The 72,089-nt window shown below is 35.2% G+C and overlaps 2 protein-coding genes and 1 pseudogene across 4 annotated transcripts; 2 read left to right on the top strand and 1 right to left on the bottom strand.

The window, feature by feature from the left end:
* Nucleotides 1-12,132: 12,132 nt before the first annotated feature.
* On the bottom strand, nucleotides 12,133-48,405 carry LOC123538560 (kinesin-like protein KIF9). 3 transcript variants are annotated; one of them, XM_053529920.1, is made up of 21 exons: nucleotides 48,324-48,405; nucleotides 44,239-44,441; nucleotides 43,296-43,461; nucleotides 40,914-41,067; nucleotides 39,589-39,775; nucleotides 35,979-36,062; nucleotides 35,326-35,418; nucleotides 34,139-34,351; nucleotides 33,381-33,458; nucleotides 32,961-33,029; nucleotides 30,905-31,009; nucleotides 27,951-28,006; nucleotides 26,665-26,755; nucleotides 26,006-26,071; nucleotides 20,024-20,364; nucleotides 19,698-19,783; nucleotides 19,154-19,276; nucleotides 17,906-18,085; nucleotides 16,934-17,049; nucleotides 15,649-15,753; nucleotides 12,133-14,800 (listed from the first exon to the last, which is right to left on the bottom strand). In XM_053529920.1, exons 2-21 carry the CDS (start codon nucleotides 44,404-44,406, stop codon nucleotides 14,687-14,689), a joined length of 2,595 nt encoding a protein of 864 aa, XP_053385895.1. In that variant the 5' UTR covers nucleotides 44,407-44,441; nucleotides 48,324-48,405; the 3' UTR covers nucleotides 12,133-14,686. The 3 variants fall into 3 exon arrangements, with proteins under 3 accessions (XP_053385895.1, XP_053385896.1, XP_053385897.1); XM_053529921.1 differs by lacking the exon at nucleotides 26,006-26,071 and adding an exon at nucleotides 25,020-25,055; XM_053529922.1 differs by lacking the exon at nucleotides 26,006-26,071.
* Nucleotides 48,406-48,507: 102 nt separating this feature from the next.
* LOC123538561 (protein N-lysine methyltransferase METTL21A-like) lies at nucleotides 48,508-57,300 on the top strand. The gene is made up of 4 exons (XM_053530798.1): nucleotides 48,508-48,888; nucleotides 49,673-49,784; nucleotides 52,466-52,838; nucleotides 56,819-57,300. Exons 1-4 carry the CDS (start codon nucleotides 48,556-48,558, stop codon nucleotides 56,820-56,822), a joined length of 822 nt encoding a protein of 273 aa, XP_053386773.1. The 5' UTR covers nucleotides 48,508-48,555; the 3' UTR covers nucleotides 56,823-57,300.
* On the top strand, nucleotides 53,739-71,384 carry LOC128545921 (protein N-lysine methyltransferase METTL21A-like; annotated as a pseudogene).
* The last annotated feature ends 705 nt before the right edge of the window (nucleotides 71,385-72,089 follow it).

The raw sequence follows: 72,089 nt of genomic DNA, 5'->3' as shown, positions 1-72,089 counted from the left end.
ACCGTGGTATCTTAAAAGGCATATTTTATGATTTTCTTTGAGGACCATGCATTAAACAAAACGATATTTCATCACCTTTATACAGAATTGGGGGGGGGGGGGGGGGGGGGGGGAAGTTTTCGTGTTGTTGATTTTCAGTAGCAACATCACCAGGACAGATTTCATTTGGTTATTAAAATCGAGGACACTGTCAGATTAGCTGAGAATTATAGGAATCCGACTTTTATGGATTTTGATAAACAAGTAACATGTTAACACGAAGTATATATGAACAAAATACGTTTGGTGGTACCTACAAGTTTTTGGCATCCTTTTTGAAAATTAATAGGACAGTGAATCAGATTACTGGTATGACAAAACACCACCATGAAATTTAAACCGATCAGTGGTTCACCAGTGTTAAACCTTGGACCACAGGTACCTTGCGGCTGGAAATACAGCCATCGTTTTGACTCGCCGCCGTGACTCCTATTTGAAATTCTTTACATACACAGTCACCAAATAACCAACAACATTCGATTTAAATGGGTTTTTTTAAATATCCAAAATTTTCCAGTGATATTATTTTTTAATATCATCGGAAAATTCTTAATATTTTAAAGAAGCATTTAACTGGAAATCTGTGAGTTATTTGGTGACTATAAATGTTAAGAATTTCAAATAGGAGAAATAACGGTCAAATCACGGCAGGTAGTCAACACAGGCCGCAGAGTTATCTGTGCGTTGGACCTGTCTTCTCATTTAACGCACTGTATGTCAATTCCTTTAGTGTGTACTGCAGCTAAGTTAGAATTTTATTGACATTAGCTGTTAAAAATGAATGAACTTAGAATGTATGAAAGCAACTGATTTCCTTTTAATTTTCGTTTCTTATTGTTCAAACTGACATTATCAGGGCGGTATAGAAACAATATATTATGTAGCCAAACGTTTATGAACAATGTATTGCCTTAAAGTCAGAAAAGGGAATATCAGTTATTGTAAAATATCAGCTTCCCTCGACTCTGAGAATTTCGTCTAAACTGACAGATAAAATTTCCCATATTCCAACGCCAACTGTCATAATATTTTATTTCAAATAAATATTTCTAATATGGTGACAGCTGTCTAGAATTTGTTTTTCGTACAAATTAACTTACATTATAGCACAAATTATGTATAAGGGTACTTTGCTAGGATATTATCAGTAGTCTGATGAATTCTTGTTAGCAGAAAGAACAGTAGCATTGATTAAAACAATTAAACCTATATTTATAACCTGTATAATCTATAGCCCGCCCGCTTATCTCAATAGGGAGAACACAGATCAACGGATCAAGGGGTCGTGAGTTCGATCCCCGGGCGGGGTTAATGTTATCCGTGACGATTTGATAAAACAGATAATCATTCGTTCTCCACCTCTGATTCATGTGGGGAATTTGGCAGTTACTTGCGGAGAACAGGTTTGTACTGGTACAGAATCATGGAACACTACCCGCCGTTACATAACTGAAATACTGTTGAAAAACTGCGTTAAACCCCTCAAAAACAACATAAAATCTATACATACCATCTTTGTTGGGAAACAAGGAATAGTCTTAATTAGCGGGAGGGTTTTATTCACACGTTAAAATACACTGTAAATGTTAAAATAGGACACAAAATCAGCGGCCCTTAGACCCAACTGGGCACTATTCAGATGTGGTCTTTAAGCACAAGTATAGTGTATGTGATACACAATAAAAAAACAAGTTAAAGACATTACAAATTGCATATAGAATTTTTATTTCCTAAATAAATCATTGTACACGTACTTTATCGTTAATTATTTAACATATTTATTCAGAAACTGATCATGATTAAAAGCTCTAGTTGTAAATCATTAAATTGCTTCGTACGAATTGTCCAAAAAATGCGTGAACTTTTAGAAGTGTTATTGTAAAACAATTTTAGTATCGGGTTTCCGTCTTACATAACAAATAGATCAAATAACTCATTACTACAGCGAAAGCAAGAAATAATGTAACCCCTAGCTCTCTCTCTCTCTCTCCCCCTCTCTCTGTATTTTCTGCTTAGCATAGTGTAACATAAATGTAACATAAATAGTAAAACTAACTGAAACATTACAATCTCTCCCCCCCCCCCCCCTCTCTCTCTCTCTCTCTCTCTCTCTCTGTATTTTCTGCTTAGCATAGTGTAACATAAATGGTAACATAAATGTAATATAAATAGTAAAACTAACTGAAACAAAACAATCTCTCTCTCTCTCTCCTTGTGTATATATTGTCTGCTTAACGTAATGTAACATAAAAGGTAAAACTAAATTAAAGTAACATTCCTTTAAGAGAAAACAAAGTGTAACGTCTGCCGTTCCTAACTGATAGCAAAGTTCATGTCATGGTATCCTTACCATGGTTTCCAATATGGCGACACATTGTTGTAGAGCTCTCCGTAGGTACAGTTGGTGTAGGAAAAGCAGGTAATGTACTTTGCCCGAAACCCTTCTGAAAAGTCCTGATTCAGACGTGGAAACTTGTAGCATCTTTCTTCAGGCCCTATCTCGTGCTCTTTAAACTGATTTACCAACACCCTGTTCGAAACAGTAGTCAGTCCCTTTTCACTCTTTCCCTCCAATTGTACCCTGTCAAATTTCATGTGGGAAAATTTCGGGCTGCTGAGGCATACAAACGGAAACCCGTCCTGTATCTGAAGCCGGATGCGAACTTGCGCGTAGTGGGCTGGAAGTTTTTCCATGACTTCTATATCAAAACCGCACTGGTTCCATGGCTCTGTCTGCATTTTAAGTCCGTCAAGCCCATCGTAAAATTTAGCATTGTAACCTTCATTCATATATTGTCCAAACGATATTACACTGGAGTCATTTTCAAGCACTGCCTTTGATGCAATATCGTTGTCATCCTTGTCTGCAAGCACGACTGTTCCATTTACCGATCTGGTAAACAGTGCTAGTACCTCACCATTTGTAAAGTTCATGGTCAAGAAGAGCTCTCCGTTTGCATCCGATACAAAACAACCCTCACTGGTTTCTCTCTTCCCAACAGGTGAAGGCTGTTCACTTCTAATGACATACAGATGGCCCTGATGATTGTTCAACAATGCTGATAACTCCTCCTTCCTCTCCTGGGTCCTCGCACGATTGTCCTTGCTGCCGCCGTACAATTGCGAAAAACCAATGTACAAATGTATAGTAGAGTGCCTCTCGAGAAATGTTTGAATAATCTTTGTGCAGTCTGAACATGGTAGGTAGTATGAGTAGAGGTAAACAGTTGTAACAGCAGCATTGTATTTAGACTTAAACCACTTCTCCATTTGGGGAAACACCAACTTAAGCGCTATTTCTTCTGTGTCAATGTTTTGGGTTATTGTGGATTTGTGTAAAACGTCATTGAAGCGTGTTCCGCCGTAGTCCGGAGTCAGTGCGCTGTATGTGTACGGGTAAACACCGACGTTATCGTTGGGGATGTCAGGATACACAACCGCAGGTTTCACACGTGGTGATGTAGGCTCATAATACACCTGACCACTCGCGGCATCAGGTTTCGAGAGATACAGTACAGCATACTGTTTTCTGATACTGTTTTGCCTGATGATATTTCTGAAATCGTTTGCAAGAGTGTTCAATCTTTGATCATGACCCTGTCCGTCAGAAATACTGATCGAAAGCAGTCCACATACAAACACAAGTAAACAACTATTGACCATTCTCCTTTCCTTGAAACAGTACTGAGTTTATTTCAGAAGAAAATACAGTTATAATCCACTTCGCCTTTCGCACTTGTCTGTGCTGCTAGGAATAAAGTAAATCTCAATCAGAATGCTTTTATAGGCACCTCGGACAAAGATTGAGACCCCACGTGACGGAACTGTGGTAGATAGCTGTAGCTGATGCAGGACACAACGTAGGATATCCTAGATATGTCGGAATTTTAAGGACATATTTCAAAGAATAACTTTATTTCAAGGAAAAATTAATTTCGAATAAACTGACCTACTTTGTAATTTACTATGACCGTAGTTCAAACTCAACGAAAATAAAAACACTGAGTTATTCTTAAAGGTAATGGTTTATTAAATCATTAATAAATAGTTTCGCACATCATATAGATAATGATGCTGACAAAAAGATAAGAATATCATTTATAACTTTTGCCAACGAAACGAAAACCACTATATACCACTAATGCCGGTCCGACTCGATGGGTATGTGTAATTCATATGAGGGGCGGTCGAAAAATATCCGGACTTTTTGCTCTTTCTCAAAAACCGTTCAGTCTTTTAAAAAAATCGTTTTATTCATTTTCAAAGTATTCCCAGCCTACGCCTATTCACTTTTGCCATCTTCATGGGAACTTTTGTGTTCCCTCTGCAAACTATGAAGTAGACCTACTGCTGAGGTACCGATTTACAGCTGAAATCAAAGCCACCCTGAGCCTTTTCTCAGTTTTGGAAAGAAATGACAGTCGCAGGGGATAAGCTCTAGGCTGTACAGAGGGTGGGACAACAATTGCCGCTTGAATGAGTTGATAAGTTCTACTACAGATGAGGCAGTATGAGAAGGGACGTAAGGACATTTTTCTGGGCTAGCCTGGGACGCAACTTTTTCAGTTTGTCTTTGAGTTTTTCTTCTTTCACTACCTCAGCGGGCCTCTTTAGCTTTGGCTTGTCCCTTACGCTTGTGCTGCCCTCCCTGAACTGTGAAACCCAACTATAGAAGGTTGAACGAGATGTGCAGGCTTTAGAAAAATCTTTTTCGGGTCCATGATAGTCATATCACCTACCTTGTTAAAATGTTAAAAAAATCGTGTATACATAGTTCTCATTGAAAATAAACTTATTAGATTTATAGGCGATAAAATGTAGTTTTTTGGTCTTTTATGATATGCACGTGAAAAGACAGGAGCGTAAAAAGTCCGGATATCATCCATCCGCCCCGTCTGAGTTATTTTGAATACAAGCAGATCACAGACTACATGTAGTTATCTTGGCTTTTATCTGTTACATGTTCACTCGTTAAAAAAAGAAATTAAGTTCATATTTGCGATTTTTTCCGAAAACTGTTTATCATACTTAATGACACATTTTTGTGTTTAAAGATCCGGTATTTATCAAAATGTTCGTGTTTTGCTTGACATTTTGGGTGGACTAGTGTTACAATTTTGTTATCTTTTTCTTTTCATAGAAGTGGCGATTTATCTATTCTTTTTATAGCACACCGTTCTAGCGTTATCCGGGTTGCCTTCTCAAAAATCAGATAGACAAACACGCATCCTTAATTCGTTCAGTTTAATTGCAGGTCAAAAAGGGTTGTTGTATAGATAAAGAAAAAACTGCAATATTTACATGCCTGTTGTAACTATTACATATCTTTCATGTGTCAAACTTTGTCATTTAAGCTTCGAGTTGTTCAGTAATGAATATTATTCGTATCATTTTTTGTGCAAAAATTTTATTGTGTTCTTACGTTTGTGTTAAAGTTGATATGAGCCGTGCCATGAGAAAACCAACATAGTGGGTTTGCGACCAGCATGGGTCCAGACCAGCCTGCGCATCCGCGCAGTCTGGTCAGGATCCATGCTGTTCGCTTTTAAAGCCTACTACAATTAGAGAAGCCGTTAGCGAACAGCATGGATCCTGACCAGACTGCGCGGATGCGCAGGCTGGTCTGGATCTATGCTGGTCGCAAAGCCACTATGTTGGTTTTCCCATGGCGCGGCTCATATAAAGAGTGACAAAGTGTTTTGCAATATATGCAATAAGTACAAAATTATTGCAGAACACTTGTATAATAGTATGTGGAAATACCTGATGATAGCCACGGGTGATGATTTGTCCTAGATATTATGAATTATATGTATAATATTATGTATATTTCTTTGTTCATAATCTTGCATTCTCGTTATCGTATGTCATTTAGTTGAATATTTTGCTCATTGTATATTATAGCTCTAAAACCAGGATCACAACTCGCATTCAAATTGGAGCAGTGGTATAACAGACTTCCAAAACGCTTATTTATGTTAATATATTTCATTAATATACCGATCTTGATAGCATTTTCCAATAAGACTCATGTCAATAATTATGCATTCACAGACGGATGCACATGTGTACATAACTATTTGTCAACGATACTGCTAACGAAGGAAAAATAAAAATTATAGATCTCTAATAATATCAAAGAAAATTTACAAGTCTCTACAGTGATCTGTTTCAGTAGCCGTGTCTGTGACGTTAGCTCATGAAAGCGCATGTATCTATATCTACTGATAAAAAAATGTGAAAAAGCTTTAGCATGCTGGATAAATTAAATCCCTTACAAAATGCACGAGGAGAATTTTTTTTCTACTCAGTTATTGTAAACATTTCTTGCATCATCGAGTTGTCGGTCTCCTTTGTAACAATTTATTTATACTGACCATCAAACGTTTCGCCGTTTACGTTAACTTAGCAATTATTAATGCAATGATCAACCAATTAAATTTAACTGTTGCCATTCAATAGTTATAAGACATCTGTAAGCACCCAGGCTTTTGGATTTCTGACAAATATGTATACAGGATGGACTAGGAATATTTAATCTGCACTTTTAGTCACTCTTATCATGTTCGCTGAGTAAATCGCATCATTGCTGTGTCAGTCTTGTCGAATGGAAGATCTACGTTGTTTCAGTCGATCTGTTCTGGTGGAGAAAGCTGAGTAAGAAAGTTGAGCCAGTGGTGAGAAAGTTGTTTGTGACTAAGAGCACGGATTACGAAGAAACCATTTCTATAAATGGTTTGTTGTAGATATGGATCGGGCTGTGGTGGAGGAACTGATCCTATAAATACACTTTAAAAGATAACAGGAATGAAGTTCAGAGTTTTATATGTTATTTAATTTAACGATAACGTATTATCAATATATTAACGATAAAATATGCTTCTTACAGTAAAAATGATAAACACGTAGGAGATTAAAGGCAGACACAGCAATGGACCAGTTGCAAAGAACTACTTTCAGCCATTTAGTTTTTATCAAAGTTCTACTAAAACCATATTTTATAGAGATCTACGATATAATTCACGATTCTAGAATATAGCGATAGTTCAGCAAAGGAAATTTGGTAAACCGCTTGTACCTAAAGCTTCAGAGCTTGACTGCATTTTTGAAAGTTGTTGAAGATCAAACTTTAAAAGTAGATCAATGTTATTGTTATTGTTGCAACTGACCCAGATTGCTGGAACGTGTGTCCTTTTATAAGTGACGCAATGCTGGAAGCGATGCTGGAATGCTGGGGACCAATCAAAATCCTTGACACAAAAAACGCGCTGTCAGTGTAATCAGGTCAAGTCACAGTAAACATTAAATAATACGGAATTAACGTAAACTGTGCTGCTATAAAGGGATTAAAAGGTAAGGGCAGATACAAAGAATTGATTTAAAAAGGGGAACTGATATAATTGTCTCTGATAAACCAAAATAAAGACGAAAATATAGCGTTCCAGCATTTTCCAGCACTGCGCGTTCAAAGCAAACAAATATACACGGAGCGTTCCAGAATATTCCTGAAGTTTGCTAATTAAATACTCGCTTTCCAATAAGATTTACTTTTGAAACAATCAAAGTTAACAAAACAGTAATCAATAGCGATATAAATCAGTCATTTAAGCATTCCCTGCAAAATTACCAAAATTCATGCGCGAACATTCATAACAAAAATGGCGGACATATTCAACTTGTAAATACTGCATGCAGGAATGCTGGAAATCGAAATATTAACAAAAGTGATTTATAACAAGCAAAGATTCTCTGATGAAAACAATGTGTTATGTCAGTACTAAACATACATTCAAGGAAACTGGATTAAAATCTGTATTTTACACATGGTGAGTACTGGTTCGTAAAGTGAATGATATCCGGATACACGAAAGTTCGGTTATCAGATTTCCAGCTATTACACTTCGAAATATGTTCTTTATCTAATGTAAAGGGGATGGGGGCGGGTGACTGATTTGACAGCATCCGGGATTTCACCAATGCTTGTAAGAGATTCACAGCTAAAAACGGGTAACAATAACAGTAGACAGAGTTATCCAATCGGAATTCAGGACAGAACGTTTTCTAAGTTTTCCATATAGCCATACGGAGAAAAATATCCACTCCTCATCCCGCGCCACACACGCGCGCGCGCACGCTCGCATACAACAACCCCGGTATCCACGTTTTAATTCTTGACAAAGCAAAAATGCGAGATTATTTCTAAATCCATTCAGTGGCTTAGGCGAAAGCGTATGAAGATTTTGCACTCGAGAAACAACTATGTGTAAAAAAAAATAAGGAACGTAAGTAATAAGTGTACGTGTGAAATTATTTGAAAATACCGACAAGATGATCTTTTAAAAAGTTCCTGTAGGGAAAAGTGGACCCGCTCTCTTCGGCCATATTTTATCCATGATGTAGTAAACGGTCGCAAATTATTTAGAATCGTTCGCTTTTCCTGTCAAAACCTACGTGGCCTATTTCGAAGTATTTTCATCCAGCTTCTTCTACTAGTTATTCAAGGTCATCAAAAAATAAATGGCCCGTTTAGGGCGACATCATTGTTCCCTATAGGTATGTAGTGGGAACTTTAAAAATCTTACTGTTAGAAACTGCTTGTCAGATTTCAAAATAATTTCTCAGAATTGTCCATTGGGTGACTTTCAACCAAGAATGTTTGAATTATCAGAGACGTCATAAAACATGGCTGCTAGAGGGCGTGTTTACTTTCCCCTTTAACTATAATGTATAGTGATATTGAAATAATTTCAATGTGTTCAGTTTGCGACATGGTGGGGATTCAGGTGAGGTGTAGTGCACCATCAACCGGTTAAAACTCCCCAGTGATGTTTTGGCAATGGTCGTTCTTAGGAGCACAACTGCTCTGTCCTGTTGTCTTTAATTGTTTAAGTTTGCCTATGAACTCTTGTGTATATTATTATGATGAACACATCCATACATATTGCTATATTTTTTGTGTATCAGGGGCCGTGCTCTTTGAACGTTTATGTTTCTATTGGATCTTAGTCTTTGTAAAATATAATATGCATCTCAGTAATGTTTCCTTTACTCCTTTATTATTACACTGGGGGAAGGGGGGATTGGGGGTGGGGTGCACTTCAGAGCTGCCATTGTCCATCCATCTGAATTTATGTCGTTAATATCTCAAAAAGTATTTGACCTAGAGTCATCAAACCTCAGAGGATTGTTATTCAGCATGGAAGTTGTGCACCAGGGTTTTTAATTTGGATCTCACACAGCCAGATCAAGAGTTATTGTCCTTAAAAAAAGTATGCATAAAAGGGGCCTAAGTTTGTGTTGTATGTATCTCAAAAAGTATCTGACCCAGTATTATGAAACATTACAGGAATATTATTCAGACTGTGAAGTGGTGCACCTGGGGGTTTATTAGAGATATCTCTTAGCCAGAACAGAGTTATGGCCCTTGACTTAGTCAAAAATGCATAAAAAAGTATAAAAGTTGTGTCGCACAGAACTCAAAAAATATTTTACCTAGGGTCATGCAACATCATAGGAATGTGAAGTTGTGCACCTGTAATTATGTTCCAGATTTCTGTCAGTCAGACCAGAATTAATGGCCCTTGATTGTCAAATATATGTGTAAATGGGATACAAGTTTTTGTCGCAAGTATCTCAAAAAGTATTTGACTCAGTCATAAAACTTTAGGTGTCAGATTTATATAGTATGTGAAGTTGTGCATCTGATGTTCTGTTTTGGATTTCACTCAACCAGACTGGAGTTATAGTCCTTGACTTAATGAAAAATACACATAAAGTAATTTAAATTCTTGTTTGTGTTGCATGTATCTTAAAATAAATTTCACCTAGAGTCACAAAATCATGTAGGAATATTATCCAGCATGTGAATTTGTGCACCTGATTTTTTTTATTTCAATGTGCAAGACCAGACATACGGCCCTTGACTTGGTGAACAAATATGTTTGTATCCCATGTATCTCAAAATGTAGATCTGCAGTCATAAAAATTAGAGGACTGTTTTATAGCATGTGAAGTTATGCAAATGGTGTTCTCTTTGGGATTTCAATCAGCTAGACCAGAGTCATGGTCCTTGACTTAGTGAAAAATACACAAGAAGTTCTTAAAAGTTTGTGTTGCAAACAAATTAACAAGAGCTGTCCGTATAAAACAGCGCGCTCGACTTTTCTCAGTGCTTGACTCTGAATTAGAGCTTTGCCAGTAAAAAAATCCAAGTTAAAAAGGGACATATCCCTGTCAAAATTCAAATCAGAGTTATGGGAATTGTGTCTCCTGGTGTATACTTTGATAGTAAATAACTATTTTGAGTTTCAAGTCAAAAGCTTTAATAGTAACAGAGATATTTTACTTTATCAATTTTTTTAAAAAAAATTCTAAGTTAAATTGGGGCATAATTCTGTCAAAATTCAAATCAGAGTTATGGGGATTGTTTCTCCTGGTGTAGACTTTGATGGTAAATAAGTATTTCAAGTTTCAAGTCAAAAGCTTTGATAGTAACAGAGATATTTGACTTTATCAAAATCTTTAACCAAAAATTCTAAGTTAAAAAGGGGCATAATTCTGTCAAAATTCAAATCAGAGTTATAAGGATTGTTTCTCCTGGTGTAGACTTTGATAGTAAATAACTATTTTAAGTTTCAAGTCAATAGCTTTGACAGTAACAAAGATATTTGACTTTATCAAAAACTTTAACCAACGGCGACGCCGACGCCAGGGCGAGTGCAATAGCTCTACTTTTTCTTCGAAAAGTCGAGCTAAAAATAGTTCTCCTAAGGTCATGAAACCATGTACAGTGACAGGAGGGGGGCACCTTTGTCCTATGGACACACATCTAGATCTAAATTTCTGTTATTTTATATCACATTACATTTTGTATTATGTTACTAATGTATCAGACTTTTCTGAGAGAGCTTGCTCGCATAATTAACAAAGAAAACACCATTGTATGTGTAAATCATGCCTAGAAAACACTGAATATTCACTAAGTTGTCCTTTAATACTATAATCACCTACAAATGGCGGTTGGGTGCAAAAATTTATTTACATAAATCTGGTGGTTTTACCATAATCAGCTTTAACAACTTAACTACTAACAGAATTTCTTTTATTTCTGATAAACTTTTACAGATTTATATTGAAAGGCAAGAGACACCAAAAAAATATTTTCTTTTCTTTATATCTTTAATTTTTACAAAGCAAGTTTAGGTTATCTCTACCACAAGTGTTTTACAGGCCCCAAATAAACACTAACTTTCTCATAGTTTACTTATTTTATTTTTATCGGTAATTTCAAATCACTTATATTTTTATATATTAATATATTATGAAGTATTCTCATACACAATACACTACACTATATATATATATTTGGACATGTTGGCAGCCAATTTGAAAATTAAGGCAATTTTGAAAACCTCAGAAAAGGTATACAGCCTGAATATGCATTGAACTAAAATTGTGCACAGTCTGTTGCTTTCATCACAAAGAAAACAATTTTGACCACATGAAGCACTATATTGTTTCACTATTAACCCTTACCCTGCTAAATTTCTATAATGAACTTGTCCATCTTTCAATTTGGACAGTACCATTAACTGTTGAAGGGGTGTTTATTAAAAAGATACTGACTGAATAGCGAACAGTGCAGATCATGATCAAACTGCATGGATGTGCAGGCTGATCATGATCTACACTGGTCGCAAAGGTAGAATCAATCGTGTCCAGCATGATAAGGGTTAAATCAGATGTGGAATAATAATACTAATAATAATATATGTGTGATCCCCCAAATAAAATACGTATATTTAAGACTATGTAAAATGTTTTTTATATATATTTTTTTCTCTATAAATTTTACGTGTGGCTTAATGTGAGAAAGTTAGTGTCCCAGGTTATAAAACCTAAAATGGAAACCAGTCTCAAAGTTGCAGCATCTGATTAGTTGATTCTGAACTCAATTTTCAAATTAACCAATAGCAAGGTTCCACATGGAGACTGGTCTCCAAACTCATTATTGTAACCTTAAGGCCTGTTCATTTAAAACCTAAGTGTAATGAAAGTTCAACCATATTTCTCATATTAGAACAAACAAGTATATAAGAATTCAGCTGTGTATTTAAACAAGAAATCTTAATATAGGAGAATTAAAAACATATATGTTTAACTTAAAGAAGAGTCTATTTTAATGGTGCAATATTTCATCTAATAGACCTGTTACATCAGTATTACTTACAGCATAAATGCTGAAATAAAACTTATAAATTAAACAAAAAGGAATACATAAAACTTTTTTTCTTATCCTTTTCCTTCAAACAAAATACAGAATACAACTGTTACAGTTAAATCCTCCTGCCACTTTTCAGAAAAAGAAAATCGGAAACAAAGTTATTTTCACAAAAACTAAAATCCTCTTCTTTTTGTGAATATTTCTATAAAAATATGTGATTTTGTTTTGGCCAGTGTAACAGATGCCATTTCACAAATTTAACAGCACTCTTTAACATTTCCTCTAATTTTGGTATTCAATTTTTTTTTGTCACATTCGGAATTTGGACAGTAAACCACGTCTACAATATCCCGAGGAACGTTATGCAAACGATCAGTTCAGTGCCAACTAACTTTTGTGCTTTGTTTTTATCAAGAATCAACAGTTTCACACACTAAGATTCTTAGAGAAAATGATAAATTGTATGTATAGAAGGAAATTGTAAAAGTTTGGTAAGGAAAATAAAAATTAAGTTATCACAGTCACGTTTTTATCACATACTCAGTACAAGCACAGTTGTGCAATATAAAATATACAGCATAAAAATAGTGCACTGTTCTTTATACAAAACCTTTAAAATGACAATGAATTCAAGATTCTGATATTTAAAAAGAAAAGAAAACATTGGTCTAACAAGATAACTTAAATCGACATTGAAGTTGAACCCCTTTTGGGCATAAATGCAATTTTACTTCAATGTATAATTGTGTTTTTGAGTAGTTAAAATTAAAAAAAAAACTTTTCAAGATACCCATAGTGCAAAAATAAATTAGCAAACATGTTTAATTTTCAACAGAATAAATATAAATGTACCTATCTACTAAGTCTTCTCTTTCAGTAAGACACTATAATTTTGGCATGGATTCCATTGATACCTCACACAAGTTAAAAAAGGTAGTAAATGTGTAGGTAGTAAATACTTCCTGAAATTCCATATTCAGTCTAGTAAAGTCAACCTTAAGCCTGCTAAATTTCTAAAATGGCCAGTCCATCACTTAATTTGGATGGTACCACTTATTATTCGAAAGGGTGTTCACTGAAAATTTACTGACTGAATAGCGAATAGCGCAGATCATAAGACTGCATGGGTGTGCAGGCTAATCTTGGGTCTGCACTGGTCGCAAAGGGAGAACCACTTGCTGCCAGCAAGCTGCAAGTTCATGTAAATGCTTCTCAATGTATTTTGACTAACACCTAATATCTGATATACCGAAAATTAAGTCCAAATTACATCTTTACATACTTTTCAAGCATGTACTAAAAAACTTATAAAGTTTACATTACAATGTCTGTTGCATACTTAACAAACTATATGACAAAGGAGATGTTTAAAAAGAAATCAAAAGCTAAAAAAGTCCTTTGAAATCGTACTAATACGCCTGAAAAGAAATACACAATTTACAAAATTATGCTTAAGGAAAATATGGTATATACAAAAACATTAACAAGATAAAATCTATCAGCAGTTTTTAACAATATTTTATTACACTTACTTAAATAACTGTAATAATTCAAAAACATATCTTAAAAATCATGAGTTTAAGTTCATCTTTTAACAGGTTATCATAAATCAATAAAAAAAAGTATCTTTTTGGCTTTCTTTGATCTTACAAATTTTCTGCCTTGCTTTAGTTCTAATAAGCCCTCAAAAAACATTATGACAGGGGCTTGTAAACCTTGCAATGTTGTTACAGTACTGAGGGATCCGAGCTTCAAAGAGGTCCACATGCATATTTACAGTTTTGCTCACACCTCTCAATTATATCATTTCTTTTTATGCAAACAGCAACAGAAATTAAAATCAGGCATGCCATTGCAAATAAATATTGCCTAAAATTTGATACATCATTTTGTATATGAATATGGTCTTAATTTACAATTACACATGTAATAACAAATACTTTCGATTTCAAAAACTTTTCAAAATTTTCAAAATGTCCTTTCAAAGATCTACACATGGTAAATGTTTGCACAAATTTCATGCTTGAACTCTCCAGGTGGGTGTATTAAGCTTACTTCAGACAAGATTCAATCCACAACCCTTGGTTAGCCAAGTTAAATTAATTTCTATTAAAGGCAATTAGTTTCTCGAACATTTATAAATTATGTCAATTCTATTTAAAAAAAACAACTTTGTTTCAGTATATTTATAAACAGCAATTCACCCATTGTGCAAGTTTCATATTTTAAGAATCATCTTAAAACATATTTAGAAATAACTGCAAAATCTAAGAACATTTACAACTTAAATGTCATTGTGTAACAAAGCTACACCACTCTGAATGTCCGTAATATATATCCAAGGATATTTACAATTGCAACAATTATATCCATCATTTACAATTTAATCTTTATCCTAGAACATTTACACATTTTTGAAGACATTTAATGTGAAACTTGTAACATGGACGGCGGCTGGTTCCTAATGTGTATTGTAGGGGTACCAGGAGCACGTCTGTATGAGGGCTGAGGTTGGGACATGGCTTCTTCATATGTTTTCTGTAATGTAAAGTGCAAATAAAATTTTTAAAAATTAAATAAACAGGAAGCTAATTGTATGTATGACACATTACAATGTAATATGAAAAGTAAATCAACATTTTGTTAAATGACTATTTGGGTTTAATACATTAGTACATTGTTTAACACAAGAGTTTCTTCAATCTACATATGACAGTAAATCAACCGCCTTAATGTTCCTTCATATAATACCACCACTAATTTACCTTCCAGAAGTAAAGATGTGAAACCTTTTATTCTCTAATTCTCTATACAAATGGTAATTGGTCTGTTTTCACCAGGGTATTATTTTCAGTTTTGCTAATGTTATCACTGTTACCCTTCATGATTAACTGTTTCATGTGACGCAGAGCCATTTTTGCTAATTTTATCCATCTTACATATAGAGTGTAACAGTTTAACTGTTACCCTCTATGATAAGCCATCTCATATGCATCAGAGATTATGTAAAAGGACATCATTTAGTATCTCTTGTCAAGCATTTTAACAACCGTGATTAGGTACCACTGCTTTCACCATCAGTTGCTACGATGGTAAATCTAAGTAAATGGGCCTTGGCATTAAAACAGTTAAAGACTATAGTTCTTTGGCATTGGTGATTACCTTTAGAATCTTGGAACTGTTGCCAGACACCAATATCTCAGAAAAAGACTTCTGGCTGTTCTCCAAATTCCCTTGAAATTACTATACACTGTCAAATTGCAGTAGAGAACACATTGAACATTTAATGTCCATAGTACAGTCATTCTGCTATCCCTGTTTAGTTTACCCAGTTGGCTAAGACCTTATAAGTCTCATGCACATATAGTAAGTGCAAAAGTACATACCCTTCTGTCTTTCCTCATCTTGGCATTATAGAAGGCAGCAGATTCTGGATCATTCATTAACAGCTCCATCTGTAGGCGGTCAAATTTCTCTTGCTCATCTTCAAGCTGTAAATTGAATATGGCAAGAATTCAGAGCTGTTTGTTGGATTTGGGTTAAAACACTTCCTACTGAGATAAACATACCAGTAATTTATTGAGATGAGCAATAACTTATTCAAGGGCCATGTACTGAGTGAGATATAGAGAATCCATCATTGGTCTTCGGTTAAGATCAGAAATCCCAACCCGAGGGCGCACCGCTCAAGTCTTAAACGAGGCTGAGCCGAGTTTAAGACTTGAGCGGTGCGCCCGAGGGTTGGGATTTCCGATCTTCACCGAACACCAATGATGGATTCTATTTCTCACTTACCACAACAGAAACAATAAAAACAAGCATAAAAATATGAAACTACTTAAAACGCGGGAAATTGGCGTCCGTAAGCAGAAGTGACGTCGTGATATTTCAGTGACGCACAATAACAAAGTTCCGCTTTAGTTTTATCGTTTGTAACGTAACGGTACGTTCTTATAATAAAGTAATGAATTTTGAATCGAGAAATACACTATAAGGAACGGAGAGAAAAGATAAAGGTACCTGATTTTTAACTATTTTACGTAAATAATATGTATATTCAGCGCATGAAGGAGTCCGTCACAGGAGTGTGGGATAACCCATGTGAGATAAGATTTTCCAGCACTTCTAAAAATAGAGATTTTTCTGTCCGATAAGTGAGAAAAGCTATACCTTGTTGGCGGCGACATACTGACCGAGATTAGCTATACCCTTGACATGCTAATACACAGACCAGGATTAGGTATATCTTGTTGGTGGCAATATATTGACTGAGATTAGCTATACCCTGTACAGGGCAATGTGTAGACCAGGATAATCTATGCAGTGTTGTTATATTTTCTGGTCCTTCGGGATCATTGATTTCAACTCATTTAGATTTGTAGGTTGAATACTGCTTAAGCCGGTGCTAGGGGGCATGGGCAGTGTTGCATTTTCCATTACTGCTCACGAACAGACTCAATCAAACCGAGTCTGCAATTTTCACTGTTTGCCTTGTTCTCGATGCTTCTGAGGGATCTACTTTCCAGATTTTATTATAAGGTATACATATTCCAGCTCTGATACTGAGACATACTTATAACATTTGCATTATATTTTAGGTAATAAATATTCTAGATGAGTTACCACATTAGGTTTATCAGATATTCCAGGTCTGATATAAAACAGACTTACCACATTAGGGTTATAAGGTATAAATATTCCAGGTCTAATGCCATGTCCTGCAGCCACACTAGTCTGTGGCTCATCTGACTGGTTCAAGAAACTCTCTGCATACCAATTGTCAAATTCTGCAAAGAAAACAGCAAATAGTTATATATAAACTGTTACCTAAAACTGGCATCATTAGAAATTCAGTATCACCTATTACATAGCTCTAATGGGAAAGGCTGCTTAAAAGTAATGTCAATACACCTTGCCGTTATACAAAAATTCAGTTATGTATACACCTATCAAAATACAGATGTTGATTTTGAGAAAATACAATTACGGATAACCACTGATCTGCAACAATTACCAGAATACATGGATTTCTGCTTAAGCATCAAACTTAACTCTTCTTTTTTAGCATATACAGGTACTGAACTTTTCAGCAGAAGTTGAACATATACTTATTGTACAATGTGGATTGCTTTTATTGCAAAACAGAACACAAGCATACCTTGTAATTATAGGACTAGAGGCTGTATTTTATTAACGCCTTACCCTGCTAAATTTCTAAAATGGACTGGTCCATCATTCAATTTGGGTAATATCATTTATTATTTGAAGGGGTGTTCACTGAAAATTTACTGACTGAATAGCGAACAGTGCAGACCATGATCAGCCTCAGGATGTGCAGGCTGATCTTGGTCTGCACTGGTCGCAAAGGCAGAATCACTTGCCGCCAGCAGGCTAAGGGTTAAGGCACCATAAGTTTTATTTACAGAAACAAATGACTATTGAATCCAAGCAGGGCATGAAAAACAATGGGCTGAGGATTCCACAAGAATATATACACAACTAATACGACAAAACTCAAAACATTTATACCAAAATACTCAGTCACCTATAAATATGTAGGTAACAAAATATTTATATTATTAAAGGAATATCTTTTGCAGAAAAGCAGGGGAGGTTACTGGGTTAAAGAAACAGAAAACACACCTTGTATTAATCTCTGCCTACACTGGTCGACAAGTCTCTGACAGTACTGAACCTCTGCTTTCAGATTCTTTAATTCATCAAAATCATTTCTGTAAGTCTGTTTCAGGTCCTTCAGTCTCTTGATTTCCATGAATTCATCCTCACTGATCACTATATCCCCATCCTCATTATATGTAGGACCTGTGACACAAAGTGTAACATAGCATAACAAGAATGAAAGCAATAACGCCATAACACCTACTTGTATAGTATGGAGTTTATTACCATGTATGTAAAAGTTATTTCCAAAGTAGCAGGTCACTAGTAATTAAATCCAAATTGTAAATAATTACATTTTTTCTAGTTATTGAAAGTAATATCCAGTAATTACTCCAATTTCAACACCGACACCTGGTACCTGGAAAGTATACTTTTTCCTTGCATAACGCAAAATTAAAATAAAATTAAATGGATACTAAAAAAAGACATCATGTTAATGGACACTATTTATTTTAATTCTACAAGAGCAAATTTTGCAATGTTTGCCTTCATCCACACCTACACAGCCTGCCTTCTAATCAACTGACCACTGATGATATTCACTGACATTTTCCACATTTCATAATTCCCCTGACAAATCCCTGACCTTGGATATTTCTTACTTTTCCCTGACAATGCTGTTACTGCAATGCTTAACACCATGGTCAAAAAATACTATATGAAAAAACCCATTCTTGATCTGGGCCTATATTCAACAACATTTTAAGTTTGGAACTTTAAGACTTTTAAAACATGACAAAAATAATTTCCCCCTGTATTTGTAAGCTGTGTACAGAATTTAATGACCCTTGTCATGTACTGGAATTTTTAATTGGTCTAAAGGCAAAATTTCAGACGTATAATGTTATGGACGTACGCTAGAATTCAGGGGTGATATTTTTCCCAATAATAGAGTTTTTACAAACTTTGGATATTGAAGGACAATCATCAAAGAAACAAAAATATGCAATCAAAATCATAGGTTACCAGTATTGAAAGAGATATCTACCCTTGAAAACGTCATTTTCATCATCATAGGTTACCGTCAAAGGCAGATAACTCTTTTTCAGTACCTGTGACCTATGATTTTTATTGTATATTTTTGTTTCTTAGATGACTGTCCTTCAATATCCGAAGTTTGAAAAAATTCTATTATTGCGAAAATTTTCGCCCATCTTATATACAGGGAATCCTAGCGTACGCCTTTAATGAATACAGGCAGAGACTTACCAGCTTGTTCACGGTCCTCTTTAAGCTGGTCAAGTTTGGACCGACTTTTGTCAATCTCTACCTTTGTTTGGTTTATTGATCTTGCAAGATCTGTGTACTTCTTCTTCTTTGTTGCTAAAATTTCTGTTGAACAAAAAATATTGAACGTTTTACAAATTTTAGAAACACATTTGCACAATTCAATGAAAACTCATATGAAAAGTAAAGATTTTCCAATCCTAAAAGCAAATTTTCTTTCTAAAATATATAGTTTTATTGTTCATACATAAGCAATGGTCAAGTCACCAGCCCTTGTTTGGCAATATACTGCAAAGCACTTTGTTAAAAAGTACGACTTGTGGACCTCTCTCTCTGTATATATATATATATATATATCTAAAACTTAATATATTTTCTTAAACCTTCTAAAATAGCCAGTGGGATGCCTAGTCTGTTTCAAAAATCAGTCATGGTGGATGTTAAAAAAGAAAAGAAGAAAGACCTTTTCAAATAAATCTAAATGCAGTTAGTATAACAAATTTCAAAGCTTCCAGCAAAACTTTACCTTTATTTTCTACAAGGATCCTATTTATCTCACTGCCTCTTTCTTGTTTAAACTCTTCAAATGCTTTAGCTCTCTGCGGTGGGGTACTGAAAATATACCAAAAGCATATACTTGACAATGTCTGAGATGTAACACATTAAAACGAAATGGCAACCCTTATGTGGTCAACCAGCCAAAATTCATTTCTAAAGCTGTTTTTTTTTCTTGTTGAGTGCACAGGTTATACATCTGCTTTGGAAATTTTAGCAGCTACTATTTGCAATTTTCAGCTTTGAATCATTAACATTCTTTATGATATCTTAACATGTAGGATTAAAAATATATACCTAGGTCTCATCTGCCTGTCTGTACGGGATCCTCCTGCAGAACTTGTGGGTGTGGTTCTATCCTCATCTTCTTTACGTTCCCTCTCAACTGGAGTGTGTGGGCTCTTAATGTCCCTCTCCCCCTTACCACCACTATGGGCAGGGCTTGCTCTACCGGCCACTGGGCTGCCTCTAGCTCCTCGTCCACCCTTTTCTCTCCTCCTTCTCTCATCTTCTTTCTTTTTGAGCTGTACCACTGATGAGGGTTCGGCTCTTGCTGACCTTGGTGCAACGCCCACACCGAAACTCTGTCCGTCCGACTCTCCAACCAACGTACCATCATCACTGATTGGTACACCAGCCTGTCATAACATAAACGCAACAAGTAAATATAATATCACTTCTGCCTAAAGTTGAGCTACAATCTCCTTTTATCTAGAAAAATCACACAGACTCAAGCTGAACATTCTGTAAAAATTTATTAAGTCTTTTAATTTATAACACTGTGTAACTCTGGCTGTAGATTCAGAACAAAAAGAGTGTAGCTAATAACTGACAAAAGTTGTGTATGCAAAATTTGTATAACATTCTATGGCTAATGGCGATGACTTTATATTCAACTGTTTCATTTTAACCCGGGCCTACAGAAATATCAAATTCAACAGAGTAACACATCTTGTATTAACCTCTATCTACACTGGTATATGAAAACACCTATATAACTTATCTAAATTTTAAAATATAATTGAACACTTTATAACTCAGGAAATTGATACAGTTATTATCTGTCTCAGTATATAGCTTAGTGATGTCCATTTAAATTTTGACTGACACACAAACTTCAGTCAAGTACAGTGAAATCATCAATTTTTGTGAGGGACTAATTTTAACAATTTCATTTTTGCCTCAATTCACGAAATGAAATTGAAACAAAGAAGTATAATTCTCATTTGTTTTGTGTTCAAAATTTGAAATCAACACAGTCATATCCATGAAATAGCCATTTTGGCAAAAACCATGAAATTTTAGTGCCCACAAATTTAAACAATTTCACAGTACACTAGAACATTCCTGCTGCAATAAGACAATGAATTGCTCTGTAATCCCTAATTTTCTTTTTTCACACATAGTTTTTTACATATACTGTGAAATCATTTAATTTCGTGGGCATGAAATTCCGTGGTTTTAGTCAAAACGGCAATTTCGTGGGGATATGAATTTGTGGATTTCAACTTTTGAACATAAAATGAATGGGAATTTTACTTGTTCGTTGGGATTAAATTTCGTGGATTGACTCAACCACGAAATCCACGAAAATTAGTCCCCCATGAATATTAATGATTTCACAGTATTCTTACTACTTCTGTATATATATTTACATGTTATCTAAATCCCTACTATTCAAATTTCTACAAATTGCATGCAGTGAACTGGTAAATATTGTGCAGAAAAAAATATATATAAATATAACCGGGTGCCACTGTACGAAAAACCAACGGTAGGGCTTGCAACCAGTACTACAGATCCAGATCAGCCTGCAAATCCATACAGTTTTGATCTGGCTCAATGCTTTTCGCTTATGGTACATATTACTGCTAGTACTAAAACTGATTAACCTTTAGCCTGCTGTCGGCGAGTTATTCTGCCTTTGCGACCAGTGCAGACCAAGATTAGCCTGCACATCCGTGCAGGCTAATCATGGTCTGCACTGTTCGCTATTCAGTCAGTAAATTTTCAGTAAACACCCCTTTGAATAATAAATGGTATTGCCCAAATTGAATGATGGACCAGTCCATCTTAGAAATTTATCAGGGTAAGGGTTAACAAACAGTAACTAACAGCATGAATGTGCACTAATCTGGATCTCTGCCAGTCACAGAGCCCTAACGTTGGATTCTTCACAGTGGTACTAATACATTTATACCACTGAAAGGATACTATCTACATATAGTATTACGTGAATGGCATGGGAAGGCAACTGGGTAGAACCAATGACCTTTCATTAGTCAGCTGCATGGTTTCCTCGTATAAAAGAATTCTACACCTTCAGTGAGGTTTCGAAACCACAACAGTAAGAGGCAAGTGCTTTCAAAACTGACTACCTATATCACTTGGCCATGGATAAGGTTCCCTGTGGCTCCACCTCTAAATTCTTTATTTCTAAATGCTTAAAAAGTTCTGTATCACATTTTAAGTTCAAAGTGAGATACAAAGAGCATCCTACATGAGGGCTTTTTTAAACTGAATTTATTAAACAATTTGAATCAAATAATAAAATGTGAGGCTCTGTTGGCCATTTTATCATTCTTATATTTTATCAAGTTTTATAAATTCAGTGTGAAACAACACAAATGTAAGATTTATTTTATCACATGCCAACTGTTTCTGTGGAAACATCATTTGAGCTGCACCATGTGAAAACCAACATAGTGCATTTGCGACCAGCTTAGATCCTGACCAGTCTGTGCATCTAGAATCCATGCTGTTCACTTTCAAAGTTTATTCCAATTAGAAAAACTGTTAGCAAACAGCATGGATCCTGACCAGACTGCACAGACTGGTCTGGATCCATGCTGGCTGCAATTGCACTAAGTTGGTTTTCTCATGGTGAGGCTCACTTCTTCTTTCTTTACTTTCATAGACAATCAAGTGGATCAATGTCTTCTATACTTAAAACAACATCAAGGTCAAAATATTACGATCCAAGTATAATAACAAAATTACATAATTATTGGCTTTTTTCACCCTCATTACATCTAACATGTGATAAATGTAAGGTTATTTACTAGCGTGACATAATCATATAACATGCATTTTAAAATAATATATTTTTTTGTGCATTGAGAAAGTGTAATATAACAAACAGTAACTGCTGTATATCAATATCATTTTAACCTTTACCCTGCAAAATTTCTAAAATGGACTGGTCCATCATTCAATTTGGGCAGTACCATTTATCATTTGACGGGGTGTTCACTGAAAATTTACTGACTGAACAACGAACAGTGCAGACCTTGATCAGCCTGCACATCTTGGTCTGCACTGGTCGCAAATGCAGAATCACTTGCCGACAGCAGGCTAAAAGTTAACATAAAACATAAATATAAATGCTGGTCTATGTTAAAGAGACATGTCACTTCGCAATACAGGAATTACAAAATGTACTTGTGTTTCAGACTGAATAAAATATCTGTCCGGCTATGTATACCAAAATAAAAGAAAAAAATGTAGCCTTTATTATGTTCAGAATATACTGGAGTAATTTTGAATTGTTTGAAATAGAAATTTTAAATTTTCAACATCAATAACAAGGAAATTAAAGCCTTGATTTACAAAATTTACATAAACAAAAATAAATGAGGACTGAAGACAGCTGATGAAATTATCAATTATTCACTGATGTCTATATGAGCCGCACCATGAGAAAACCAACATAGTGCGTTTGCGACCAGCATGAATCCGGACCAGCCTGCGCATCTGCCAAGTCTGGTCAGGATCCATGCTGTTCGCTAACAGTTTCTCTAATTGCAATAGGCTTTGAAAGTGAACAGCATGGATCCTGACCAGACTGCGCAAAGCCACTATGTTGGTCTTCTCATGGTGCAGCTCATTAATATTCCTGAAAAGCATTACAGACACAGTCGTTAGAACAGCATTTTTGTCGGAACAATTTAAATAAACACATCAGTACTGATGTACATATCAAACTATAAGCGAACTGTTTTAGAAAAATCATACAACTTTATATAAATATATGAACAATTCATTTCAGTTAACAACTAGAAGATGTCTCCCCCAATGCATAGTAGTAATAGGCAAGAATTCAACAGGGGACAGGACTGAAAGTAAAGGCGACACTGATGGTTGGCAGCAATGGGGATAATCTATTTGGCATGTTCAATCATCTCAAAAAGTTTCAACATTCTGGGTCTAGTGGTTCTCAAGTTATGGATTGGAAACAATTTTCAATGTTCTGGACCCTATGACCTTGACCTTTGACTGACCCCAAAAACAGTACGGTTCATTTACTCTGCATGTCCAATCATCCAATTAACATTCTGGGTCAAGTGGTTCTCAAGTTAATGATGGGAAAGAGTTTTCTATGTTCAGGCCCCTGTGACCTTGACCTTTGATCTAGTAACCGCAAAAATAATAGGAGTCATCTACTCTGTAAGCCCTATCAGCTTATTAAGTTTGAAGGTTCTAGGTCAAAATGGTTCTCCAGTTATTGAGCGAAAATGAAGTGTGACAGACAGATGGGCCATGTGACCTTGACCTGTGATGGAGTGACCCCAAATATAATAGGGGTCATCTACTCTGTAAGTCCTCTCATCCTATGAAGTTTGAAGGTTCTAGATCAAATGGTTCTCAAGTTACCGATCAGAAATAGATTTCCATGTTCAAGCCCCTGTGACCTTGACTTTTAATATATGACCCCAAATTCAATAGGGGTCATCTACTCTATATGTCCAATCTTCCTATTTTTAGTCAAATGGTTCTCAAGTTGTTTATCATGAATGGTTTCCATGTTAGGCCTCTGTGACCTTGACCTTTTATAGTGTAACCCCAAAATCAATGGGGGTCACCTACTCTGCATGTCCAATCATTTTATGAAGTTTCAACATTTCTGGGTATTCTGGGTCAAGTGGTTCTCAAATTATTGATTGGAAATGGTTTTCCATGTTCAAACCCCTGTGACCTTGACCTTTGATAGAGTGGCCCCAAAAACAATAAGGGTCATTTAATCCTTAAACCCTGCAACCCTATGAAGTTTGAAGGTTCTAGGTCAAATTTTTCCAGTTATTTATCGGAAATAAAGTGTGACGGATGGACGGACAGGGCAAAAACAATAACAATTATAAGACCCCGACTTATAGCCAGTAGCGACTTATGAGTGAATATATACAGCAGCACTCTATAAAGATAAACTGTGGTGAATCCTAACTGTTTAACTGATATAATGATGTCTCCAACTACTTTGCAAATCTATATCTGCAAGCTATAAACTCATACATACTTTCTTCACTGGTGTTTTACCCTTTCGTCCAGAACCCTTTACAAAGAAGTTTTCATAAAATTACAAAAATGGACAGAGTCTTTACATTAAGCAGACTGTCAACCGTAAACTTAGAAAATTATTGGGCTTGCAGGAGTTACAGGACAAAAATATAGAAATTTCCATGACACTGTTAAGAAATAATTCTTTTCATTAGTATAATGTTATGAATTGGTCTGATTGACCACTTAAGAAATAAAATCCTTAACAGTGATTTTATCACTGAATAAAACAACAATGAATTTATTCAAGTTGAGATATATTTTTCTAACTCGAAAAACATCTGGGATTACTTTTTAATTTTCAGCTCATGGCTATGACCTTTGATGCACATAGATCTAGCATATATCTACTGTGATTTATCAACAATGTTTTATTGCATAATATCATCATACTTTCAGTTTTCTTTGTTTAAACAAAGCACTTCATATTAGAATTTACTGCTTAATGTATTAGCTAATTATTTTTTAACAATAGCTAGTAACTGATAAATTGCACATTGCCAAGCGACGATGCAATAAAGTTATGAAGCTGTCCAGTCTTACATCCAAAATTATCTGCTTATCAGTAGGGGAAAGTATCTAAATATACCTAAATATCTAGAAAATAGCAGTAAAAGTGTACTGAAATACCATATTTCCTCCAAGTAGGGGGACAACCTTAGAACTGCGAAAACCTCAAAATTTGCAAAACAATTTTTTTCGATATCCCTGAAGTTTGGGATATTTTTTCTATACATATCTTTTTGAAATTAAATCTTGGGATAGTAAAAAAGTAACTTATTTTTTCGTGTCCCATAACTTTGGGGGAAGTATGGTATAGAAATATGTTGACTGCCTTTAAAAGCTTCCGGTGGCAAGTGCATAAATGTGCCAAACTTTACATGGTGAATGGAAGGCAAAGAACACTTAATATATATAAAGCTTGACAACAATGTTCAAATTTACATGTGCGATATCACCCGAGCGATCGCTTATTATTGACTGAGTAGACGCTTTTCTTTCCACGGATGACTGAAAATGGCATATTTTACTTTAAAACTCATAAAGGAAAAGTCTTCTGTTTCAAAGGCTGTTGGATAAACAATACCGGATAAACTATTTAGCTGAAAAGAATTATAGTTCAATAAAATAATACCATGTATAAGCAATTTCTATACCAAGCAAAAAAAATTCAAATTTGCGTCTTATTTAATTAGCTATTTATAAAGTTTGTTTTGTTTTAGCTTTTAGTGGAAAATTTAGTAAGTTCTCTATCTACAGTATCATTTTTTCATCAATGTTCCCAACATCATGCAGCTCAAAATTCAAAACATTTATCCCAACATCATATAGTTCAAAATTAAAAATATTTATCAATTTCCTAATATTTATTACTTTCTAATACCTATATCAAATATATATATATATATATATATATATATATATATATATATAGCAACATTCAAATTGCAAAATGAACTAAAATATAAATTCAAACTATGCTACTTAAAAATCATCACAAAAATAAACCATAACCTAACAAGAAACCACAACTAGTATCCAAAGCCAGACTCTATGTAAATAAAACAATGTATATAATAATGTATAAGAAATGCAGCAAGTACCTGCTGGGCAGCCTGTATAGCGGACGGGTCAGTACGATCTATCAACGCATACTTCTGACGTAGTCTCTCCTCTATATCTTTCTCCATTTGTCTAAATAATACAGAATGTGAGATAAGACAAAATCTTAGTCATTAGATTCCACATTTTTTTGTCCACATGACTGTGTATATTAATATAAAGGATGTAAAAACCCACAAAAAGTATTCAATAATAATTCAAAAATTAACTAATAAATTTTGTAAAAAATTAAAACCACAGAGAAATTACACAGACCTACTTACAAGAATAGAACCACTGGCTAAATTTTTCACTTGCTCTGTGCGCCTATTCACAGTGATTTTTTTCCAGTGTTTACTCAGCTTTATACCTACAGTATCTTGCCCTTGATACTGAAGCAGCCATTTAAGTCAACTGTAGATTGGGCAAGTTTTATGTAGGCTTTAACACCAGCCAGCAGTCTAATTCGTCATTTTATGAGTTTGCAAAATGGGAGTATTTGTGTTTTAGGACATGATACAGATTTACATTTATGAATTATGAATTTACAAGGGGCATTATAAGCAATATATGTAAAAATAAAATCATCAATACTGTTACCAAATCAATATTTATTTGATTTTTACATCAATTTTTGTTGGGGATAGAGTCATTTAAACACAATTCAGGCTGTATTACGACTTTTTCATCTTTTCAGGGAGGAGGAAGACCCCAGGTGCCCATCTGGGCATTGCTTCTGGCATGGGTGGGCACCTCAGTAGAACCACCAACCTTCCATAAGCCAGCTGAACGGCTTCCTCACTTGAATTCTACAGTGAAATTCGAGGTTTCCAATTCACATTGGAAGGGGTGACCTGAAGTCAGATGCCTTGACCATTTTGCCATGGAGGTCCCCTAATTTTTCTATTTTTTTTATTTAATGTTTTTAAGTCCAGCATACTGTAAAATATTTTAATTTCGTGGGCATGAAATTTCGCAGTTTTGGTCAAAACGGCAATTTTGTGGGGATATGAATTTGTGGAGTTCAATTTTTGAACATTAATTAAATGGAAATTTTACCTGTTTGTTGGGATTAAATTTCATGGATCGACTCCACCACAAAATCCATGAAAATTAGTCCCCCACAAATTTTAATGATTTCACAGTATATGAATAAAAAATAACATAAAATTTTATCAGAAATTATAACCACCAAGTATGCACTTCAACTACTGTCCTTTTACACCACTGAAACTTTTTAATGAAGTAGCTAGATATATTCAGTGCAACAAAAATGATTTAAACTTACTGATAAATGTCTCTAAATGCATCGAACGTGCCTTGGATCTGCCGTAAATTGATTACCTGTAAAACATAAACACTCCATCAATAAAACATCCCTTTTGTTAATAGCCAACAAATAATTTCATTAAAAACATATTAACTTGATTTAGATATTTCAGTTTCCTTCCTGTAGTGAATAACAGATGATTAAGTATCAGTAATCAAAATACATGTATATATTTTTCCTTTAGAAATCCTTTTTTCATATACAACAGTATTTTTCTATATCTGCCATTACCAGTATAAAAAATAATATTTGTATGTCAAACATTTATATCTGATTTCTCTTCATTTTCAAAACCAGTCTTGAAATATTGCCAGATAAGGTTTACAACATGAATACAATATACAGGCCCTTCCCCAGCCGCATAAGGCGCCGCGCTACCGCTGCGCTTAAAACACGAAATACAGCTTCCCGCAGCGCTTAAATATCCTGCGCGGTGCCTCAATTATTAGCGCGGCGTCGTAAATCAGTAAGCGATTTCATCCCCGTGAGATACCTCATGTGTAGTGTATATGTAATTTCCCTGTTGACATGCCTCGACGATTTTTTTGATCAGCAAATTACGTCACGGCGAGTGCACACAGGTAATGAGAATCAATGAAGTGTTAAAACTAATTGATAAATAGTATGGATGCTGTGAAATGTCAAAAAGGGGTGCGTAAGCGGCCAGCTGATTACCAAGCACGTGAAAAGTGCCCTAGATTTCTTTGTGCAAAATTTAAATTAGACCGTTGTTTAGTATAATAACAAGTATATATCAATGCAGTTTGATTCTACTGTAATTTAAACTAGAAAATGCACAAATTTTAATGAATATCGAAAGTAAATGTAAGTTTAGAATGACCGTTCACGAGTCTTATTACTCCCGATGTCGTATGCAATTTTTCCGTATTTCCTTCAAAAAAAGCTGACAGTCGGTGTATTTATTTACGATGAGAAACATCAAAATTTGAGGAACTATCTCTGGTTTACCCTAGTAGGTCATGTAACTGAGTAAAAACTACTTTCGGACAACATTCCGAAAGTGTACCAGTATCCGGATAGTATATTTTGGATATGCGTTTTAGTAAACTTTAACCTGACTGTAATCTAGCACTTTTCTGTAAATGAAATATTGATGAAAGACCTGATCAATACAACATGACTTTTGATAATTATTAGTTTACAATGTGACCTGAAACAGGCCTTAAACTATGTTGTTTACAACATGATCTTGGTTTTAAGATTATATAAGCTAATATATTAAGACCCTCCACTATTTCATATTCATATGAATAAGTTGACATTCTTGGTGACATTTTTTAAGAGAAAGGCTTGAATGGTTTAACCTAAACTATAAAGTAAGTAAAAAACCTTTGTGAACTTTGTTACTGGTTTTTGGAAGATTTACCACTTAAATTTATTTTGTGACATTTCCATTAAGTGTGCAATAAAGATAAATGGAATACATATTAACTATAGACATCTAGAAAGGCAACTACTGCTATGATAACTTTCAGGTTGAAAAGAGCACCCTGCCCCTTTCGGACAACACTCTGTCCCTTTTTGGCAGCACTCTGACCTTTTTGAGCTCTAGAAATAACACTATAATTATTATGATATATTGATGGTTATATCATTATGTGAAAATGTAGAAGTAATGAAATACATGTTGTTGTGTTTTTTTTGCATATCGTATACTTAAAAAAGCACAATTTGGGTTCGATTTTAAAAAAAAAAATCAAACACGGGAGGGAGTACCCCTCCCGCACCCACCCCTTATCCCGCCACACAAACTTTACCCCAGCGCCTTAAAAAATTTCTGGGGAAGGGCCTGATATATATGTCAACACCATTTAATGTTATACTGCGTAAAATGCAGACCCACAAAAAACATCCTGGCACAGAGCCTTTCACAATGAAATTCCATATTTAACACACTCTTTATCATCCTGACTGAATTCAAACTATGGAGAACAACTTGAGTGCAGTGGCCTGGATAGGAAAGATTACACAGTGGAGGGGATATAAAAGGACCTCTGCTTGATGGCTCGAACCTGTATTCAATCGATGTGGGCCCTGATAATTTTTCTTAAAGTTTCTATATTTGGGTCACTTTAAACCCTGGATAATATGAGCACTACAATGGACATCCTTTTGCAGATGCTTTACTGTATATCTTGTTTACCTAAAGGATTTGCATAAATACAGAACTGTTGATCACTTGAATAATTTTTATATTTTCTTTATTTATATTTTGTGAAAACCATTTCAGTAATAAAGAGAATTATCTTCTTCAGAAATAGTAAATTTTTACAAAGGATGAGCACTGTTTTTTTCAACAGCATTTCAGTTATTTAACGATGTCCAGTTAACCTTATCACTGTTCCACAATTCTACAGAAGTAAAGGGCAACTTTAGTAAGAGGTGACGGTCATATGGCCTCAGTTAAATCACCTTAAGTCTGGTTAATTAAACCAGATAATCTGTTTAATTTTTTAAAGGTAGTTTTCTAAATTTCTACTTTTTCCTTTTTATATAATAAATGCTCTGAGAAAACAGCGGGTATAATTATACAAAATTTGAACACTCACTGAGCCTTCGAAGTGAACAAAACAGTGTCTGAATACAGGCTAACGACCTGTCAATACAGAGCCCTGTGGTCTGCCTGCTGTGAACAGGGATATAAACTAGCTATTCTTATTTAGGGGCCCAGACTGTCTAAAAATAAATGTTTAACATTAGGTATATGGGCATTTTCTCAAACAATTTAGGGGCCCAGCCCAAAATCTAGGGGCCATGGGCTACTGGGCCCCTACTAATTTATATCACTAGTGAAATTGGCTAATGCAGTATAATCCCCAGTGCACGTCTGCACTGCAGAGTACTTACTGACTTCAAAAATTTGTTACTACAAAATATAACAATGAATTTACATCAATTTCATCTAGATTTCCTTCCACAAATCGTCTAACTTGCTGTCTTATCTCGTATTTCTGTTGTTCTGACAGAGGATCATATGTTATCTGACTTCTGTTTGTCTATAATAAAATAAATAATATATATCAATTAATTTTCACATAAATTTATCTTTTTAAAAAATCTAAACATTTATGACTATATAAGAACTCCAAATGGAGTTGTGTCCATTGTATTTTTTTGCACCCTAAATTTGACTTTTCAGGAGAAAAAATACTGGAGAGTGCCAGATTGTTTGTTGCCATGGTTACAGATAATTTTCAGTTATTCTTACTTTGGTTTCCATATTTTAAAATATTTTGATAATATTACTGATTATAAAAGAACTCAGACTGGAGTTGTGCCCCTTGTACTTATAATTTTGCACACTAAATCTGAATTTACATGTAAATAAAACCGGACAATAAAAAGATTGATTATTGCCATGGTAACAGATAACCTTCAGTTATTCTTACCTTTGTTTCCATGTAGTATTTCCCACAAACATCCCTTTCAAAAAGCCTATCCATTTTTAATCATATCTCTTTGACAGATTTATAGTAACAAGCATAGATATTATCAATAATTATGATTTCAGAACAGTTACAATATGAAAACTGCTACCATTTGTTGTAACAGTAAACTCATATTCAATTATTAACCAGAGAATTTGATATCTTCTTGGCAAATTTATATTTCATAATCACTAAATAATATAAAGTTTGGTAATTCCACTCAAATATGTAACAAAACAAAACAAGCCTAACAATGAATCAGTCACACATTAAAAGCATCTGTCAAATGTATCATTTAAATAACACCAGTTTTAACAACAATCTGGTGACTGTATTGATTTTTAATTAACAGCCTTAAAATCTAACATCATTTTCCTACAAAGTCCATATTTCATTCACAAGATTAGAAATCGTAACAATTACTATTTATTCTACAAGGAAAATTGCAACAGAAATTAAAGCTCACACAATAAGCAGACAATATAGTAAGCAACCCCAGGTACAACAATAGCAGAGAGAAAATCAATGTTCATTTTATACATAATTGATAGACAACTGATTATATGTCATTAATTCTACAGTCAAGAGGAATCATGTCAATAAAACAATAGTACCATTGATTTCTAAGTGTGATGCTTAAATCAAAAATCTATACTGTATCAATATTGTACTTAGAGCATTTCTAAGTCATACCTATAAATGTGGCATAAAATCACCCCTCACTGTCTTTGTGGTTCACAAGTTCACAAATTGTTAAAAATATGAACTTATTTGCTTTTCATTTGACTGTGTGTGAAGGAGGAATTTTACAACTTTAACACTGATAACTCACTGATTTCAATTGTTTGTTTAAAGGATTATAAATCAAAGTCTTTAACACAAGCTAATTTCAGATAATATACTTCAAATGTTGTGATATTTAGATATAATTTAAGATTTTTGTTGAAAATGGTCATCTACTAGTCTGAGAGATACAGCAGACTTTGGCAGCAGCTGCGTGTTTTTAACCTTTACCATGCTAAATTCCTAAAATGGACCGGTCTATCTTTCAATTTGGGCAGTACCATTTATAATTCGAAGGGGTGCTCACTGAAAATTTACTGACTGAATAGAGAACAGTGCAGACCATGATGGTCTGCACTGGTCGCTAAGGCAAAATCACTTGCCGCCAGCAGGTTAAAGGTTAAAAAAATATACAGTTGACTTATTGTTCTTTACAGTCAAACACCACCCCTAACTCAATGGTCTATAGCTCAAACATTTGGGATGAATTCCTCAAGCATGTTGTGTGGTTTCTGGCCATTTTCCTTCCATTTTGTATGCTAAGATTGCTCTAAACCCTGGAAACTTAAAGTATTTTGGTCTTTCTCTAGCCAACTAATTTAAATTAAAAGCGATTTGTGTATGTCAATTATTTTCAATTATGTTGCGTATTCAATGTCAACACATAAACACTAAAACCATTTAATATTATTACGCAACATGGAGAGAGTACAATACTTTGAATGACCAAACTTACCAATGTATCATGCATTGCTAATTCATTCTTCAGGTGATTTATTTCTTTCTGTAATTTCTTTACTAAAACCTAGAAAATATAACAGGTCATTTTATACTGATGGATGAAATTATTCAAATACTAAAACTAATAGTCTAAGAATGCATTTTCCTTATTTGTATTTTCTTAGCACTGAATCAAAATATTTTCTACTTCTTTAAAATTTTGTATCTTTCATTACACATAAAATTAAACAACATAAATAGCGTAATGTCACATAAATCATATATTACTTTTAAAAGCACCAGTTTATATTCATACCATAAAAACTATATTGAAATTGTTTATCTCCATCTGCAGCATCTACAAAACATAATTTATCATCTGAATATTGTATTATTTTGGAAACATAAAAATGTGCATTTATACAGTACAACTTACAGCTGGGTCATACACTTCATTAACTGTAGGTTCACTCGCTACACACATCATCCTTGTGGCAAATCTCAAGGTGGATACCTGAAAAAACACAACACCACTGCTCAGAAAGCGTACTTCTTTGACCACAGTTTAATTCCTGAATTTACAGTAACTGAAAGAGCAAGATAAGCTAACATATGATTAAAAGAATATTACATCTGTGTCTTCCCACACTGAATTCATTAAACTTGTTGAACAATATTACTTCATAAATTCAATATGACACACATAAAATCCTATACATTCTATTTATAGATGATGGGCATTCATTAGCATTCAAAACGCAATATAGCATTATTTTTTTTATTTTGTTTGGTTTAATATCACACCGACACAATTATAGATCATATGGCGACTTTCCAGCTTTGATGGCTGAGGAAGACTCGAGGTGCCCCTCCGTGCATTATTTCATCAAGAGCGGGTATCTGGGTAGAACCACCGACCTTCCGTAAGCCAGCTGGATGGCTTCCTCGCATGACGAATTCAAAGCCCCGAGTGAGGCTCGAACCCACATCGATGAGGGGCAAGTGATTTGAAGTCGGCGACCTTAACCGCTTGGCCACGGAGGCCCCACTATAGAATTAAATTTGACTCAATCGCTTTAGTTTATAACTTTACTTGGTGAAACTGTTTACAAATAAAATTTATATATGAAATTATTTTCACACTGTCTATGTATTCAATGGAAACAAAACTGGTTTTCAAACAAGTTTACTCACTGTTTCCTCAACTTGACTGGACTCTCCCCATATATTTGCTACCAGTAAAGTATTGCTCCTGCCCCCAATAGAATCTTTTAGGCAGTGTGTAAGTTTTGACTGTCGGAATGGAATGTGCTCACGTCTACGATCAGCTAGTGCTACAATAACTTGTTCAAGGAATGTTAGAGATTTGTTGATATACATGGCCTCTTGCTGTGTCTTACCCTCAGACTGAAATACATACAACAATGAATGTAACATTTAAACATGTGTCTTACCCTCAGACTGAAATACATAAAACAATTAATGTATCATTTAAACATGTTCCTTACCCTTGGACTGAAATATATTAGAAAATGCATGTATCATTTAAATGTGCGTCTTACTCTCAGACTGAAATACATTTAAAACAAAGCATGTATTATTTAAACATGCCTCTTACAATCAGACTGACATACAATACATGTACTATTTTAACTGATGAATTGTTATCTTGTAAGTTAAGTTACTGCACATTTTTAAAGGAAATAGAACATTTTATTTTCCTTCATATTCTTTATTAACTTCTGTATGTTGAAGTTATCTTAGTAAAAGAAAATTTAAGTGAAACACCTACAACTGAGGTTGGAAGGAAATGAGCAAAATGCACTAGTTCTCTAATGTTTCCAGCAATCTAAACATAGTAGAATATATATAAGAAATACGTCCCGAGCCCATACAAATTCCTCAAGCAAAACTAGGTTTCCAAGCATATCAATGACCAAGCGAGCAGTGTTTCACTGTATTTGATTCAAACACATGGTGAGCTTATTTTCGTCTGTTTTCCTGTTTTGGGTTTAACACCATTTTTCGACAGTATTTCAGCTATGTAACGCCGGGCAGTTAACCTAACCAGTGTTCCTGGATGCTGTACCAGTACAAACCTGTTCTCCGCAAGTAACTGCCAACTTCCCTACATGAATCAGAGGTGGAGGACGAATGATTTCAGACACAAATGTCTTTTATCAAATCGTCATGGAGAACATACACCTCGCCCCAGGATCGAACTCCCAACCCAGCAATCCATAGATATGCGCTCTCCCTATTGAGCTAAAAGGTTATGCTTATTTTTATAACATACAGAGATATCAATTAGTAAACATACTAACAATATACTTTTTTTAAAACAGATGTATGAATAACTAACAAAATGAAGCCACTTTTACCTTAGTTTTTCCAAGTCTCTCACTTCCAGCCAAATCAACAAAGTTGAGTTTAGACACTGTATACCTGGCATTTGACTGAACTCTAGATCTTGTCTGAAATTATACAAATTGCTGTTGTAAATAATCACTGACAATAAATAACAGCACTTATTTTCAATTTCAGGACAAAATTACTGTTCATCATAATCACTATTTTATATTTATCACTGACCATTACTATTTCTGAATTCCAAATTGACACATTTGCTTTCAGATGAATTTCCAGTCTATAATAAACTTTTTGAAATTATCCTTTACTTTTTTTGGTTGGGTTTAGAGTTATAAGAACATGATTTTGGTCTTTTAAAAGTTTTTTTCTTCATATAGCAAGTCTATTTTGGAGTCAATAAGACAAGCGACTGCTTATCCCTTACCATGCTGGACACGATTGATTCTGCCATTGCCACAAGTGCAGTTCAAGATCAGCCTACACATCCGTGCAGTCTGATCATGATCTGCACTGTTCGCCATTCAGTCAGTATCTTTTTGGTATGCACTATTTTTAACAGTTAATGGCACAGTCAAAATTGAAAGATGGACAAGTTCATTATGGAAATTTAGCAGGGCAAGGGTTAATACAGGTGACCACTAAGGTAGGGTTCAGCTGTACTTACCTCAATGTATATAGTGAAGATACAATGTGACCGAGATGATCTGGCATTCAGTGTATGTGAGGCTATAGCTCGGTTTGTTTCTCCCTGAAATTCAAAGAAACGTCACTTTTTTACAAAGTTACTGGTAACAAAGCATGAAAAAAGGATACATTGACAGAAATAATAAATGTGAGAGCCAGTAATAAGAACAAATGAATACGATAATTCTTAACGTACAAATTCTTACACTCCTTAATTTCAATTCAAGAACAGCCACAGGAAATGACATAAAATCAGGTAAGGTATTATTTGCAATTCTAACACAACTTGATTTGTTTTCCTATTAAACAAAGAAGGCTGAAAACTGTGTTATTATTCAACAATTCATTTTTCTGATGTCACAATTATTACGCCATGGCGTTAGACGGCATAGCGGCGCGCTGGAAAAGATAATCATACTTTTCGTTTAGATGCGTATTGTAATATCACTCAGGCTGTGCCCTCGTGATATAATTCCTTCGCATCTACACTCCAAACAATGATTTTATTCAACGACAAATCACTGTTTGGGATATATTATTTCTTAAGTAGTGTACTGATCGATCTGGATGTCAACAAATCACAAGTAAATGTTCCTTGACAAGATAGACTGACTGTCAACAAAACTTGACACTGTTAAAGAAATCTGACACCCTAATAGAACCTTCAAAATAAACTAGCGGAAGTGCCACTCATAATAAAAATAGGCATGATTTTTGATACCAGGCAAGACAAAAACTGTGAAAAATTGGTCAGTCCTTAGCATTTATATGCAAACTTACCAAAATATTTAACTTATTTCTTTGCACAAAATTGAAATGTTACCATTTTGCTCCAATTCTGATATTAACTGATAAAGCATATTTTCATTATGACAAACCAATGATCATACTACTTCTATATGTATTAACTGACATGAAAATGTTGACTTATTCCTAACACCACTGTTTGCATTGTGTTTCTTGGGTCAAAAGAACATACCATGACCTTTTTTCTTGTATTTCTGGCCTCCACTTTTTATCAGGAAGACAATCAAATCAAGAGCTGTCATAGAAAACAGCCTGTCTGACTTACTTTGATGCTTGAATCAGGACACATCTGAAGAAGCTGGAGCTATCACTGGAGTGTTTAATGACTTCAATTTGGAGAACAATATTGGAAACTATTTTCAGTCTGAGTCAAATGTATTATACAGTTACTGACTTATGTTGAGGTCAATACGTGTTTTTACAGACCTGTAAAAATTAAACTGACCGAGGACGCAGTCCGAGGTCAGAATCATTTCTACTGGTCCATAAAACACAATATTGACCGAAACATAAGTCTATAATTGTTACATTATATGCCCTTCTCAAATACATTCATTTGACTGGCCCATATTTTATAAGAAAAAGTGATATCACAAGGGTCAGTATCACTTTTGCAGGTCAATATCGCTTTTTGCGGACCCGCATGTGCACTCATTTCATGGAAAATTTCTGCAACAGCTATGCACAATGTGTTATATCAAGTGGCTGATAATATGGAACAACTAGGTTAAGTTGAAATCGAATCTATTCCAAAACAACAGATAATCTGATGAAAAAGCATCAAAACTTAAATTCTGTATTATGGACCATGTGTCCGAGGATGAGGACAATGATTTTGGAGAACTGTTTTAAGTTTAAATCAAATTCATTAATTATTAACAAAGATATTGTAAAGGTGCACCAAAATTACCCTGAAATTCTAAAGTAAAAAGGTGAACATAATTCATGAAATACTGGTTCACGAGTCATGGCCCTCAATTCATATGATGTGGGTGATAATGTGGAACAACTATATCAAATTTGAATCAACTCAGTTTCAAACAACAAGCGTCAGAGAGAAAGTGCATCAAAACTTTAACTTGAAATTAAAGCAAAAAGGGTAAAAAATTCATGAAATATTGGCAGAAAAGTTATGGCCCTTAAGTCATATGACATGGGTTTGATGGAGACTAACTAACTCAAGTTTGAAGCAAATCCATCAAGTAAAACAGAGATAAAGTGAAAGTGAATAAAAACGTTTACCCAGGTGTGGACAAAAACACCAATGCTTGGTCGGTAAGATAGCTCTCCATATACTTTGTAGCTTCAATTTAAAAATGTTTACTAAAGCAACAAGAGGGCCATGATGGCCCTATATCGCTCATCTGTTATCATTGCACTTGAAGACAAGAAGGTCCTCAGAAAAAATATCTAAGTCCAAAGGACAGGAACAACAAAGGGAAGAAATTTAGCCAAAAAGAAAAAAAAATTCTTACAAGGTATAGGTATATCAAACTACACCTAAAAATTGGAGGTACCATCCATGTTGTACCACAGAAGAGTGGTCTTGGTTTTTCCTCAAGGCCAATAATAAAAAAGTTACTAAAAATAAGCTATTTATAGTAACGTAAAAGGGAAGTAATTAAAAAAAAAATATTGTAAGTGAACAAAAGAAGGATCTGCCAAATAAATCTGTTGACATAAATGAAATTTCAGATCAGTATCTTCATTAGTTACGGAGATATACCCATTCTAATTTGAAATAAAGGGAGGTAATTTGACGTGAAATCAGTCCATAGTTATCTACCCTGATTGTCTCAGTCCAACTAATAACAATAATGAAATTTCAAATAAGTCCTGTAAGTACTTACTGATATAAATCCATTTTGATTACAATCAGGGGAGGTAATAAGATATAAAATAACTCTGGAACCTACAACTGGATCTGATTTGTCAGGAAATCCAAGATTTATTGTTGTTGAAGATATTTTGGAAGTTTGTATCAAATAAAACCATAAATGAAGTCTCTGTATGGCTGCAAAAGCCAAAATAGCCAATTTTGGACATTTCAGGGGCCATAACTCTGGAACCCATGAAGGAATCTGGCCAGCTCAAGAAAGGAAGCAAGATCTTGTGGTGATACAAGTTTTGTGCAAGTTTGGTTAAAATCAAATCATAAATGAAGCTGCTATTGTGCAGACAAGGTCAAAATAGCTAATTTTGGCCCTTTCAGGGGCCATAACTCTAGAACCCATTATGGGATCTGGCCGGTTCAAGAAAGGAAACGAGATCTTATGGTGACACAAGTTTTGTGCAAGTTTGATTAAATTCAAATCATAAGTGAAGCTGATATTGTGCAGACAAGGTCAAAATAGCTAATTCTAGCCCTTTCAGGGGCCATCACTCTGGAATCCATAATGGAATCTTGCCAGTTCAAGAAAGGAACCAAGATCTTATGATGATACAAGTTGTATGCAAGTTTGGTTAAAATAATATCATAAATGAAGCTGCTATTGTGCAGACAAGGTCAAAATAGCTAATTCTGGCCCTTTTAGGGGCCATAACTCTGGAACCCATAACGGGATCTGGCCAGTTCAAGAAAGGAACCGTGATCTTATGGTGATACAAGTTGTGTGCAAGTTTGGTTAAAATAAAATCATAAATGAAACCACTATCGTGCAGACAAGAAATTGTTGACGCACGGACGCACGGACTGACGACGGACAACTGACGACGGACGAAGGGTGATCACAAAAGCTCACCTTGTCACTATGTGACAGGTGAGCTAAAAACTAAACAAATACCTCAAATAATAAATTCAATGCCTCCTCCTCATTCTGTACAAGATGACATGACAATCCTTTCACGTAAATTCCATCTTCATTCTCGCAGATTGTCATTGGTTGGTTCTCATTTATCTGGTTCCACGACTCTGGCAGTGTGGACAGCAGGTCAAACATTGTCTCATTATAGATTTCTATGTATGAAATTCTGAAAAAGAAGGCAGTTCTTTTGTCTGATTTTTATAATGAAAAACGCCTAAATAAAATTAAAACGATAAAACAGATTGAAACAAGATGGCCCTAGATTGCTCACCTGAGTCATTTCATGCTCAGGTGAGCTAAAAATATAACCTAATCACCACCCATGGTTGCAAATCTGAAGTTGGATATGTCCCAGAATGCAGTTTGCTGCTGGTCAAAATTGTGTCTCAAAGAACCACTTAGATACTGGAGGTTCGAGACTGGTCTCCAAACTCAGAGAACTTTAACCTTGGACTGTGTGTACATCTGATACACTAATATATACATTTTGTAGGCCACCTGGTCTACTAAAAGTACTTTGTGATAATAGAACATACTGGCAAAGAACTGAATCCAGCATACACTTCCATTATAATATCTGCCTGACGTGGGGGTTTGACAATTGCCAGTTAGAATCGTAAGAACAAGAGATATATAAATATTGAGAAATGAGCTCAGCTCAATTTTGGCATAGTTTGTAGAGACTACAAAGTAAAGTGCTGACAAAAATGACACTGATGAAATAAAATACCAGTGCCTTCTGTTTACTTGTCTCCAGAATCTACTTTCAGCAGACTGATTTATGAGCAACTTTTTATACAAGTCATCCCAGTAACATTTCATTTTTTCCACACTTTAAATAAAACTTATCATTTTCTTTCCCTTCAATATATACTAATTCTTTCCTCAGACGAAGAATGGACAGATTTAAAGAGGTTTAAATTTGTAGACAGATATTAAATGGAATAAGTAATGAGCTTTCTCAATCATGCATAAAATCCTTATTTACCATACAGGTTCAGGTTTCTATAAATCTACATAAATAAACAATGTGAAAGAGTCGATTTACATAAAATCTATTCAATATACAATAATAGTTTTAATATTTCTATATATTCTTAGATGTAGTAGTTGCCATCATTTGTATTCATTTTGTACAACAGGAATTGAATTTATTTTAAACTGGTTATGAAATAAATTTTGCCATGAAATGCATCAAAATATGTAAAAAATGTACACTGAAAAATAACAAAACATTTTTACCTACTTTATATATATATTTCAGAGCCTAACACAATCCTGAGCTAACCCTAAATTATTCATACCTGCATGTGATAGCAAACTCTGGTCTTTCTTCAATTTCTCTGAACAATTGTGAGATAGATCTGGGTATCATCCCTCTGTGAGCATAGTTCTCTGTGGCCCCTGTCATAGTGAACGTCTTACCAGCCCCGGTCTGTCCATAACACATCATTGTTCCTGAAATATTCGTTCCAATTAACCAGGTTTTCAACGGTAGATGTCGGGCGGGCGGCGGCGGCGTCAAACTGGTGTTTCCGGTCAATAACTTTTGTTTCGGTAAAGATATTTGAATAAAACTTGGTATGTATGTAGCTTATATCAAGACAAAGGCTGGGATTGATTTTGGGGTTTCTGGGGTCAAGGTCAAGGTCACTGTTACTTAAAATAGAAAAAGGGTTTCCGGTCAATAACTTTTGTTTCGGTAAAGATATTTGAATAAAACTTGGTATGTATGTAGCTTATATCAAGACAAAGGCTGGGATTGATTTTGGGGTTTCTGGGGTCAAGGTCAAGGTCACTGTTACTTAAAATAGAAAAGGGTTTCCGGTCAATAACTTAACTTAGGAATGAGCTATCGTGATGAAACTTGGTGTATAGAAAACTTATATAAAGTTGTAGCTTGGGATTGATTTTGGGGTTTCTGGGATCAAGGTCAAGGTCATTGTTACTAAAAATAGGGTTAGGGTTAGGTTAGGGTTAGGGTTAGCATATCTTCTACATGCATGGAGGGATTTTGATGAAAGTTGGCACAATTGTTCACCATCATGAGACGGAGTGTCATGCACAAGAACCAGGTCCCTAGGTCTAAGGTCAAGGTCACACTTAGAGGTCAAAGGATACAAGAATGAAAACTTTGTCCGGAGCATATCTTCTTCATGCATAGAGGGATTTTGATGTAACTTGGCACAATTATACACCATCATGAGACAAAGTGTCTTGCGCAGTTCCCTTCTTTAGAATTACTTCCCTTTGTTGTTACTATAAATAGCTTATATTGTAACTTTTTCATTACTAGACGTAGGGAAAAATCGAGACCACTTTTCTGTAGTACAACATGCATATTACATCCAATTTTGAGGTGTATTTTGACCAGTCTCTACCAGGTAAGGATTTCTGTGTGGACTTACAATTTTTTTTTTTTGTATTTTTTTTTTTTTTTTTTTTTTTTTTTTAAGATAACTTCCCTTAGTTGTTACTATAAATAACTTATATTGTAACTTTTTTATAATTGACCGTAGGGAAAAACCAAGACCACTTTTCTGTGGTACAACATAGTTGTTACTTTCTAATTTTAGGTGTATTTTAAGGTATCTCTACCTGGTAAGGAGTTTTTTTGTGGACTTAGAAAAACAAAATAATTACAATGATTACTAAACCACAAAATTAAAATTACATCTGCAAATACAGGTGCTAGAGTAAAGAAATTTGCTGTGACGGGCGTTTATTGTGACATTCTGGCACTCTTGTTTATTCTTATGAAAAGTGTTGAAAACCTGGTTTCGTGGCATTGCCGCGTTTCTTGTCTTTATATATAGTATGGCTAATTAAAAAAAATGAGCCGCGCCATATGAAAACAAACACAGTGGCTTTACGACCAGCATGGATCCAGACCAACCTGCGCATCCGCACAGTCTGGTCAGGATCCATGCTGTTTGCTTTCAAAGCCTATTGCAATTAGAGAAACTGTTAGCGAACAGCATGGATCCTGACCAGACTGCTTGGATGCGCAGGCTGGTCTGGATCCATGCTGGTCGCAAACACACTATGTTGGTTTTCTCATGGCATGGCTCAGGTGATTAAGCTAACAGTCAATTAACCATTAAGGTAATATTTCAACATAATGAACATTTTACTAGAAGACTTATTATACGTACGAAAACGAATCTATAATTTAAAGATTATGAACACTAAAATGTCTTTCCATTCAGTTAAATCAAAACATCACAACATTATTTACCATCAAAGACTCTAATATTTTGGATCAAATTTTAATCGACTATTTCTTCAGTAAACCATATCACCCCCTTACATGTATACATATGTAATACGTGGACAAAGCACAAGTTATTAATGACTACTGCCAAGGGAAATCCAGTATTACACAATACATCACCTTGCAGCTACAGAAAAGCACAGTTTTATTAATGACGAATGTACAAATAATATCATAGCTGCCATCCTGATAGTTAAAGGAATTTTTCAATCTACATTCATTCAAAACAATTTAACATTCAAACTTTATTCATCAATAAATCTTTTAAAGTTTAAATTTTCAATGCTTTGCCCAGCATTATTGATCAACAAACATGACGAAAAGGAAATATTAATCACTGAAAATCTTTCTGATGAATAAATATTAAATGAATGAAACAATTTATTAGCTCATAGTAAAATATATCAATTACCATTGTAGCCATCGAGGGCTGATGTGACAATATTTGATGATACGGTGTCAAACACCTGATCCTGTGTTGCATTGTGAAAGATACCATCCAGTCTGAATGACCAGTCCTGAATCTGGTTGTTGACCACTCCTTTTCTTCCATCCTTCATTACGTGTACATTAACACTCTGTGAACAAATATTTAGAGCTCATATGATTAGTTTTCAAAATGCTAATAACATTATACGTTATACACTTACTTTTAAAACAGCTTGTTGGTCAATAATTGAAACTATCGCCCAAGCTCTGATGGACCAAGAGCTAGTAGTTCTGACTGCTGACTGGTAAGCCATTCAATGAGTGTTTTATTATATTGCATCAGAAATTAGTTCAGATGTTTGCCCAGTAAGCATACATGTGTTAAATACAGACTAGTGATATAGCATAAACTATAGACTGGCTTTTTTATCAGGAGTCGAGTCAAAACAAGTTATATTTGAATTTCAAAATCAAAAATAAGCAAGAAAACCATCAAAGTGTGTTAATTCATCACTTTTCATGAAAATAAGTAAACCTATCTGCCTCCTAATATGTCAAATAAATTTCCTATGTGAATTAATTCTCTTATTTGTCAACTTTATTCCTGAAAATATTTAGCCGAGTTTACCTGTTCCAATTAGAAATTATCTGAGTAAATTCAAGAAAATATTTCAACTTGTTAATGCTGGTGATGTGGAAAGACTCACTGACTAACAATCTGTGATTGAAATTATTTTCAACTGATCCTTATAATGATATGTAAATTTTTAAAACCTGGCAACAAGAAATGATCCCAATTATTCATCATAAATGATTTATTACACAACATCCTAAATGATATTTCAGATTTGCAGTAACTGTACTTGTCATTCACGGCCAGTTACATCATGCAGTATGAAAATAAAGTAAAATATATCAGAACATACCCTGCCATCTGGCATGAGCTCTAAGTTGTCCTGAGCGAAGTGTGATGTGGGTCTAATCCTTGCCCATACTTGCACCCTCTTGCCTTTGTTTCCTACAGTCTGCCGGCTAACCTGACTACCTGTACTCAGGTTCGAGCTCACACGGCTGTACTTAGATGGACTGTACATCTCTACGTCCTCCCTTCTGGGCAGGGTAGACAATTCTGTATGAAGACAAACTGGCATTAAAGTTCAAATTTTATCAATTAATTAAATCATTCATTGTGTTCTGCATGGTCTGGTACCATATATTTCTTTAAAGGTATATTTACTGTTAGATTCTGTTATGCTGTTGAAATACATGTATTTTAGGTGTACATTTACACAGCCATTCAACTTGTGATTTTTTCTTACCACAGGGCCATTTTGCTGTTGTTTGTCATTTCACTACTCAGCACTTTTCTCTTTTATAACTAAAGAGCAGATTAAAATTGAAAATTTCTATCTGATCATGCAGTTTGTCCCCAAAACTGGCTTGAGAATGACATCAGGTTTCCAAAATCATACACCTTGGTCCCTCCCTTCTTCAGGAAAACCCTCTATCCACTGCTATTCAGTATTGGCACCCAAACTGCTTCCCATTGAAAAACAGGCATCTTCATTTGACAAACAAAATTAGACAATATGTACATGTTCATCGCTTTAAATAAATCCTGTGGTACCAGCTTCAAACTGATTTGAAAAATAGCATTTGTTTATTTGGGTTTTAAGGCGGACCACACCCGGAATAGGTTACATGGCGCCAAACAGGACTACAAATTTTGGTTTCACATCTCATCTATAAATTTTACATTGAAATAAAAACATGAGGTATGGAATCAAAATTTGCATACCTGCTGGAATCACAGAGTTACAGCAAAACCAGGTGTAACTGCTGGAATCACAGAGTTACTAATCAATGCTAATGTACAGCAAAACCAAGTGTACCTGCTGGAATCACAGAGTTACAAATGTACAGCAAAACCAAGTGTTAAGACCCTATTAGTCGCCTTTTACGATCATGCAAGGGTAAGTCAGTGGTTCCAATTCTTTTCATACACAGATCGTCCCAGAACCACATGGGGCTTGAAAATTAGCAAACTCATCAAAAATGTATCATGTGAAGCATTTTTTGCATTTTGACAAATGTGAAGTTCAATTCAATATCTGCATTAGTTTTGGAGATGGTAACTTGCATGTAAAACTTTAACCAGGATTTTTTAAGTCCAAAAGGGAACATAATTTTCTCAAAATACATGTCAGAGATATGGAACTTGACCCAGTGAGGTTGGTTATTGACCTAGAAAAAGTAAGCTTCAAAGCTAATTATGCCTTTAAATGATAGCTGTATGTACTTGCATGCAAAACTTTAACCAAGGTGTGACGCCAATGCCTGGGTGAGTAGAATAATCTTCGAATAGTCAAGCTAAAAATACCAGCATTTCCATGGTAAGTAATGAAAGGACTGCTAGCATCTATGGAAAATAGTGAGACGACACCGAGATGGCGAAAGAGGCTGGAAGGCTTCAAAATCTAGACCATCAATATTCATAAAATAAACTCGAATTCTTTTTATAGCAAATGATATCAACATGACATAAGCTCTGTGAAAAAATTATTAACATGTGATATTCGCTACATTTAAGTATGAATTATGATAATGATTACCGTAGTCAAAATAATTTGACATTTAGATTGTTTTATTTTTGTGACGGGGCAATCTAAAAGTCAAAACTTTGAAAGCCCAAAATAATTGAGGAAAAATCACAGTACACAGTCATGTAATGTTATTGGTTTTATCCTTTGCGCAATTAGGCTGTGTAGACACACGGTAAACGTTGATCCTGTACAGTACATACATCAATTTAAATCACCAGAAAATTTGTTATTTTTAATTACTACCGGTAGGTAACATTTACATAAATCAATGAGGAATTGATTCCACTTTCGGTACACAGGAATCACTTTTGGCAGATACCTTTATGAGATTAATTCCATTTTGCCTTGCACCAAAGAGATTTTGACAAAATGAATGGGATTTTTTCTTTTTATGATGAGATCTTGTATCGGCAGACAGCCTTTATTACACTGAAAAGAAAACATATGTTTATTTGCAAGATCAATTTATCTTTGTAAATAAAGAAAACAGTTCCTTGCAGAGACACTTTTAACATAACTAAAAATTCTGTGCCTGAATAGGTTGACGAAAATTGTAGCCAAGCGCAGGGCCTGGTGACATGCATATTTCTTTTCAGTAAGGAATTAACTTTGAGCCTTTTCTTCAAAGCTGCTCTTTTGGAAAGGAATTTACATAAGCTATCAGCTTGTTTTCCAATCCATGTATTTGACATGTAAAAGTTTGTTGTACATGTTATGTGTATGTTGGACGCAGTGGTCGAGTGGGCTAAGACGCTTTCCTACGGAGGTGAAGGCTCCTGGTTCGAATCCTGGCTACTCCCACTGCGGTGACTGTGTCCTTGGGCAAGGCAATTTATCACGATTGCCTCAGTCGACCCAGCTGTAAATGGGTACCAGCAAATTGCTGGGGGTAAGGTATAATTGGTTTTAACTGTTCTTAAAATAGGGTCGCTCAAAAGATCTACAGAGCTTATGTTAATTGTTTCACAAAGCGATGGTAAATAAAATTTACCTTTACCTTTATGTTGCTTCAAAAATAAAATATTGTTTAAACTAAAGCTGCTCTGTCTTAAAAGTGGAAGTTCAGTTATATTTTAATTTTTCTGGCTCTGATACACTTCCATTTGGAAAGAAAAGCTTTGAAGTCAAACTCATGATAATGACCTACACTTGCACTCAGTTACAAACATTTTGTTTGGAATTTTGGGCATTCATTCAGCGTTTTTTTTTTCATGAAGGAAATTCACCTAGGGTTTCTCCATCTTTTTGTTATTCTTACCACTACTCGTCACGCAAATGTAAGCAAAGTTTGGCCTTACAATCGCTTCAATTTCTTCAATCTTCTTCGGTGGCATTTTGACACTTAAATTGTGAATAAACAGGAGATTTTCCCTGGAAATCATTATCACCGGATGCTCTATGATATAAAAGTGAAATTCAAGCACCTAATAAGCATCTTATGATCAGCAAGTAAAAGTCTGCATTGCAGCAAAAAGACAAATTTTGACAAAGGACCCAAGTACAGCAGGGTGGATGTGATTTTTAATTGCGTTTGCGCAAAATTTATGTGATTCTCGCAAAAAAAGGGTGAGAATATTACGATTTTGCAGCCAAAAGTGATCCTTGGGTACAGGTAAGTTTTATTTGAATTTATGGCGTGAAATAATCAGCAGATAAACCTATAGCATGTATACTCCTTTCTCATGGTACCGGGGCTTCCATGATACCGGTGTAAACAGTTTTCTCGCGAGACTTTTATGTTAGCCCCGCCTACCAGTTTTTGACATAATTACTGGAGCAAAACTGATGCCTCTCTTCGATATCACACATTTTTTTGCGAAAATGTCAGGTTTACTGGAGAGTTGTTTACCTTTTTAGACAAAACCATTTAAAACATGATTTTCTACCTTTGACCTCCACCCCCTGTGTCAAATAATCCTCTATATTTCCTGTAAACAGTGTTTATTATCTTAAATTTTTAGCGAAAATATAGTCTGACAGATTGCTGATGACGTCACTAAACCGGAAGCCATGTTGTTTCTATATTTAGGACATTTCTGAGAAATGAAAATATGGCAAGCCATTAGGCAAAAATAATAGAATTACATCAGTATGCAAAATATAATGATACCCAATTAAGCTCCTGTACAACCTGTGCATTTGCTATATGGGTCTGTCATTTAAAAAAGATTTTAATGTATATTCTCACAACATAACTTTGCTACTCTTTAATTATGGTAGCTGGTGAAATTCTTGCCAAAATTTTAGACCTAGATAGATCTACCCAGACCATGAAACCCGCAGTTCAGTGTCACTTCTGTTGAACTCAAACTTTTAATAAAAAATGAAAAACTCTCTACAATTAATGCAGCAGTATGAGTGCAACTATGTAAAATGACTTCAATTACTTGACATCAATAAAATATTACCTGATGCAATAAGTCCTCAAAAATATAAGAAAATTAAGGCAAGTTGCTTCTCCAATCTTGTTTTCCTAGTTGTCAGGTGCACTGCGCATGCTCTCAAAACTAATGGTTCTTTGCTCATTATTTGGAATCCATATTTACGCAGAAATAAAATATGGTACCAGGCGAAGGAAGCTAATTTCCGCTTCCGGTATAAACACGGCGGCCAGCTCAGCGTGAGATTTATTTCCGACTGATGTCCAAATTAACTTTATGTCCGACCATTTTTCTTGATAGTTATACAATTTACCGGTATTTGATTCTTTCATCGATTTGTATTCAGTTTGCATTCTGCCAGTCTTGTAAATCAACACCTTTCTATGACAGCACTGCTGAACAATGCAAAGCATCTGCCTTAGGCTTTGCAACTGCTGAGAATATGAACAATGCATTAGCAGTTGTTGTGTACAATGAAGATAGTGTTTTTCCACTGCACAAACCTGAGAGAACATTCAAATATTGTGATAGAGATATCGTTATTAAGCAGGATTGGTCAGGTTTAGGTGTTGCAGCAGTTGTATGGGATGCTGTAAGTTTCCATATAATTTTTTGGATTTCAGTAGTTGTCTTGAATAATCTTTACCATGACCTACTCACCTAGTTTTTGTTTGTGAAGCTTACGCAAAAAAAATTGTTTAAGCACGTAGCTAAATTCAGGTGAGCCATCATGGGCCTCTTGTTTAAGTTACGTCATTAGTGTTTCGTATTTCAGTATCGAGGAATGTCTAGATGACATGTGTTTATAAAAGGTTACTTCCTTGTGAAATGGTGTCGTAGATAAAAGGGATGATCCTAAAGTAATGTCACTGTGTCCCTTGTGTGCTTATTCCTCTGAGTATAATAATAAAAATATATCGAAATGTACAAAAATTCAATTCTGATAATATGGCAAAATATTCATATTTATATACAGACATGAGCGCTGTCCAGAATATCAAGGATGATACTTTGAAAAGAAATGAATATTGATAGCAGTCAGTAAGAAATGTCTCGGACGTCAATAATGTCGGTGATGTGCGGCGGTCGCTGCAACTATGCCATCCATACATACATCATTACATGTCGATATTGTTAAAACTATGCAACATATCTTATCAATATTTTTAGACATTATTGCAAATAGATAAAGATACTTTGGTATGCATTTTTGTTACACACGATTTACAGCTACAGGGACATTACTTTTGGACCAACCCTCATAAGCATCATTTTCCCCATCAGGTACTATATATATGGTGCAGTGGCACATTTAATTTAGTAGACAGACAGTCTCTATATATACATATATTGTATTTGACTGTTAATATTTTCAGGCAGAGGTCTTGTCTGAGTATCTAGAGAACAGTGCGGATATAGTGAAAGACAAAACGGTGATAGAGCTAGGAGCTGGGACAGGTCTGGTTGGAATAGTTGCATCTCTGTTAGGTAATTTACCTTCAATTTCATTTATTTATTCTATATTTCATAGAACGCAAGTTAGTATTATTTCTGAAACATAATGAAAGTTGCATGTTGAGGCAACCATATTTATATTATTCTACAGATTTTTAAATTAGATTTTTATAAAATTGTTGTATAATTGATTTTAAGGAAGTATGAGTCAAGTATGCATCTCCTTGTTAAAATCAAAAGCAACAGAAAATCAGAATAGATAGCAATACAGTATCGGAAAAGATACCAATAATAAAATATCAAAATAGGTAACATTAAAATATCAAAATAGATAACAAAAAAATATCAAAATAAATAGCAGTTAAATATCACATTTATGCTCCCTGAAGGGGGGCAGTTTAAAATTGCACTGTCCGTCTGTGTAAATTCTTGTCCAGAAGGGATTTTAAATTTACTTGGCATAAATTTTCACCTTAATGAGACGGCTTGTCATGCGCAAGGTTAAGTTCACACTTAGATATAAGGTTAAGAGGGTCTTTTTCCGTGTCTGGTGCATAACTCTGCCATCCATGAAGGGATTATAAAATAACTTTGCATAAATGTTAACCATAATGAGATGACATGATGATTGTCATGAGCAAGATCCAGAACCCTAGCTCTTAAGATCAAGTTTAAGAGGTTAATGGTTAACATGGTCTGTTTCTTGTCCGGTCCATAACTCTGCCATTTATGAAGGGATTTGAAAATTACTTGGTATAAAGGTACCCGTTATTTAGATGACGTATCATGCACAAGACAGACCCCTAGTTCCAAGGTCAAGACTCAAGGTCAGAATTAGAAGTCAAAGACTGTTTCTTTTCTTGTCTGGTTAATAACTCTGCCATTTATCATGGAATTTGAAAATAATTTGACACAAATGTTAACCATATTGAGAATATGTGTCATACATATGATTTGGGTCTCTTGGGTCAAAGTGAAGGTCATGAAATGATGTGGTTTTTTTTTGCGCAGACAGCTGTAGCATTTTTGGGCATGCTTCATGGGTATTTGTCACCGAGCACCTGTTTTATCTCAAAAACTAATGCAGATTGTGAACTGAAAGTTTACATGTCTCCGGGGTTATAAAACTGGGTGATAGCATCAAGTCCCATTACTCTGGCATGCATTTTTGGCAAATTGTGTCCCCATTTAGGTCTCAAAAAAACAATGCAAATTTTATTGAACTGAAACTTCACACATTTCTTCGGGTTTATAAAACTAGGTCATAACATCAAGTCAAATAACTCTGACCTGTATTTTGTGTTTTGCTAAATTATGTCCCCTTTGAACTTAAAAACTGCTGGTGATTTTTTTTTTTTTTTTTGCATGCAAGTTATTATCTCCAAAACTAATGCAGATAAATGATAGAAACTCTATCTTCAGGTAATTTAACTTTTAGGGTAATTTTCTGCTTCTTGGAGAACAATTCGAATAGACAACCAATGGCTTCTTAAGAACAGCTCTTGTTTTTTAGCTCATGTATCATTTAGTAACGATGTGAGCTTTTGTGATTGCCTGTCGTCTGTCCAGCTGTTGTATGTATACAGTTTCTTGCGAACACAATAGAGACCACATTTTAAATTGATTTTAATCAAACTTGTACACAACTTGTATTGGCATAATATGTCGGTTCCTTTGGAAAACTGGCCAGATCCCGTTATAGGTTCCAGCCCCGTAAGTTAACGGGCAAGAATTTGCTATTTTGGCTTTTGCAGCCATACAGAGACTTCATGCAGTCTGATCAAGGTCGGCACTGTTTGCCATTCAGTTAGTATCTTTTTGGTAAGCACCCCTTTTAACAGCTAATGGTACTGTCCAAATTTAAAGATGAATAAAATAGAAATTTAGCAGGGTAAGGGTTCAACACCAAAGTTTACCTTTGAATACTTTATTAGCACATTTGAATTATGAATGAACACTACCCTAAATAATATGAGCCGTGCCATGAGAATACCAACATAGTGGGTTGGCGACCAGCATGGATCCAAACCAGCCTGCGCATCCGCGCAGTCTGGTCAGGATCCATGCTGTTCACTAACAGTTTCTCTAATTGCTATCTCTGAAAGCGAACAGCATGGATCCTGACCAGACTGTGCGGATGCGCAGGCTGGTCTGGATCCATGCTGGTCGCAAAGCCACTATGTTGGTTTTCTCATGGCGCGGCTCATATTTGGAAACTACAGAACACTTAAGATTAACTCCGTATACCCAGCAAAATAATTGCTTCCTACCGAAACTGAACGAAGATTGGAACCCATTGAACTGGATTAGTTCTTATACACAGATGAGCCATTTCCTTATTAACTTGCCCTATCCATAGGTGTTAGGCCCAGGCTCAGCATCGGGCCTATATATGACACTTGTACCGAAAAGGGTGCATAAACTGGATGTAATGCTAGGGGTGTGAAACCCATTACTGTTACAAGTTACGCCCAGATCAGAGCATGACAATACCTCCCTGACTCATATATAACAGTCTTTGGTATCTTCTAGTGTAACTTACTTTGTATATTGTTCATTGTTTCAGGTGCTAAAATTCATATATAACAGACTTTGGTATCTTCTAGTGTAACTTACTTTGTATATTGTTCATTGTTTCAGGTGCTAAAATTCATATATAACAGACTTTGGTATCTTCTAGTGTAACTTACTTTGTATATTGTTCATTGTTCCAGGTGCTAAAACAACAATTACAGATCGTGAAGAAGTTTTGCAGTATCTACAAACAACGGTCAAAAGTAACTTACCTGGGGCCATATACAAGAATACACAAATTCTACCACTTGACTGGACCAGAGATTTGGACAAGTTCCACACTACCTATGATGTGATCTTAGGAGCTGATATTGTCTATATTGAAGAAGTTTTTGATGATTTGCTCAGCACCTTAATACAGCTCAGTAATAAAGAGACAGTTATACTTCTGTCATGTAGAATTAGATATGACAGAGATACTAATTTCCTAAACAGACTTGAGGATCATTTTGATGTCGTGAAAGTACTATATAGCAAAGAGAAGGATGTAAACTTGTACAAAATGACAAAAAGGTAAGGCCAAAAATTGATAGGGTTTCTGCATACTAATGCAAAGCATTTGTTTTTCCAGTTAATGTGATGATATAGATGTCATTTCAGTTAGATACAGCAGGGGCGGCAAATTCAATTGTTTGTATTGCCCAGGTTGTCCCAAAGCTTGTATGGACAAGTGAAATTTGACCAGAATTTACTATATAACTATCATACGGACAAGTAAAAACTAGCAAATAACAAAATGGACAAGCAAGTAAAAATCAGATTTCACCGCCCCTGTACAGATGCACGCTAAAATAAGATTAATTTATGTCTGCATTATCGATAAGTTTGTATAATTATGAGCTATGGTGGTCTAGCTGCATGGGTTTTTATGGTGAATCAAAAGTCATATTCCTTTTGAGTGAAGTTCAGTTAGAAATTTGCATGAGTACTTGTCTAACAGTGTTCTACAAAATGATGAAATTGTATAGCAGTACAAGTTACACTTTGTCCTGCTAAATTTCTAAAATGGACTAGTCCATCATTCAATTTGGGCAGTACCATTTATTATTCAAAGGGATGTTTACTGAAAATTTATTGACTGAGTAGCAAACAGTGCAGACCATGGTCCCAGAGGCAGAATTACTTGCCACCAGCAGTCTTAAGATTTATAAAGGATATATCTAGGTGTTCACAGATTCATTGACCAGCCACTGTAGAAGAAGAAAAAACCTTTTAGCAGCTTCTCAAGAACCACATTCTGGATCTTCAATAAACTTTATCTTTAGCTACCTAGGAATAACCTTTTTCATGTCTGTTCAACAGTTCTGCTCCATTGCACTAAACTTTTAAGTGAAACAACATTGAACCACTATGCTACTAAACTTCTGTAACAAACTTGTACATCTTCCAATATTGACGTTATCATTAGCTGTTAATAGGTGATCTTACCAGAAAGGTATTGCGAACAGTACAGATCACTATCAGACTGAAAGGATATGAAGGCTGATCATGATCTACACTGGTCACAAAGGCAGAATCAATCATTACCAGCATGGTAAGGGTACAGAAACTTTTTATCAAAAACGTTTTGCCATTTGTTCAGCAAACTTTAACAGAAGAAATGGTGACCTTTCTCATTTTTTTTATTCAAATGGTTTCATTTAACTGCAGTTAACTGATTGCAGCATAAGGTCAAATTGCAAAGCTGCTTTACAAAATGTCTAATGGATAACATGATGGATGCTTGACAGATGTTGGTTAAAAGCATCCTTGCATCGACTCTCTTCAATTTTGTTCAAATGATATCACTGGAAATGTACTTTATCACTTCAAGGTTCCGAAAAAAGAAAAACTTTAAAATAATGTTTTCTCAAGAACCACATAATATTTATTGCATTTTCACAAATGTTAGTCTATAGCAGATAAAGGAAGGATCGTTCAGAAACCATTCAAATGGCTTTGCTCAATGATAGCACTCACTGATGTAGAACTAAAGATATAAGAACCTGTAGCCAGCTTGCAGCACGTGAGCCTGCCTTTGCAACCAGCATAGACCAGCTTATCATGGGCTGCACTGTCACTTGAGATTTTGTGTCATGTACAAACCCAATGCTTTTATCATAGAGGCAAAGGTCACAATTGAAGGTCAAAAGTCAAATTAAAGCTTATCCAGTGCATTTCTTTTTCATGCATGATGGGATTATTGTTATATGCCCGAAGGGACGTACTGTGAAATCATTTTTATTCGCGTAGGACGAATTTTCGCGTATTTCGCGCTAGAACCGATGCGCGAATTTAAGGCCGCGCTATTATTTTTTTTAATTTATTTTTTCATTTATAAATGAAAATGCGCGAATTAAAGCCCGCGCGAAACAGTCCTTTTTCACATTTGTGCGAAATTTCATTCCAGCGAATTTAAATGATTTCACAGTATTAGGTTTTGGTCCGTGTCTGTCTGTCTGTCCATCCCATTAGAAATTTTGTATCCTCCCTATAACTCTTGAACCCCTTGAAGGATTTCAAAGAAACTTGGCACAAACGTTCACCACATTGAGGTGACATGCAGAGCGCTTGTATCAGATGACTAGCTTCAAGGTCAAGGTCACACTTAGGGGTCAAAGGTCATATGAGTGTGTTTCATGTCCACTCTGTAACTCTTGAACTGCTTGAATGATTTCAAAGAAGCTTGGCACAAATGTTCGCCACACTGAGGTGACATGCAGAGCACATGTTTGGGATGTCAAGGTCAAGGTCACACTTCAGGGGTCAAAGGTCATAATTATATGACTTTACTATGTGTATATTGCTCTGCATTGCAGTGCTCCTGTTTTTATTTGGCAGGTGTTCTCTTACAATAATGTTTTTTTTATGCCCACAAAGGAAGGCATATTAGTTTTCAACTGTCCATCCGTTCATTAGTTCGTTCGTCACAACATTTTTGCTTGAAGGCACTTTACTCGTGAACCACTGCACCCAGGACCTTCAAACTTCACATGCTGATAGTACTTATTGAGTACACGACCTGTAATTTGGGGTCACCAGGTCAAAGGTCAAGGTCACAAGGTCAAACTAACTTCTTGCATGAAGGCACTTTACTCTGATATAATCCTTTGGGCATATATTGCCCCGCTTGTCGGAGCTCTTATTATGTAAAACACCTTGTTATTATTCCTAATGTTATTATTTACAATTCTTTATTTCCCTATGCACACTATGACAGTTAATTTCGAGAAGTGGCTCAGTACTAAGGCTCTAAAGTGGCTCCAACTTTTTATACAACGTTCCCTGAAAGAGTGGGGTGTATAATGTGAACGTCCATGGTGAGTGGCAGGCGGGCAGCCGGCATCCAAATGCATGTCTGTTCTCTAAGTCAAATAGTTTTCATCCAAACTTCATCAAATTTGGTAACAATATTTGTTGGTATAATATCTTGGCCAGGTTTGATAACAGTCTTGAGTTATGGTCCTTTAATTAATTAAATTATTGTGCATTTAGCCTTGTCTACTCTTAAGTCAATCAGCTTTCATCTGATCTTCACCAAACTTGCAGATTATGTTAACAGGCATAATATGTCGGTCATCAGTGAGCAAATATGGTTCAGCAACCAGAAAATCCCCACAGGCAGTCTTGAGTTAAATCCCTTGAATTAATCGAAAATCTTCAAATTTAGCCTTGTCTGCCTTTAAGTTTAACAGTTTTCATCCGATATTCATCAAACTTTTTGACAAGTTTTGTGGGCGTAATTTGATAACCAGCAAAATCACCACAGGTGCATTTGGATTATGGCCCTTGAATTATTTGAAATATTGCAAATTTAGCCTTGTCCACTCTCTAAGGTGAAGTTTTCATCGGATTTTCATCAAACTTCATTACAATTTTGTGGGCATAATATCTTGTACAAGATCAGTAACCAGCTACTCTTTGATTACAGATCTTGAATAAGGCCATATTTGATGACGGGCAAATTTTGTGACAGTCTGCCACTTTTGTTTAAATTGGCGAAAAAAGTTGGTGACAAGTATGAAAACCCAGAGGAGACCCTGCATATGTTATACCTGATCTAAATGAGTCCTAGACTAGAAATCCAAGTCAAAGTTTAAACTGGGTTTTCTTGGTCAGGGTCTTTTTGTAAAACTATACGAAAAACTATGGTAACACTTGAGAATCCACATGACATTCGGTAAGGAAAGTATGAAATCAGACCAAGACTCAAACCCAGGACTATGGGAAAGGTTTAATGTTCCAACAGTTGAAATACTAGGCTGCTTACACATTTTCACCACTATGTTTAGTAGTAGTTGGAGAGCTATCCCTTTTGGCCAGGCATTGTTGTTCTACAGTGTACACTTTGTTTAAATTTTAGTTTGATGCACAATTTCATTATCTTTGTAATAACTTGACAGATTTGCTGTAAAATATATATTCCTCATAATAGCCCTCATCATATGTTGCAAGGGCCATAACTCTAACCAATATTTTATTAATTCTACCCATCTTATTACTTAAAATTTCAGGTAAAAGTTTTGATGCATTTCGGTCTATTTTTGTGGTTATGCATGCAATGAGAGCAGACATCTGAAGAGACATCTGAGGAAACCTACAAGAGAAAAAAAACATTTAAATGTAATATTTGTAAGTTTTCCAGCAATTCCAGCGGTCATTTTAGGAGACATAATATGAGTACACATACTAGAGAGAAACCCTTCAAGTGTTATACATGTGATTTTGCATGCTGCACAAGCAGTAACTTAAAGGTACATACATGTATTAGGACACATATTGGAGAAAACCCCTTTAGATGTGATAATTGTGATTATGCATGCAATGAAAGCGGTCGTCTGAAGACACATATGAAGATACATACTGGAGTGAAACCTTTTAAATGTAGTTATTGTGATTATGCATGCAATAACAGCAGTCATCTGAAGAGACATTTGAAGATACATACTGGAGAGAAAGCTTTTAAATGTAATATTTGTAATTATGCATGCAGTAACAACAGCCATCTTAAGACACATATGAGAATACATACTGGAGAGAAACCTTTTAAATGTAATGTTTGTAACTATACCTGCAGTGAAAATAGTAGTTTGAAAAAACATCTGAAAATACATACTGGAGAGAAACCTTTTAAATGTAGTAATTGTGATTATGCATGTAATCAAAGCAGTTGTCTGAAGAGACATATGAGGATACATACTGGAGAGAAACCTTTTAAATGTAATGTTTGTAACTATACATGCAGTGAAAATGGTAGTTTAAAAAAACATCTGAAAATACATACTGGAGAGAAATCTTTTAAATGTAGTAATTGTGATTATGCATGTAATCAAAGCAGTGATCTGAAGAGACATATGAGGATACATACTGGAGAGAAACCTTTTAAATGTAATATTTGTGATTATGCATGTAATGAAAGCAGTTGTCTGAAGACACATATGAGGATACATACTGGAGAGAAACCCTTTAAATGTAATCATTGTGATTATGCGTGCTATACAAGAAGTTGTCTGAAGGGACATATGAACATACATACTGGAGAGAAACCCTTCAAGTGTAATCTTTGTGATTATGCATGCAATAAAAGCAGTTGTCTGAAGATACATATGACGAAACATACTGGAGAGAAACATTTAAAATGTAATTATTGTAATTATGCATGCAGTAACAGCAGTCGTCTGAACAGACATATGAGAATACATACTGGAGAGAAACTTCTTAAATGTAATATTTGTGATTATGCATGCAATAACAGCAGTCATCTGAACAGACATATGATGATACATACTGGAGAGAAACCTTTTAAATGTAATATTTGTGATTATGCAAGCAATAACAGCAGTCATCTGAAGAAACATATGAGAATACATACTGGAGAGAAACCTTTTAAATGTAATTCTTGTAACAATGCATTCAGTGACAGCAGTCGTCTGAAAATACATATGAGGATACATACGGGAGAAAAACCTTTTATATGTAATACTTGTAAATATGCATTTTGTACAAGCAGTAATCTGAAAATGCATATGAAGAAACATACTGGAGAGAAACCGTTTAAATGTAATGTTTGTAATTATGAATGCAATGCAAGCAGTAGTCTGAAAAAACATACAAGAATACATACTGGAGAGAAACCATTTAAATGTAATGTTTGTAGTTATGCATGTTGTGCAAGCAGTGATTTGAAAGTACATATGAGAATACATACTGGAGAGAAACCTTTTAAATGTAACATTTGTGAATATGCATGCTGTGCAAGCAGTAGTTTGAAGAAACATATCAGGATGCATTCTGAAACCCCTTAAATGTAATACTTGAAATGTATGTAAAAAAGCAGTGATCTGAAAACACATGAGGAACATACTTAAGAAAACCCTTTTGAATGTAACATTTGTGGTCATTTATGCACTGAAAGTAGTTATTTGGAAAAAAAGGTATGAGGATACATACTGGAGAGAAACAATAGTAATGTAGTGGTTGTAATTATGAATGCGATTAAAGCAGTTGTCTAAGATTATATGATAACGCATGGTTCAGGGAATCCCTTTTGTTGCCATGTTTGTATTTATCTAAGATAAGAAGCCTTCTTTAAACATTCTACAGATAAACCTTTAAAAAGTGATGCTTGGTACTATGCTTGCAACAACTGAAGTAATTTGAGGACATTGTAATTCTTGCAAGAAATAAATGTGTTAAATGTTATGTTAATGATCGTGCAGGTGATAACAGCATTACTTAAATAATAAGGGAGAAAAAATAAATGATAATTCATGCAGGAATTATGGGATATGTTAATGTGATTTTTAGGATTAACCTTTTAACAACAGCTGTACTCTGAAAATGAATGATAATTTATACAGGAAATTATTGTGTTAATGTGATTTGGAGATTATTTTAGATCATCTAGTGGTCTTCTACTAAAATTGTTTAAATTATTCGCCTAGGGTCAAATATGGCCCGCCCTGGTGGGGGCCGCATGCTTTTCACAGACTTGTAAAGAGAAAAACTTTGAAAATCTTCTTGTCCAAACCACAAAGCCTAGGGCTTTGATGTTTATTTTGTAGTATCATCTAGTGGTTTTCTAACAAGTTTGTTCAAATTATCTCCCTAGGGTCAGATATGGCCCACCCAAGGGGTCACATGGTTCATATAGACTTTATATAGGAAAAAGCTTTTAAAATCTTCTTGTCAATAACCAACAACATTCATATTTGGACCATATGAATAGTTTTGAGTGGCAAGATGAACCTTGATATGAGTTGACATTGGTTTTGACCTAGTGACCTACTTTCACATTTCTGTAGCTACAGCCTTCAAATTTGGACCACATGCATATATTTGTGCACCGAAAAGAACTTTGACCTTGACATTGACCTAGTGACCTACTTTCACATTTCTGAAGGTACTGGCTTCAAATTTTGACCACATGCATAGTTTTGTGTTTCGAAATGACATTTGACATTGATTTTGACCTAGTGACATACTTTCACATTTCTGAAGCTACAGCCTTCAAATTTGGACCATGTGCGTAGTTTGGTGCCCGGAAAAATAACTTTGACCTCAGTTTTGACCTAGTGACGTACTTCCACGTTTTTGAAGGTATAGTCTTAAATTTTGACCACATGCATTGTTTTATGTTCCGAAATGAAATTTGACCTTCATTTTGACCACATTCACATTTCCGAAGCTACAAGTTTCATCTTTAGATCATATGCATATTTTTATGCCCCCCTTCGAACAAGGAGTGGTATATTGTTTTGCAGATGTCGGTCTGTCAGAATGTAGACCAATCCGTTTCCGGATGACAACTCAAGAACGCTTGGGCCTAGGATCATGAAAGTTGATAGGAAGGTTGGTCGTCACCAGCAGATGACCCCTATTGATTTTGAGGTCTGTATGTCAAAGGTCAAGGTCACAGTGACCCTGAATAGTAAAACTGTTTCCGGATGATAACTCAAGAACGCTTGGGCCTAGGATCATGAAAGTTGATAGGGAGGTTGGTCATCACCTGCAGATGACCCCTATTGATTTTGAGGTCTGTATGTCAAAGGTCAAGGTCACAGTGACCCTGAATAGTAAAACGGTTTCCAGATGATAACTCAAGAACACTTGGGCCTAGGATCATGAAAGTTAATAAAGAGGTTGGTAATGACAAGCAGATGATCTCTATTGATTTTGAGGTCAGTATGTTAAAGGTCAAGGTCGCAGTGACCAGGAACAGTAAAATGGTTTCCAGGCAATAACTCTAGAACGCTTGGGCCCAGTGTCAGTAAAATTGATAGGTTGGCCATGACCAGAAGATGACCCCTATTGATTTTGAGGTCATTAGGTCAAAGGTGAAGGTCACATTTACCAGGAACAGTTAAAACGGTTTTTGTCCAAAACCATAGGGCCTAGGGCTTTGATATTTGGTATGTAGCAAATCTAGTGGTTCTCTACCAAGATTGTTCAGATTATTTCTCTGGGGTCATATATGGCCCCACCCCTGGAGTCACATGGTTTATGTAGACTTATATAGGAAAAAACTTCGAAAAACCTCTAGTCCAAAACCACAGGGCCTAGGGCTTTTATATTTTGTATATGACATCATCTAGTGGTCCTCTACTAAGATTGTTCAAATTATTCCCCTAGGGTCATATATGGCTCCGCCCTAGGGGTCACATGGTTTACATAGACTTATATAGGGAAAAAACTTTGAAAATCTTCTTGTCCAAACCACAAACACTATGGCTTTAATATTTTGTAATGTAGCATCATTTAGTGGTTCTCTACCAAGTTTGTTAAAATTATCCCCCTAGGGTCAAATATGGCCCCACCCTGGGGGTCACATGGTTCATATAGACTTATATAGGGAAAAGCTTTTAAAAACTTCTTGTCAATAACCTACAACATTCAAAGTTGGACCACATGTATGGTTTTGAGTGGCAAGATGAACCTTGACATGAGTTGACCTGGATTTTGACCTAGTGACCTACTTTCACATTTCTGTAGCTACAAGCTTCAAATTTGGACCACGTGCATAGTTTTGTGCACTGAAATAAACTTTGACCTTGACATTTTCCTAGTGACCTACTTCCACATTTCTGAAGGTACAGGCTTCAAATTCGGACCACAAGCATAATTTCGTGTTCCAAAATGAAATTTGACCTTGATTTTGACCCAGTGACCTACTTTCACATTTCTCAAGCCACAGCCTTCAAATCTGGACCACATGCATGGTTTTATGTACCGAAACAAACTTTGACATTTACATTGTCCTAGTGACCTTCTTTCACATTTTTGAAGGTACAGGCTTCAAATTTGGACCACATGCATAGTTCTGTATTCCGAAATAAAATTTGACCTCGATTTTGACCTAGTGACATACTTTCACATTTCTCAAGCTACAGCCTTCAAATTTGGATCTTATGCATGGTTTTGTGTACCGAAACAAACTTTGACCTTAACATTGACCTAGTGACCTACTTTCACATTTTTGAAGGTACAGGCTTCAAATTTGGACCAAAAGCATAGCTTTTTATTCCGAAATAAAATTTGACCTTGATTTTGACCTAGTGACCTACTTTCACATTTCTCAAGCTACAGCCTTCAAATTTAATTTGGACCACTTTCATAGTTTTTGTACCTAAATGAACTTTGACCTTAAGATTGACCTAGTGATCTACTTTCACATTTCTCAAGCTACAGGCTTCAAATTTAGACCACATGAATAGGATTGTGTACCGAAACAAACTTTGACCTTGAGCTAGTCTTGTCAGTGGATGGCGCCAAGATCGCTCTATAATCTATTGTTAGGTTAATAGGTTAAAGGTCAAGGCCAGATTAAACCAGAATGGTTTTGTTTACAGTGAGCATATAATTTCTGTTCCTTGTGCAATTACTGAATGCGTCAAGGGGGGCATTTCATGTTCGACGAGCTCTTGTTGTGTTAAGAATTGAAATTTGACATTGATTTTTAGCTCACATGTCACAAAGCAACAAGGAGAGCTTTTGTGATCACGCAGCGTCCGTTGTCTGTCCGTCCGTGCGTCCATAAACTTCTGTTTGTGACCACTCTAGGGAACTTTATGAAAGTTGGTCACAATGTTCATCTTGATGATATCTAGGTCAGTTTTGAAACTGGGTCATGTGCAGTCAAAAGCTAGGTCAGTAGGTCTAAAAATAGAAAAACATTGTGACCTCTCTAGAGGACATACTTTTAAATGGATCTTCATGAAAATTGGTCAGAATGTTCACCTTGACGATATCTAGGTCATGTTCAAAACTGGGTCATGTGCCTTAAAAAATTAGGTCAGTAGGTCAAATAATAAAAAAACCTTGTGACCTCTACAGGCCATATTTTTCATGGGATCTGTATGAAAGTTGGTCAGAATGTTCACCTTGATGATATCTAGGTCAAGTTCGAAACTGGGTCATCTGCCATCAAAAACTAGGTCAGTAGGGCTAAAAATAGAAAAATCTTTGTGACCTCTCTAGAAGCCATATTTTTCAAAGGATCTTCTGATGAAAAATGGTCAGAATTGTTATCTTGATGATATCTATGTCAGGTTTAAAACTGGGTCTTGTGAACTCAAAAACTAGGTCAGTAGGTCAAATAATAGAAAAAACGACGTCATACTCAGTTCAAAACTGGGTCATGTGGGGACAGGTGAGCAATTCAGGATCATTATGGTTCTTTTTGTTACTAAGTACCTACTTTCACATTCCTCAAGCTACAGCCTCCAAATTTGAAGCACTTGCATAGCTTTGTACTTAAATGAACTTTGACCTTGAAACTGAGATAGTGACCTACTTTTACATTTCTCAAGCTACAGCTTTCAAATTTGAACCACATGCACAGTGTTGAGTACCGAAATGAAACTTGACATTGATTTTGACCTTGAGCTAGTCTTGAAATTTGGAACATTTTAAAAATGACGCAATGGTGGGCGCCAAGATCACTGTGGTCTCTTGTTCAACAATTCTTCCATGAATTTTGGTCAGAGTGATTATCTTGGTGAAATCTAGGCCGAGTTTGAAAATGGGTCATCTGGGATCAAGAACTAGGTCACTAGGTCAAATCAAAGAAAAACCTTATATATGCGATAGAGGCTGCTTTTTTCAATTAATCTTGAATTTTAGTCAGAATGATTACCATGATGGAAACTAGGCCGAGTTCGAAAAGGGGTCATCTGGGGTCAAAAGCAAGGTCACTAGGTAAACTCAAAGGAAAAGATTGTGTATGCGATAGAGGCTGTATTTTTCAATTGACCTACCTGAAATTATGTCAAAATGATAACTTTAATGAAATCTAGGCTGAGTATGAAAACGGGTCATATGGAGTCAAAAAGTAGGTCACACTAGGTCAAGTCAAAGAAAAAAAATGTGTATGCGATAGAGGCTGTATTTTTCAATTGCTCTTCATGAAATTTGGTCAGAATGATTGCACTGATGAAATCTAGGTCAAATTTTAATATGGGTCATCTGGGGTCAAAAATTAGCTCACTAGGTCAAATTGAAGAAAGATAGATTTTTATTTTTAATTGATCTTCCTGAAATTAAGTCAGAATGATTGCCTGAGTATGTAAATCAAGAAACATAACTCCATCCTGCTATTTGCAAGAATTATGAAGAACTTTTGGACTTTGAAAATCATGAGGACAATTTTTCTATTTTACAAAACAAATCTGATGAGCGGCAGCACCCGCAAAGCGTGCTCTTGTTTATAAGAGGAATAGAACAACAGAAAACAAGAAATACCTTTAAAAATGATGGTCGGCGAATTGTAATAAGGAAAGAAGATTATGAATTTTTCATCTAACATTAATCTTTCATCTAACATTTTTCAAATTGCAAAACTAAACACCGCACTTTAACAATTTAAATGGTTCTCTTTTAATTTTTCGCAAAGGTTTCGTAGGGTTGCAATTTTGTTTCTTTTATCCTTAGACGAATAATTACAGCAGTAGTTTGATGAAGATTCATGAAGCGGTTCATGAGAAGAGGTCATTAAACGTGTTTATATTTTTAGCTAAATTGGTCCCTATCCCCATTTTTAACAAAATAGCAGGAGACCTTACGATATTGTTACACATTGAGTTTGATAAAAATCCATTACATTTCAGTGGTTAATGCGAAGAAAGGCATATCTCCTTTTAGCTATAGTGGTCCCTAATAGGGCCCAAGTTCCTATATAAATAAATTTGGAAGAGGACCTTATAATGCTCCAGACCAAGTATGACAAAGATCCATCAAGATGTTCATGAGACGCTGTATAAAGGCATTTCTAGTTTTAGCTCTAGCAGCCCCTAAAAGGGGATAAATGTCCCAGCTGAACAAAGTTGGCTGCGGGCCTAATAAAGATGCTACAAATCAAGTTTGATTAGAATACATGAGAAAAAATCAATTAAAGGATTTTTTTATTTATTATTTTTATTTATTTCTAAAACAGGCCGACTGATCCCGCTTTAACAAATGCATATTTGCTATTCATGAATCTTTGGACAATGACGTCACATCTATAAAAAAAAATGAAGGTCAAGCAAAACATACAATTGTAATTATTTCAATATTTCTGTTTCATAAACAAAGTTTGACCGTAGTCATATCACATAGATAAACTGTATGCAGCGTACCTTCATTTCAGTGTAATGAGATTCAGTCATTATATAGCATATATATAATAAAACAGATTTCAACTGAGTTCAATATTTGCATACAATACTAAAGAAAAATATTCATATATAATAAATCAGTTAAAGTGGCATTATGCGCATCTCACTGCACATACTGTGTTTTGGAAAATGTTTTATAAAAGCAATTTTCGGTTGCTGTACATTTAAATGTGTTAAATTAACGATAATGCCGCATAAGTAATTGAAGTTGATGCTTTAGAAATAAGGTTATCGGACAAATGAAATTATAGTTCTTTTTTGCGATCTTCTACGCAGCGATTTCTATAGTTGAAGGGAAGCAACTCCTGTTTGCAGTTTGACTTTTTAAAAAAAGACTGCCCCAGTCAAAATAAGAAAAGTCATATTTGGAAAGTTATTATTTCGTACTGGTAACAGGACGAGTTTAGTTTATAGGTTTAAAAGCTATAATTTCCTCCTCCCTTTTTACACACACAGCTATTTCAGCTGATTTTTTACTTGAAAAATGCTCATATTTCCACTTTAAATAATTTATTAAAAATATATCAAAGCAAACAAGTACTCATTTTAATATGCAATCTGAATAAGTCACAAAAGCAAGAAACCTTTTCATATACAGGCGACAATTGTAACAAGGAAAATCTTTTAAAAAACACTTCTCTACATAAAAGACTCTTATCACACCCTTATTCATGTGATACGCAGACCGTATTCAGCTCTTTCTTTAATTTGATATATGTTGGTATTTGAATAGGTTTTTATCATATTTATTAAACTTACTTATCATTTTGAGATATATCAATATTTTTGCTAAATATTGTAGCGTAATGGCCTCTAAAATCCACATGGCACCAGTGCTACCAGACTTGTAAAACCTGTGGTAGAACTTTCACACACATATATAAGATCGAAGACACAAAAGTTCGTTTCTGATGTTTATTTAATTTCAGGTAGTTAAAGAAAGTCTTTTAATACAAGTAATTTTATTGTCTCAGTGTCCATCTTTCAAATAATATTTAGCTACTGTAAAATGTTAAGAACTAATTATGTTTGAGTTGTCTTTCATGAAATCTACATATTTAGAAGGTAACCTAACGAGGCATAATGGTATTTTGACTTACGTTGGCAGAACCACGGTTGTTGGCTCTGCCGCCTTGCCTCCCTGATTGTCTAGTACATAGACCTTTTATATGCACCGGCCAGACTGTTGATTACTAAATTAAGATGTAGTTTTCCTGGTGTTATGTCTTAACCTGCCCAGAGCTACGATAACTTGTCAGTTTTATATTTCAACAATTTTAAAAGGTAAAGAGTTTCTTTTAACTAATTTTGAATGAATATATATTATCCAAGACATTGAATAATTTAGTCTTTTAAAACAATTGCCTAGCACACTATTTTGAAATTACATTACGATATACTGAGCCAAAGTTAGCTTTAAAACTGTGAACAGCATGGTTTATGATGAACGCTTTGTCTACATTTCACTCAGCGTAGCACAATCAACAGAGTGAAAGAAATTGACACTCTCGTCCAATCAGGCAGTGTTGCATAAATCTTTCATTTTGATAAATTATCTATAATGCGTTATCAAGTAGTTTGATTTGCAAACTGAAGACACGTGGCATAGGTAACGAAAACGAATTTAGACGGCGTCGTCGAAAAACAGAGAAAGACAGTCAGTACTTTATAAAATTTATGACTGTTTAAATGCAATATTACCAGTTTAGTATATATGTGAATTTGGATATTTGATTAAATATCAGAAGTCTGTGACAATTGAAGGAATGTGTTTGACTAAGTTTGCAAACTGCAAACATTAACCATTATCATTCTGGATACGATTGATTCTGCCTTTGTGACCAGTGCAGATCTTGATCAGCCTGCACATCTATGCAGTCTGATCAAGATCAGCTATGTTCGCCATTTTAAATCAGTCAGTATCTTTTTGGTAAGAAAATAGAAAAAAGTGGAAACTTTTTGGTAAGCACCCCTTTTAATAGTTTATGATACTGTCCAGATTTAAAGATTGATAAGCTCATTATAGAGATTTAGCAGGGCAAGGGTTAAAGTTTACCTTTGAATACTATGAGAATATTTCAGTTATGATTGAACACTACTGTAAATAATATTTCAGTTGAAAACTAGAGGATATTTACAGTTTTCTCTGTGCGGCTTACTTTGTCCTCATACCCAGCAAAGTACAATTGCATCCCATTGACACTGAACCATGATTGGACCCCTGTCAGCTAGACTATTGGCACTTTCCTTTCAATTTGCCTTATCTATAGGCGATAGGCTCAGCAGCAGGCCTATACATGACACTCGTGTTGAAAAAGGGTGCCTGAACTGGACGTAATGCTAGGGGTGTGAAACCCATTACCACTCTGAGTTACGTCCCTATCGGAACATAGCCCGCCCGCTTAGCTCAGTATGTAGAGCGTCGGTCTACGGATCACGGGGTTGTGAGTTTCTATCCTGGGGCGGGGCGTATGTTCTCCGTGACTATTTGATAAACGACATTGTGTCTGAAATCATTAGTCCTCCACCTCTGATTCATGTGGGGAAGTTGGCAGTTACTTGCGGAGAACAGGTTTGTACTGGTACAGAATCCAGGAACACTGGTTAGGTTAACTGCCCGCCGTTATATGACTGAAATACTGTTGAAAAACGGCGTTAAAACCAAAACAAACAAACAAACTATCAAAACATGACAGTATTCCCCTGACTCATAAATAACAGTAATTGGTATTGTATGGTGTAACTCACTTCAAGTATTGTTCATTGTTTCAGGCGTTGAAACCACAATTACATATCGTGAAGAAGTTTTGCAGTATCTACAATCAACGGTCAAAAGTAACTTACCTGGAGCCATATACAAGAATACACAAATTCTACCTCTTGACTGGACCAGAGATTTTGACAAGTTCAACACTACCTATGATGTGATCTAAGGAGCTGATAATGTCTTTATTGAAGTTTTTGATGATCTGCCTAGCAACTTAATACACCTCAGTAATAAAGAGACAGTTATACTTCTGTCATGTAGAATTAGATATGACAGAGATACTAATTTCCTAAACAGACTTGAAGATTATTTTGATGTGGTAGAAGTACTTTATAGCAAAGAGAAGGATGTAAACTTGGACAAAATGACAAAAAGGTAAGGCCAATTGATTGGGTCTCTTGATGCTAACGCCAAGCGTTTGTTTTTCCTGTTAAGTAGATGTTTTGTGATCATATATAGATGTCATTTCCATTAGATACAGATGCACGCAAAAAGAAGCTTAAATATTATGTCTGCATTATCATTAAGTTTGTATAATTATGAGCTGTGTCGGTCTAGCTGCATGGGTTCAAAACCGCCATTATCTTTTGAGTAAAGTTCAGTGAGAAAATTGCATGCCTATTTCTCTTATAAAGTACTACAAAATGATGAGATTGTATAGCAGTAACAGTTAATGTTTAGCATGCTGAATTTCTAAAATACAATTTGGGCAGTACCATCTATTATACAATGGGGTATTTACTGAAATTCTATTGACTGAATAACAAATAGTGAAGATCATAATCAGCTTGCATATGTTAGCAGGGTGATCGTGATCTGCACTGGTCCCAAAGGCAGAATTACTTGTGACCAGCAGTCTTAAGATTTATAATAGAGATATCTAGGTGTTCGCAAAGTTATTGACCAGTCACTGTAGAAGAAGAAAAAAAGCTTTCAGCAACTTCTCAAGAACTAAATTCTGGATCTTCAGTGAACTCTGGTCTGCTCCACTGCACTAAACTTTTAAGTGAAACAGCATTGAACCCTATGGTGCTAACTTTCTATAATAAACTTGTACATCTTCCAATATTGACGTTATCATTAACTGTTAAAAGGTGAGCTTACCAGAAAGATATAGCGAACAGTACAGATCACTATCAGACTGCATGGATGTGCAGGCTGATCATAATCTACACTGATCACAAAGGCAGAATCAGTCATTACCAGCGTGGTAAGGGTAAAGAAACTTTTTTTTCTCAAAAACTTTTTGCCAATGGTTACGCAAACTTTGACAGGAGAAATGGTGACCTTTCTCATTTTTAGCTCGCCTGAGTATGAAGTGCTCAATGTGAGCTTTAGTGATCTGTCGTCCATCGTCAGTCGCCAGTCATCAACAATTTGCCTGTTAACACTCTAGAGGTCACAATTTTGGCCCAAACTTACTGAAACTTGGTCAGAATGTTACCCTTGATAAACTCTTGGATGAGTTCGATATTGGGTCATCAGGGCTACTCGGTTCAGGGTTTTGCTTGAAAATTACTGATCAGTGCCTTAACTCTCTTATCTTTCTTAGAAAGTCATTGTATTTCTATTGGGCCTGAGACAAGGTCATAGTCAGTGTTACTAAACAAATGTTTATCACCATGAAAAAGATGGTTTCCTGTTCATAACTTAAATTAATTAGGATTGACTTACTGTTACCAAACATGATTTATAGCAGGCTGGCTTTGGAGTGTATCAGAAATTGGTTTTTGCTCCATATCTTTAATTTGTGCTCAGGGTAAGCTATTGTGCGTCCGTTCATCCACACTTTCCCATAAATTTACAACATCTATTAAACCAACTGGCCAATTTTGAGGAAATTTCATAGGGATATTCCTTGGATGGTTTTCTTTAAAATCCGTTCAAAGAATTGAATTCCATACAGAACTTTTGTTGCCATGACAACTGAATGAAATACTTTAAAAATTTGTACAAAACCACTGGTCATGGGGCTTTTATATTTGGTTTGTAACATCATCTTATAGTTCTTTAAAGGTTCGTCACCAAGTTTTTTTAGCTCGACTATTCGAAGAATAGTCGCGCTATCCTACTCGCCCCGGCATTGGCGTTAGCGTGAACGTCACACAAATATTTACAAAGTCTATTGAGATATTGCTTTGATATTTTGCATACTTGTTTACCGTTATGACATCAGTCTGTAAAAAGGTGGAGGCAACTCTATCAAGCATTTTGACTGAATTATGGCCCCCTTTCGACTTAGAATATGCTTATTGTAATGTTGGGCCTCCGTGGCTGAGTGGTTAAGGTCGCTGACTTCAAATCACTTGCCCCTCATCGATGTGGGTTCGAGTCTCACTCGGGGCGTCAAATTCTTCATGTGAGGAAGCCATCCAGCTGGCTTACGGAAGGTCGGTGGTTCTACCCAGGGGCCCGCTCGTGATGAAAGAATGCGGAGGGGCACCTGGGGTCTTCCTTCATCATCAAAGCTGGAATGTCGCCTTATGACCTAAATTTTGTCGGTGCGACGTTAAACCCAACAAAATAAAATAAATTATTTTAATGTTAAAGTTTTACTCACAGCTTATATTATACTATCAAGCACTGAGAATAGTCGAATGCGCTGTCCACTGACAGCTCTTGTTAATTATCTTCTTAGGGTCAAATATGGCCCTGCCGTGTGATTTACATGGTTTGGATAGAATCATATAAGGAAAATGCTGAAAATTTTCTTGCTCAAAACCACAGGTCCTTGGGCTTTGATATTGTTACATATCATCATCTAGTGGTCCTCTACCAAATGATTTCTGTCTTTGTTTATACTAGACATATTTGAAGCAGACTTGTGTTACTGTCCATTATCTTTAACCACTTTAGAGTCATTGGCAGCTCAGGCTTCTTCAGATGTTTAGTCAGCATTGAAATAGCGAGCGCGTACCGTCTCCTGTTTCAGCTCGTGTTAGTTCATTGGAGCGAAAAGTGCTAAAGATAGGCTAATGTGGTCACATTTTTGTTCCTTATTATGTGTCGATAAAAGGGTTTCCTTTTTCAATGAGGAAAAAACAAATGGCCAATCTGTCTAATAAAAGGTATGTGGATGTCCATTTAAGGGTGATCTGTCTTTATGATCAGTATTTGTATGTGTACTGAATATGAACTGCTCTGTCTTTTGTAGGTCTGTACACATAGCCAGCCATGGGCTTTTGTAGATCTTAGAATGTTTTTATTAGTCAGCATATGGAGCAGGCAAGACAAAGCGAAGTACATACTGCAGAAATGAATTTTTTACTACTGCGACACTTCTTTTAATGCTATTAATGGTATTACAGGTAGAATGGAGCATGGAGAAGAGAAACGCTTTAGGTGTCATATTTGTGATTTTGCATGTAATTGGAATAATAGTTTGAAGAGACATAAATGATTATTCATACTTGCAGAAAAAAAAACACTTTGAATGTGATATTTGTGATTTAGCGTGTAAGCGAAGAAATTATCTGAAAAGACATATGAGAAAACATACCGAATAGAGACATTATAAATGTAATACTGGTGACTATGCATGCAATGAGATCGAACATCTGAAGAGACATATGAGAAAACATACAAGAGGAAAAACATTTAAATGAAATATATTGTAATTTTTCCAGCAACTCCAGCGTCATTTTAGGAGACATAATATGAGTACACATACTAAAGAGAAACCATTTAAGTGTTATACTTGTGATTTTACATGCTGTGCAAGCAGTAATTTAAAGGAACATATTAAGAAGACACATATTGGAGAAAAACCCTTTAGATGTGGTACTTGTGATTATGCATGCAATAAAAGCGATTGTATGAAGACACATATGAAGATACATACTGGAGAAAAACTTTTTAAATGTAATAATTGTAAGTATGCATGCTGTTCAAGCAGTGCACTGAAGAGACATATGAGGATACATACTGGAGAGAAACCTTTTAAATGTAATAATTGTGATTATGCATGCGATAACAGCAGACATCTGAAGAGACATATGAGTATACACACTGGAGAGAAACCCTTTAAATGTAATGTTTGTGGTTATGCATGCAATGAAAGCAGCCATTTGAAGACACATATAAAAATACATACTGGGGAGAAACCCATTAAATGTAATACTTGTGATTATGCATGCATTGAAAGCAGTTGTCTAAAGATACATATCAGAAAACATACTGGAGAGAAACCTTTTAAATGTAATAACTGTAATTGTGCATGCAATAACAGCACTCATTTGAAGAAACATATGAGAATACATACCGGAGAGAAACCTTTTAAATGCAATTCTTGTAATTATATATTCAGTGACAGCAGTCATCTGAAAGTACATATGAGAATACATACAGGAGAGAAACCGTTTATAT

Source organism: Mercenaria mercenaria, chromosome 18, assembly GCF_021730395.1.
Source record: "Mercenaria mercenaria strain notata chromosome 18, MADL_Memer_1, whole genome shotgun sequence".
NCBI lineage: Eukaryota > Metazoa > Mollusca > Bivalvia > Venerida > Veneridae > Mercenaria > Mercenaria mercenaria.
This window is presented reverse-complemented; position numbering and strand designations above follow the sequence as displayed.

Excerpts from the sequence above, each read along its gene's own strand:
- LOC123538560 (XM_053529920.1), bottom strand. The coding sequence starts at position 44,406 with ATGTACAGTCCATCTAAGTACAGCCGTGTGAGCTCGAACCTGAGTACA. Across the intron at positions 36,063-39,588 it reads CATTGAATTTATTATTTGAG|GGAGAAACAAACCGAGCTAT; the intron begins GTATTTGTTTAG and ends TTTGAATTTCAG. Across the intron at positions 17,050-17,905 it reads TAGGCAGAGATTAATACAAG|AATTTGACAATTGGTATGCA; the intron begins GTGTGTTTTCTG and ends TTTTCTTTGCAG.
- LOC123538561 (XM_053530798.1), top strand. The coding sequence starts at position 48,556 with ATGTCCAAATTAACTTTATGTCCGACCATTTTTCTTGATAGTTATACA. Across the intron at positions 48,889-49,672 it reads CAGCAGTTGTATGGGATGCT|GCAGAGGTCTTGTCTGAGTA; the intron begins GTAAGTTTCCAT and ends TAATATTTTCAG. Across the intron at positions 49,785-52,465 it reads AATAGTTGCATCTCTGTTAG|GTGCTAAAACAACAATTACA; the intron begins GTAATTTACCTT and ends TCATTGTTCCAG.